Source organism: Telopea speciosissima, chromosome 10, assembly GCF_018873765.1.
Source record: "Telopea speciosissima isolate NSW1024214 ecotype Mountain lineage chromosome 10, Tspe_v1, whole genome shotgun sequence".
Taxonomy (NCBI): domain Eukaryota; kingdom Viridiplantae; phylum Streptophyta; class Magnoliopsida; order Proteales; family Proteaceae; genus Telopea; species Telopea speciosissima.
In genome coordinates this window covers 4690093-4751240 of record NC_057925.1, presented here as the reverse complement: position 1 = coordinate 4751240, position 61148 = coordinate 4690093, and the positions used below count along the sequence as shown (strand labels likewise).

The 61148-nt window shown below is 38.2% G+C and overlaps 4 protein-coding genes and 1 pseudogene across 4 annotated transcripts; 2 read left to right on the top strand and 3 right to left on the bottom strand.

Moving 5' to 3' along the window:
* The first annotated feature begins 5742 nt into the window (after positions 1 to 5742).
* Positions 5743 to 18127, top strand: LOC122642639 (polyadenylate-binding protein RBP47B'-like). The gene is made up of 8 exons (XM_043836175.1): positions 5743 to 5978; positions 7413 to 7896; positions 11520 to 11596; positions 11685 to 11815; positions 12147 to 12243; positions 12429 to 12590; positions 17563 to 17663; positions 17762 to 18127. Exons 1-8 carry the CDS (start codon positions 5775 to 5777, stop codon positions 17850 to 17852), a joined length of 1347 nt encoding a protein of 448 aa, XP_043692110.1. The 5' UTR covers positions 5743 to 5774; the 3' UTR covers positions 17853 to 18127.
* Positions 18128 to 20476: 2349 nt separating this feature from the next.
* LOC122642290 (pentatricopeptide repeat-containing protein At1g11290, chloroplastic-like) lies at positions 20477 to 22561 on the bottom strand. The gene has a single exon (XM_043835728.1). The coding sequence runs from the start codon at positions 22247 to 22249 to the stop codon at positions 20477 to 20479; it is 1773 nt and encodes a 590-aa protein (XP_043691663.1). The 5' UTR covers positions 22250 to 22561.
* A 3512-nt stretch (positions 22562 to 26073) lies between these two features.
* LOC122642640 (F-box protein CPR1-like) lies at positions 26074 to 29430 on the top strand. The gene is made up of 2 exons (XM_043836176.1): positions 26074 to 26109; positions 28198 to 29430. The coding sequence occupies exon 2, from the start codon at positions 28217 to 28219 to the stop codon at positions 29402 to 29404; it is 1188 nt and encodes a 395-aa protein (XP_043692111.1). The 5' UTR covers positions 26074 to 26109; positions 28198 to 28216; the 3' UTR covers positions 29405 to 29430.
* Positions 29431 to 30573: 1143 nt separating this feature from the next.
* On the bottom strand, positions 30574 to 31443 carry LOC122642289. Its single transcript, XM_043835727.1, has 2 exons — positions 31226 to 31443; positions 30574 to 31125 (listed from the first exon to the last, which is right to left on the bottom strand). Exons 1-2 carry the CDS (start codon positions 31391 to 31393, stop codon positions 30574 to 30576), a joined length of 720 nt encoding a protein of 239 aa, XP_043691662.1. The 5' UTR covers positions 31394 to 31443.
* Positions 31444 to 33456: 2013 nt separating this feature from the next.
* On the bottom strand, positions 33457 to 34754 carry LOC122642288 (annotated as a pseudogene).
* Positions 34755 to 61148: the final 26394 nt, after the last annotated feature.

Here is a 61148-nt window from a genome sequence, read left to right as displayed (position 1 = left end):
TTTCCCATGACCACGGTCAAGGAAGGATTCCTTTTAGTCCACTTTTTTTTATTATTTGTCTTGTGAGAATCAATAAAATTTAGGCTATTGAAAATGAGCATATGTTCTCATGAGATACAATGTCATTATAGTATATGGTAGGGGTGTCAATTGGTCGGTTTGGATCGATTTTGATGTGAAAATAAGTGAGTCCAAAGTATGATCCAATAGAGGTTTACCAGGTTCAATTTGATTTTGATATGGGTTCTATTTTATTCAATTTTTTCTTATCGGTATGGTTTCGGTTTACCATGTAAATATATTGATAAATATTTTAAAAAAATGTGCTTTTATATGAATATAGGACAACTATCTATTTCTTATCACGATTTTTTGGTTTCGATCTGATTTTTAAGCTTGGCTCAATGTCTTTCAGGTTATTTTGGGAGAAGGTTGGACACTTGATATATCCGCCATTCCATGATCCTAAAAGTCGATTAACCTTTTGGGATTGGTGTGTGGTTTGTGTGATTACACTTTCATAAAAAAGAAAAAAGGTTGGACACTCAATATTATGCCCAGTCCAAAATTGTTTCTATGCCCCTGCCCTCTAGATCATTATGGTCTCCGGTTCTTTGCCCGATACAGTTGTCCGGTCCCTCTCATAGGGGGCCAGAAATGACAACTTAACTCCCCTGCCCAAACACACTGCCCGAATGAGTTAAATAGTCATTTCCACCTCCCTATGAGAGGAACTAGACAACCGTACCAAGCAGGTAACTTCCCCACCCCACCCAACCCCACCCCATTATTCAAACCTCAACATTGGGCACAGCCACTAGGAAAGCCATAGCAATCAACCCTCTCTCTTGTATTTAGATACTTGATTTTTGTGTATTCACCTTGCAACACTACTTATAACAGTTGGATAGAAATAAGCCTCCAAAAAGACTTCCATGCATGTGCTGTTTAATTATTTTTAATGGAAATATTTCCCATGACATCAGCTGGGGGTGTCAATTGGTCAGTCTTGATTGCTTTCCGTTGGACTTTATCGGTCCCCACCAATTTAAAGTTCCACATTATTACCGTATTGTTTATTTAATTAGATCTTCTAGAAACATGTTTATTATATTCGGTCGGTCTATTATGGATCCATAATCTAGATCAAATTAATCAAGGAATCAGGCTATAATCAAAATTTTAATGGGCTAATTGGTTTATTCAAGCTATAAATAGGGGGTAAGTGGCCATAACACTATAAACGCGCTAATCGGACCATAAACGGTTGGTCTTGGTCCCGGTTGGATTCTCATCAGGCTACAACTAAGCATTGTGAACGCCTGAACAATAATTGGTCTAGGTTGGCATTGGGCCGTATAATACTCGGTCAAGCCCCCATCAGGCTTCAACCAAGCATGCGAATGCCCGAATAATAATCGGTCTAGGTTGGCACAAGACCGTTTACTACCTGGTTGGTTTCAGTTGGGCCTATTTGTGTGTGCTAACTTTTGACACCCCTGTCATCAATGTACTATTGTCCTCTTACGTGTTTTTTTTTATTGTTTTCTCTCTCTTACCTTGATCATGTGGCCTCCATGTAAATGATATCATTCTCTACCCCACCATTATCGTGGCATTGGAGATTCCCCCTCACTGGCATCATGGGAAACACTCTACTTACTTTAAATATATACACCATGTGAGGGACAGATGAAAAACCGAAAGTGGCCTCGTGCAATTAAGTTAAGATTTAATTTAATAAAGAATACGATATTTTTTTTTTTGGTCAAGAGAAGGTGGAGTAACGCCTCCACCAAGCGAGATCTATAGAAAAAGAGAAGAATCAACAAATTATCCTTCAGTAAAGAAGGATTTACTAAAAAAGGAGGTGGATGCAACTACCACACCTTAGAAAGCTTCAAAAGTGCAGCCCCTTTAGCTAGAATATGGACTTCTCTATTTACAGTCCTAGGAATGTACTGAAAAGAAACACTATCAAAAGAGGAGCATAGAGATTCAATGTCATCAACAATCGAACGCACTGCCCAATCTGGCGTTGCTACAGATCTATTTACACAAGCAATGACACTCATAGAGTCAGAGAGAATAAGGATATGATGCAGATTTAAGCCTCTAGCCAAAAAAATACGATTTCAATATTCAATATTACACTTCGATTAATCTTGGTGTATTAATGATGCTTAATTACAAGGAATTGCCATAGTCTACATGAAATGTAAAAGACAAAAATAGTATGAAGAAGGTATTTGTGATGTCATTCCAACGCTAACATGAGGGCCTTTGGCTGACATATGCCTGGTATCTGAAAAGTAAAACCCATTATAGTTTTCGGGAAAAGAACGCTACCTGGTAATGTACAATATGTAGCTCCTACACCTAAACATAGGGCTGCACAAAATGATCGTCGCAATCCATGGAAAAACAGAATTCCCTAAGGGCATGACAGTCCTTTCATGCAACCCTGTGTCTCAATGTAGGAGTTGCACGTTGCACGTTGCACACCACCAAGAGCACTCTCTTTTCCTATAGTTTTAGTCACCAAAATGCATAGGTAGCACTCTCTTTTCCTATAGTTTTAGTCACCAAAATGCAGAGGTACATTATTAATGTTTAGAATTATCAAATGTGTGGCTTATAAAGGGAAAAATATATGCAAACATGGAAAATACATTTCGTAGATAATACCTTGCATGGGTTTTTTGTTTTTGGTAAACATACCTTGCATGGGTTTACATCTATAGTTCATGGCATTATGCATTTCTATTGTTGAGAACTTGAGACTATCATTTTGATTATTTAGAACTAATTAGATTATTTCTAAATCTATTTAGGGTAAATTATATGTCACCCCCTGATTGTCAAACGAAACTCAAAGCACCCCTGGTTTTTGAAACACTTAAATCACCCCCTTATTTGACCCCAATATGATAAATTAGTCCCTACCGGTAGCTTTATGTTGTTAAGTGATGATGTCAGCCAGTTAAATAAATTTAAATCCCTAAGCTACCTTTGACATCTAAACATAGATTTTGAAGGGTAATATTATAAATTTAATTCTAATGTTTTAATACAAGGGTAAAATAATCCTTTCACATAAATAATTAATAGCAGACTAACACCGTTACTGTAGAAGGGGACGGATAAATATTTAAAAAAATCAGAGGGTGATTTGAGTTTAGTGTAAAAACCAGGGGGTAACATGTAATTTACCCATCTATTTATATTAAATCAATGGGGATTTGAGTCCCCTGAAACCTAACCTCATTTAATGCAAACAACATGAAAATGAAATGATAGGTAGCACCCCTTAAAAAGGAGCGGCCCTTATTGATGGATTTTTATCCGCTCCAATACTGGACGGGCTGTTGTGCGCATCGTGCAGTGCAGCAGTGGCCATGTGTGCACAGTGGGGCCCGTTGTGCACACATGTCCGCTGCTACGTCGCACGATGCGCACAGCAGGGGATAAAAATCCCTTATTGAATGGAATCCAAAGCCAATGAATTTATAGGGTTACTTATGGATGCATATGCATGTGGGCTTTCTGTGGACTCCACCTGTGCACACCTGGCGATGGCACAGCAGCGGATAAAAATTCACTAATTCAATGGTTTGGGTATTCTGCTTGAAAATATCGTTTTGTATTGGCCTCTAGTTTAATTAAATTTCAGCCAACCAATTATTCACTTCCAACAATCCAACATGTGGATGACCTTTTAGATCTCATGAATTTCTAATCAACCATGCATGTAAAAGCCTTCCAAATATACTAGTAAGAGTGTGAGACCATAAGATGGCCGGAAACCAATCTTGGGTTTTGTTTGTTGCACAAGTTTCTCTAAGTCATTTCCTTCTCACATGAAATGACCTCTTTGCTTTTCTATGTAGGATATCATTTTATCGCATTTTATTGGTGTGCTCACCTATGCCGCTTGCTTAGAGAACTTTCTTTTCTTTTTTTTCAACCTTGAAATGTAAAATTTACTATTATATAAGGCAAATGAAACTAGAGGTTCTTCTATGTAGGTATGGCGTTCCCCCTAGGAAGCCATAAAATCATATATTTATCTATTTCAAAATTTTTTTTTGGTAAGATACTAAAAAAAATATTTTTCTATTTCAACTCACGTGAGAAAAAGCGATGAGGTTAGTGTGACGCGTGCTCCGAAAGTTTGAAAAATGGTTACATCTCCCTTCTACGAGTTCACTCAAAGCCTGTAAAGACACTTACTAAGCGTAGAAAAGGGCCGCAGGCCACGCCCAAACACACTGGGGGAGAAATGATCACCCCGCCCCCATGAAAGACTGAAATTCCAACCCCCCGAGATGCCACAACATTTGCGTGGCTCCCGTGCTCCCTCATAGCGAATGCTCTCCCTTAATAAAATTAATGGTTTTAAACAAATGTCCCTCAAAAAATGTCCATTTGTCTAAATATCCCCCTACAACTTTTCTAATTGCAAACTCTCTCTACTTTCAAAACAACGTAGCACTTTGGTTCAGTCCATTAATTTGGAACGTTAGACGTTAGTTTTAGAAAATCTAATGACCAAATTGCCCTCATCTTCCCCAAGTCGTTTAAGATTGAAACTGAAAAATTTCCCCCCAAATTGGTTAGGGTTTGAACCCATCTGTCAAGCAAGAGATCAGATTTCGTACTCATGGGAAAGACAGGAGAAGCTTAAATGTGCTGCTTGGGTTGCCCACCTCTGCCATGAAGATCTTTGAAGAACTGATGCAAATCTAGAAAGAATAAGAGATGCATTTAATGGTGATATTTCCGGAAACTCTTTCTGGACTATATTTATTGAAGGAGTTGTCCTAGAAAATGTGTTTCTGATGGAATAATTAACATTTTCTGGGACCACTTCTTGCACAGGCTCTGTTCAAAGAAGGGGAAGACAAAGCTTTCTAGTGGATTCAAACTCATGGGGCATTCATAAACTCCTCTACATTAACTAAAAGAAGAAGCAGAGGAAGTGGAAGTTTAGGTCAATTGTTTCCTGTATTCTTTAGCAATGTGAAATTTCCATGTTGGGAGCTTAAAGTTGAACTTCAAGTTTATTGAGTGTATTAGATTACTTTCATTGTCACTTTCAATTGTTTCAGCAAGATTATATCGTATTATGAGATCCATTAAGTTCCACATTATATTTTGTCTAACCATTAATTATTATATTTAGTGAAACCTTGTCAATCACAGTTCCTGATTAGTGATTACAAGTACGAAATCTGGCAAATGCTTTTGAAGACAAACGCGAAATCTGATCTCTAACCAATTTGGGGGGAAAAATTTCAGTTTCAATCTTAAACGATTTGGGGAAGATGAGGGCAAATTTGATCATTTTATTCTTTAATTTTGATGGATTTTATCAGAAGGGCATTTTGGTCATTAAATTTCTTAAAACTAACGTCTACCGTCCCAGATTAATGAACTGGACCAAAATGCTATACTGTTGTGAAAATAAGGAAGAATTTACAATTAGAAAAGTTATAGAGGAGCATTTGGATAAATGGGCATTTTCAAAGGGATATTTGTTAAAAACCCTAAAATGTTCTTTGTCCTCCATCAGTATCTGCGTGCGCCCAGACGGGTGTTCGAACATCGCAACAACAGACAAGCATGGGGGCTGGCGTAGGGGCCACGCTCCCGGAGAGAGTTCATTTTCCCATAAAATTATGCTGACATACAGGATACTAATGCAAATCTGCAAAAAATTCCAATTCCTGAACCAACCCCAAATTTGCTTCACAGCGAGAGAAGAAAAAAAAATGGACTCACAGGCGCAGCAACAGCAGCAGTGGACGATGAGCGCACAACCTCAACCCCATCATCAACCATCGACATGGACTGCTTCTTCTCAACCCTATCACCAACCTACCTCCGTCGAAGAAATCAGAACCCTTTGGATCGGTGATTTACAGTTTTGGATCGACGAGAGTTACCTTCATAACTGCTTCGCGCACACTGGAGAGGTAAGCTTGCTTTCTCTCAACTTCGAGTACTGGTATTCTGTTTGTTCTAGGGTTTCTCTGTAATAGGGATTGTGAAGTTTTGCTATGCTATTATTTGATAAACTTGTCTGCTTTATTTTTACAGTTATTTTATGTCGTTTAATTGAATATTAGGGTTTTCGATATCCAAATGCAATTTCCCTCCTTGGGCAGGTGATTTCTTCTTAGTTTTTGAATTTCTATAATCTGCCTTGACTAAGGAGATAAATGTGGTGACATTTTCACAAGAAGAGACCAATCTATAGAAGACCGACCACACGTATAACTCGTGCCAATGGTTCTAAGTTTAAAATTTTTTCCAATTGCACTGGGTTTTGTTTGAAGAAGAATTTGATGAGTTGGATAACATATTATTCCGATCAAATGTTCATACATGGACGAATCATTAATACAATTTAAATATCATGATTTATGAAGCGGAAATAAAAATACAACGAAGAGTTATATTTACGATCAAGGGGGAAAAGTAAAAAAACATAGCCCATTAAGAACAGAATGCAAAAACAATGGTTAAAGTGTGAAGAAGAAACTGGAGGCCCACCAACTAGTTATTGCACTGCAATCTGCCATATGATTGTCCCAGTGCAGGATGCATATTGTGCTGACATTACTGAGTATCTGGTTATTGATTGTTCCCTATGCCCACTGTGATAGTTCTTTGTGTTGCTATAGGGCTGCCTGGGGCTTGCACAATCTCAGCCGTTGGCTATAAGCAAGCCAAAGTGAAAACAAGTCCACCTTGCAGATGTCTCCTAGCTGGTTAACGTGGGAATAGAGAAAATTTTCCCTCTTCAATCTTATCTGCAATGCTAAAGAGCTATTTTTGCTGATATTAAATTTTTTTTGTATCTAACCTAACTATGTGCACTTGCATACCAGACACACTATCAACCATATGATAATTTACCTTACTTGAGAAGTTGAAATAGGAAACTAAGAAGGGACAATTGATTTCATAGAGAGTCCATCTCTGCTGTATTTTGATTTCATGGAGAGGCACTTTAACGAACCTAAGTGAATTGATAACAAAATGATAAGTCTGATTTAACTATGCCAAGGGCAAAAATGGGAGAACTGGATAAAAAAATAACACAGCTTAACCTGGATCTGTATAGAGAGATTAGTTTACCTCAGTTGATTTGGGACTGCATAAATGAGTAACAAAGAAGAAAACGAGGTGAAAGAAACATTATTTGCTTAAAGATAAAGGAGGTAAAAACAGTTTAAGTGCATTAGGAACATTTAAATGCAATTGGCTATGATATATTGTTCCTAGTAGGTTATATTATCAATCCTTTTTAATTTTCCATTTGCTAGTACGACTTGCTCTTAAATTGCCGATGAATGGATTTTACACTTTATAAATATAGTGAAAATGTTTGCTCCCTTCCTTAGGTCCTTTCAATAAAAATCATACGCAACAAGATCACTGGTCAACCTGAAGGTTATGGGTTTGTAGAGTTTGTTTCCCATTCTGCGGCAGAACAGATTCTGCAAACATACAATGGGACACAGATGCCTGGAACAGAACAAACTTTTAGGTTGAATTGGGCTTCTTTTGGGATTGGAGAAAGGCGTCCTGAAGCTGGACCTGAGCATTCCATTTTTGTGGGGGATTTAGCGCCGGATGTCACGGATTATTTGTTGCAAGAGACCTTTCGAGCCCAATATCCATCAGTTAGGGGTGCCAAGGTTGTTACTGATCCGAATACTGGCCGTTCAAAGGGCTATGGATTTGTTAAGTTTTCTGATGAGACAGAAAGAAACCGCGCAATGACTGAAATGCAAGGGGTATATTGTTCAACCAGGCCAATGCGTATCAGTGCAGCAACACCAAAGAAGACCACTGGTTTTCAGCAGCAATATCCAGCAGCTAAAGGTAATTATTTTTTTTTATATGTGAAACAAGTAATTACTTTGTGCAGACTCAAAAAGAATGATTTATTTGTTTTCAAATTTTGTTCAGATCTATTAATTTTATGACATTGTATCTGTTGTTTATGGGCGGTGTAAGTGTGTATGAGTGTGCGGGTGTGGGAGTATGGCTGTTTGTGGGTGCATGGTTTTGTGTGTGTGCTCACGTGTGTGTATTGTCCTGCTTGTAGACAACTTTGTGTTACTTTATATATTCAATACATTCTATTGTATAATTTGTATCTTGTATGTAGGCAACTATTGACAATAATAATCAAATAATGGTACGTTATTAGTCCGGCATCCTTGAATAAAGTTGTCCACACCTTGGTGAGTCTGAATGAGGATTTGCGCAGTCTTATTTGTTGGATGGATTATTGATGCAAGAGCGCTTCCGTGGATCGGCTCGAACCCGTTTGAGAACCCAAATCGAGAACCGGATCCAATTGGTTTTTGGGTTAAGAGGACATTATGGTTATTTATTTATTAGATTTATTATTGGGATTTTATCTTGTAATCTTTTACTTTGAATGGCTACTTAACGGTAGAGTTGTGGCAGAGTCGATTTAGGATTTTATTTCAGTTTTAGATTACACTTAGGAGTCTTATTTTTTTCATTTAAATACAATTTGTAACCATCGTTCATACTTCATAGCAGATTGAAAGAATGAATGGAATGATTTGGTTGAGTGCCTGGTGGCCTATGTTGTGTGAGTTCTTCCGCACCCCCTCTGGTCCTCCCCTTCTTCTGTGTGATCTCTTATCTCTTTTTCTTCTCTCTCTCTCTCTCTCTTGTATTCTGTTTCTGGAATCTGGGCAACACTTGCAGCCCTACATAACTGAATTCCCTTCTTCGATCCCTATTCTTTCTCTTTTCAAATCTGGGAGTAAGCTTCCTCCCTTTGGGAGATTTAAACCCTTAGATCCCCAAGCCCCAATACTTATTTTTGTAGTGGAACATCTTACTGAATAGGAACTTACCTCTATTCTACCACCTGGAGCACTTCCGAAATTTTATCTGGAGGTCTGAGTACTGTTCTCGCTGGACTATCATGTGGATTTCAAAGGGCTGGGGCGGATAGAGATTGTCCATCAGTATCGGCTTCATCGGATTACTCTTAGAGGAGATCTACTCTTCGAAGGTTTCAGGTCTTTCTGTCATGTCAGTTTCTAGAGGTTGAAGACAACTTCGTTTTATTCTCCTTCTCCCATGATTTACTCTCCCCTTTTAACCCCTCCTTCCAATGATGTCCCCTGTGTTTACCTTTAATTCTTTTTAGTTTTGTTTCCTTCATCTTCCAAGAATACCCCTTTCCCCGTCATACGCTGTTCTTGCACTTGTTAATTTGTTTTCTTTATTAGGTTGATTTCCATTATTTACAGTATCGCCACTCCTTATTAAAAACTTCAGTTTATTTACAGGTTTTGTTATCAATCCTTTTATTTGAGCCTTCTATTATTCGGGTGGGCCCATAAGCGTTCCGAATCGGGTTTCGGAACCCCGGATCCCTGCATCAGTTATTGAGTTGCTTTGCTTGACACACAGACTGGCTTGGGATCTTCTTTAATTATGTCTTGATTTCCATGGTTAATTAATATTGTTTGTTGACCATTTTACAACTGCTATGTTACTGGGAGGGAGTTCAAATATGAAAGGCCTAAATCTTCAGAATAGTTAAAAAAAAGTCTTTCTTCTAATACCATACCAAGCTATTATTAACTGAGATGTTCTAGATGTGGTTTTAGACTTTAATGAAATCAACCCTTGTATCCCGTAAAAGCGACAATTGGTTGATCATACCGTTCCCCATAACAGTCTGCCTGCCTGCCTGCCTGCCTCGTGGGATGCGTAATTTTCTCGACATATTAGATGAACAGAAACCATGATGTGCAGAAACAGTATTTCGTGTTCTAACAGGCTTTGCGTTTTAATCATTTGAGTTCAACTACCTGTTATGGATAGTGAATGATATTAGTCATCTAACCTTTCCATAGGAGGTCGAGCTCTATATTACCTTCATTTAGGATTGAGCCTAGATACCTAAAATAATCACTTTGTGGAGTCTCCCTCTCATCAATTTAAATCACCTCATTATCCGTCCTAGTGTAACCAAAGTTACTGATGCAGATTTATCACCAAATTGGGCTTCTTTCCTTAGGAATGAGTCTAGGGTTGGCTTATATATATGTTGGGCCTTTGGTCCCATGGGTTTTCAATGTAATAGGTTACTTTTATGGACCTAAAGTAGGGGCAATTAGGTTGCATAGGGGATTAACTTCTATACGTAGTTTATTTTCATGTTTTAGTGTTTAAAATTGAACCGGTCCAAAACTAGTTTGAACCAGTGGTTCAATTTAAGTCACTTGAGTCACCTTTCTTTTCTTTATTTTAATTATAAGTTGGGTCCACACCTCTCCATGAATTTGAGAGAGGTTGTGATGTGTAATTAGAGTTGGCTAGGAGCTTTTACACTCTTAGATTGCTTAGGAATTGGGCCTATGGCCACTATAAATAAACAATTCGGTGGGGGGGGGGTTTATTTTCACCTGTGAATTTTGAAAATCTCTCTTTTTGAGCTGCTGCTCTGCAACTTGTTCTTCATTGCTGAAGATTGTCTTGTGTGTGATCAAGACTGGTGGGATTGGTGTTTGATCCAATCGACACCTTGCAGTGTGAAGCCCGGGTGGTTCTATTGAAGCTCCTTTCAAGTTTTCTGTCCAAGATCTGATGTTTCACAAAGAATTAAAATAGGATGAATGAAGCGGAGAAGTGTGTCCGGAGTGTTACGTGATCAGCATATTCCTTTAAAACTTAAAAAGGAAATTTTTATAGGACAGTCATACGACCGGCTACGATGTATGGTACAGAATATTGAGCATGTAGAAAGCATCATATAAATAAACTCAGTGTAGCAGAGATGAGGATGTTGACATGGATGAGTGGCAAAACTAAGAAGGATAAAGTAAGGAATGACCATATTAGAGCTGATTTGAGAGTAGCTCCGATACATGATAAGCTATGAAAAAGTCGTTTCTCAAATTCATGATCTGAGTGTGCAAGTGCACAGCTCCCTCACAAGAGAATAGTGGAAAATTATAAAAGAGAAAAAGTAGGCCTCTAGTAAAACTAATTATTTTCAGATTAACATGGGGCTATTCTATGCTTGCTAGAGGAAGCAGTCAGAATTAAGTTGCATCTCCTAATGAAAATGAAATGTTCGCATTTATAATTTCATTTGGAGCAGGTCAATGACGGCGGGCCTTGGTGCAAGTTAAGGTTGCTCCATTGTGACCAAGAGGTCACGGGTTCGAGTTTGGAAACAGTCTCTCTGCGAAAGTAGGGGTAAGGCTAGGTACATTATGATTCTCCCCAGACCCGGCAGTGGTGGGAGCCTCATGCACTGGGAACGCCCTTTATTTAGAGCAGCTCAATGACATGCTTTGAAATGCTGTTGGATTTTCACTTACTTTTTGTATCATATCACTTGTAGGCCTAACTGCTATATTATTCTCATTCTTAAGTGGTTGATCAATACTTATTTCTTTTACGAACTTATAAATGAAATTTTCTTATGGTTCCTTTGGCAGCCGTATACCCAGCACCAGTCTACACCACACCAGCTGTACAGGCATTCCCAGCAGACAATGATTTAAATAACACTACTGTGAGTCAAAGATGTGCTTTTTAAGAAATCTTATGTCTGTTGTCTATGTAGCTGCTCTTTTTTATCTGACAATATCTCTCTACTGCAGATATTTGTTGGTGGTTTGGATCCTAATGTCACAGAGGAGGAGTTACGGCAAATTTTTGCTCAGTTTGGGGAGCTTGTCTATGTTAAGATTCCTATAAGTAAAGGATGTGGTTTTGTTCAATTTGGAGCTCGGTATGTTCTAGTGAAATGAAACCTCTATTCTACTTGTTTGCCATATTTTTAATAAGAGGTTCAAAATGATTGATAAAAATGTGTGCTCTTTGTTCTTGTTTTTTATGATTATCTCATAGCTTGCATACTCATGGCTGTTTAGTTAGGCTAACCACTTGATAATTGGGCTTATACGTAATTTTAACATGGAAGCTTGTCTTTTTATTCACATGATTTCTACTCAATTAGTGTATACTGTAACTTGTATAGATACCATTTTTTTTTTCAAATATAAGACAACTTTATAGAAAAAAAGGTTATTTTTGTTATGTGACATTTTCCATCCATGTAGGGCATCTGCGGAGGAAGCAATACAGAGGTTGCATGGAACCATGATTGGTCAACAAATAGTTCGCCTTTCATGGGGTAAAAGCCCAACTACCAAACAGGTGAGTCCATATTACGAATTTACGATAATGCTGTTATTTTTAAGATTCTTGCTATGGGGTGTCTGGGTGTTGAACATGGGGGGAAATTCTTTTCAGAGTCATGAATACTTGATAGGATAAATAATATTCACACTGGGACAGATTCAAGGTGTGTCTTGATAGATCTTTTGCCAACCATATTGTAGGACCAACCTGGTGTCTGGGGCCAGCAAGCGGACCCCAGTCAATGGAGCAGCGCTTATTATGGTTATGGACAAGGTTATGATGCCTATGCTTATGGTGCTGCTCAAGATCCATCTTTATATAACTATGGTGCATATGCTGGATATGGACAATACCCACAACAGGCAAGAATTGTTACTCTGGTATCTGTGGAATGATGGCTAACAATGTTATAAATAATATGATCATGGTGTATAATATTTCTCTCTTCAATAGTACTTAAATATGCTATAAATGATGCCATTAGTGGTTCCACTGTTTTTTTTTTTTTTTTTTTTCCTGGGTGCAGATTTTATTATTTAATATGCTTATCTATCAATGATTATGTATTGTCATAGGTGATCGGATACCGATTAAAAATTTTAAAAAACTACTTAAAAAGATTATCAAAATCATGTTTTGCATATAATGTTTTGGTATTGATTTTCATTCATTCTTGGCTATCTGTTGGATAATTTTGGAAAGTGTATGAGATTATGGTTTCTTTTGAATAGAATGAGATGGTTAGGACCTTAAAGAGAAAAGCCGGGTCAATGCCATGCATAAATGTTCCACCACTTCGATTTTAAAAGGGATATTGCCACCCCCGCCCCCAATTTTTTTTTTATTCTAAAAAACAGAGCATTCATAGGATTATAATAATAATAATAATTTTAATAGTAACAATAGTAATTATTATTTGATTAGCAGCATTCACAGGATTATTGGCCTTTTCGTTTTTTTTTTTTGGACTTCAAGAATTTGGTTGCCCTAATAAAATTTCATAGATTGTTAACAACTGTGAACAGGATTTAAACAAGGTGGAATGGTGTAATAGAATTCCTGTAACCAACCCCATTTAGTTGGGAAAAGGCTTAGTTAAATTGAGTTGTGTTATTCCTTGTGATTAGAATTTCATAATTTTGAAGAAATGAAGAATAAAGTAAGGGAGAGGGTTTCCATGCCGACAGTGTGGGAGGAATTCTTCAGCCCTACACCAATCATGGAGAGGGAAATGGTATCGTCCAGTAGGGGGCCCACTGCCCACATGGTCAGGGAGAAGAAGTGTGTAAGTGTGGGACCCACCTGGTCAGGATGTGGAGACGTGGGAAAGCATCTTTCACTGTTGGTGTGGAATCTGATGCAATGGCTCTAGAGTGGTTGGAACAATACGACCGGCTTTGGAAACCCAAACCTAAATGGAACCGAGCCAACTTGGGATTTTGGTCTAATTAGGATTGGTAGTGACTTATTTATTTGTTTGGAGGTTAATCTTGTAATTTTTATTTCATTTTATTTTATTTTTAGTTTCAGTTGTACAATTAAGTTAGGAGTCTTTTTTATTTTTCTTTATATGTTGGGATGTTTTCATTGATTTCACAGAATTGAATAAAATTTGGAATTAAGTTTTCACTGTTGTGAGGTTGCGAATCAGAGACCAAATTGGTCTACCGTGAATCTTCTCTTCCCTCTCAACTCAGTTACGAGATTCTTCTTGTCTCAGGTAGTATCTTTCCTCCTCTCCTTCTTGTCTTAATTAAATCCTCCTTCCTTCTTATTCCTTCTTTCTTCTGTTCTTCTTCCTGCCTGTTTCAGTTCTTGTGAGTCTATTCATCGAACACTGTGTCTGGCCGGTATTTTAGCCCGAGAGTGTGAGGTCGATCTCCTTCACTTCTTTCCTTTCTCTCTACAAATTTAGAAAACCAATCCCCACTCTGGGCGACTTTCCATGCAAACCTTCTGACCGAAGTACTGCTTGGAGTAAGAAAGAGTTTTGAATTGAAACTCGATTCTGGTTCCAGTTCTTGCGCTGGAATTAGTTGCAAAAGATAAACTAATTACTTACCTTATTATTGGGTCATTGTTGATTACTACTAAAAGGATTGGTCATTGCGACTCCTACCCTCAAGTTTCAGGCTGATCCGTGGCTGCGTGAGAGAGTTCTACCTTCCAGAATTATTCTGTTTTCTGCCTCTGGTTTGGAGTTTAAAGGTTGAAGATGATACTCCCCTCTCCCACGATTTTGTTTCTTTATTTTATTTCCTCACTTTCCATTATACCCCTCTCCTTTATCCCTAATTCCCTTATGTCCTTTAATTACTTTTGATTCCAAAGTTTATCCTAATATCCTTATTAAAAATAAATGTTATTTTACTTTGTGTCAGAAGCCCTTTTATTTACCAGGTGACCCCTTGAAGAATCTGGTTAATTACAAGACTGCCATTCCCCCATATAAGCCTAAGAATATTTATTTGTTTTGCCATTATACTCTTAAATTGAGTTTCCTATTATTCTATTGGGCCCATAGTGAACCCAAACAGGGTTTCCGAATCCTGGGATCACATCATTATCAGAGCCAAAAGTCCTCCATAACCTAAATATGGCGGCCAATAGTGAGGTTCTCCAGCAGCTTAACTCCTATAAAGATGAAACAAGGACAGTTATTGCCAACCTCACAGATCATGTTGATAGTTGATACCCTCAACATGGCTATCAGTTCCCTCCAGACTATGATGACACCCATATGCAAGCTTCGATTGACCGACTGGCAAGGTTCTTAATTCGGGATCAGTCAATGCTGAAACCGATCCAGATCGGTCAAAATCGTTCTCGATCGGTCTAAAGTGGAAAAAATCTCGGTTTTGTTGGATAGGTCCTGGAATTGGTTAGTATCGGTCAGAAAATATTAAAAAATTAAAAAAATCTAAAAAAACCCTTCATCATAGGGTTTGCAGGGGATTAACCTTACCCACTGCCACCATTATCGCCAACTTATTTCCTAATCCCTATTTATCTGTTTAGCTCATCTTGACTTTCTTCCTCAACCTCACCCATTACCACCATTATCACCACCTTATCCCTAATTTATGTTTGAATGGAATTAAATCCTCCTTTAATCGATTCCCCAATAAAAAACGGTACTATCCCCCCTTTTTCTCGTGGAATCTCTAAATCGCAAATCTGGGTTTTGAAACCCTAACCACCTTATGCAATGAAATCTCCAAATCTTGGATAAAATCAATGTTTACTTTGAATGAATCTTTCTTTAATCGATTCCCCAGTCAGAAACTGTAAGATCCCCCTTATTTCCCGCAGATTTGAAACTCCCAAATCTATGAATCGTGGTTTGAAAGACTCGAGACGAAGAACAAGGAAACAGGTTTTATACCCGTTTTAGTCATGCGAATCGGATTGGATCACCCGATTCCAGCGAGTTACCCAATCCAGTCACCATTCCATGAAACCTGGATAGGATCGGCCATATCTCGGGATCGATCATGACCGATACAGATCTGACCCGGCCGATATCATCCGATCCGATCCGATCCGAGATTACAAGCCATGCTGACTGTTGTCTTCAGATAAATTAAAAATCCTTATTCATTCTAGGGATTCTTCCAACTCCGTCCCACAGGGCCCGTTTCATGTCACACCACCACCACCACCACATTATACACTACCACCGCTACCACATTTTACACCACCTCCACAATATAGGCTGGCTGACCTTTTGACCATGCTCCCTATGGAGCTGAAAGAGGAGTCAAATTAGATGTTCTTGATTTCTAGGGGGTAAATATCAGAGCAATATTTGGGTTGGGTTCACAGTTTGGAGATATTCTTCAGATGGTACAGGTTGACTGAGGCCAGGAAGACTCCATTTGCAGAGGCTAAACTAAAAGTCATGGATCGAGTTTAGTGGATCAAACATTAGCAACAGAATCAGACTCGAGGCATCAGGTTAGTCACTACTTGGGCAGGGATTAGCAAAGCCATGAACTGGAGATTCCTGCCGACCGACTACAAGCAGCACATGCACCTCAAGCTCACACAGCTGAGACAGGATAACATGATTGTTGAGGAGTGTGGCTAGATTTTATTACTTAGCCATTTGATCTGATTTTGAGTGGGATGAAGAACTATTGGTGGCATAGTTTCATAATGCTTTGCATCCTTAAATCAGTGCTGCACTAGTGGTCTAGTCGACTGCATATGATGGAGGACGCTGTACAAGTGGCATATCAGGTAGAAGAAAGTATGAAAAAATTCCAAACAGGGTTTCCGAACCCTGGGATCGCATCAGAATCTTTTTTTTCCTCATAAAATAATTAGGAATGGTAACCATTGTACAGTTAAAATGGTTGTTAAAAGAGATATTAGCACCTGTCCATTATCTTTTTAGAGATCTATAATCTAGTTAAGGTCGTGCTTGGCGCGTTGGTCAAGTGCTCACTTGCTGAACGCTTGGTCACGGGTTCAAGTCCTGGAAACAGCCTCTCTGGAAACAGGGGTAAGGCTGCGTACATTAGACCCTCTCCAGACCCTGCTAAACGCCGGAGCCTTGTGCACTGGGTACGACCTTTTTAGATCTATAGTCTAGTTAACTATCAGTGGCCATTTGAGTGGTTTGTTTAGTTAAATATGATAGAAAAGTTTGCCATAGGAGGAAGAGCAGGGGTTTTGTCAGTTAAGAAGTAAAATAAGCTTGAAAGTTGAAACTTAAGTAGATTATTATAAATAACACATACTCGGCATGCTTTGACCATGTTGGAGATGGCAGTTTGCTATTCTTGTTAACTCTGATTCTTGATGTCACAGATCTAAGTTCAAATATTTGCTTTCTCCTGGTAACCCAAACTGCTGATCTGCTTGCACAAGTTACACAACCCCACCCCACCCCTGCACACACACACACACACACCCCCAAAAAAAAAAAAAAGAATCATTTGGATATTTGAAATTCTTCCAAGTGTTTGCCAGGAGAATGATGGAAATATTTGAGCTGGTTATCTGCTCAGTATACCAATGTTATTTTTATTTTTTTTGTTTACTTGATTTTCCCCCCCTTATGTATAAAGAATTGCAGTTAAAATGATATTCTATCAATAATCTATTATGATCAATGCAAAAAAATCATGGTTCATTAGAGTCAGTCACCAAGTTTTTTGTGCATCTTAGCTTCTGTATTTTGCTGGAGTTCCTGTTTTCTTTCATATATGATCATATGTTGAAGATCTTCAAGCATGTAGGAGTTTGGGTTCTGGAATTCATTAGCGGATTGTGTTCATAGACCAAAATGTTAAATAAAAATCCACTTTCTTGATTGCATGTTTTCAGGCTGATGGTGTTCAAGAAATGTCAGCTATGGCAGGTGCTGTCCCAGCTGTGGAACAGAGGGAGGAACCCTATGACCCTTTGGCTACACCAGCCGTTGATAAGTTAGTTTGCACTCTCTTCGAATGTCTTATCAGCTCTTTCAACATAAGATGACATGGCTTAGTTCGTTCTATGTTTATTTATGTTTGATTTTTGGTAGGTTAAATGCATCGTACCTTGCAATTCATGGAAGAGCCATGGTGGGCCGGCCTTTATGGCTGCGAACTTCAGAACTTCCACAGCAAGCGTAACTTCTTGGTGTTTAGTTGTACACCACTAATATCTCTTCATTCCTTTTGTGCTTCACTAATGTTTGAGAGGCAAGTCTGGTGTGCCACAAGTAGGTTAAAAATTTACAAAATGGAAGATCCCATGGGGGAGAGAAGCACATGTTTTAGTTCTGTATATCAATGTAGCTTTTGAATCGTATTCTTCATTGTAAGGTTTGAGCACTAAAAAACATTAAACAGTCTGATTTGCTGGAGCCAATTCTTCTATAAATTGGAATAAATTTTCCTTCCTTGATTAACAATGTATCCGATCTCAGTTGAGTGGAGCATTTGCATATACATGCTGAGTATTTTTTTTGCCCCAGTATATGGTGAGGCCTCTTCAAATTATACTGTTTACAAAAAGGCTGCTTTTGGTTGCCCTTGGAATCAAATCATATGATTCTGAATCTTCTTTTGGTTGTTATGTATTCAAATTCATCATCAGTTGTACCATCTATCAGTACTTTCAACCATGGTTCAAAATTTTGCGATATATCGTTAAAATTTTGGCATATTTCAGTAATTTTGACATTACCGAGACGAGATGGGCTTCCGAAATAAAAAAATGTTCAAATTTTAGAATATTTCGGTAAATTTTGGTATATTGTGTCAAAATTTTGTGAAATTTTGATATATTTTGTTAAAATAATTTGTATTTAACTATTTATACATCAGGGTCTGATTTTATATTGTCAATCAAGGGTGTAAACCTAAAACATCATTTTGAGTTCATTTTTTTGCAATATGAAGGTTTTAATGTTTATTTAGCTTCAATAAGGATGTACATGAAGTATCAAGCCTTAATTTGGCCAAAATCCCATCGAGATGGAGTGTCAAAATATGGCTGAAAAAATACCATATTTCGATGAAATTTCGGTATATTTTGGATATTTTGGAAATCTCGACCAGTCCAAAATGACGAGATGATATGAGATTTTAAACCTTGCTTTCAACTATGTAATGGGAAAAAATTTTCCATCTTCCGAAGTGAAGAGAGAATCACTCAATCCAAGGTGATTTGACGTTATGTTTGGATTTCTAAAATAGTAAATGTTATCATTAACTCTCATCCCGTATTGACGAAGGCTCAAAATATCCTTTATCAGTCTAATCAGAGGGTCCATTGTGACCAACTGGTCACGGGTTCAAGCCTGGAAACAGTCTCTTTGCAAAAGCAGGGTAAGGCTGAGTACATTATGGCCCTCCCCAAACCCTGCAGGGGGTAGGAGCCTTGTGCATTGGATACACCCCTTTAGTCTAATCAGAGGGTCAGATCCCGTAGAACTTCCTACAATTGGTGTTTCACTCTTCTTAGGTACTCATGCCAGTATATAATACGACAGCCAGTTAACCAACTCAAACATATCGATAGGTTAGTTGAATCTGCAATATAGAATCTTCAAAATTGAAAATTTTCACAACATAAATTTAGGTGAAAGTTTTCCTTCACTTAGAGAGAACCTCTTTATTCAAATGATTTGATGCCTTGATTAACTCTCTTATTGTTGAAGTTCCAAAATATCCTTTCTTAGTTCAATTAGAGGGTCAGATCCTGTGGATTAAGAGATTCTTTTTTCACCATTGATTAAGGGAAAATCGATCCTAAATTTATGTTCTTGAGTTTTTTTTTTTTTTTGGGTGGGGGATGTGTTGGGACTTGGGAGGAGAAAAAGTTTGAAATACAACAGCTAACACGCCCAGGAAACTCAAACTCAGAATTGGATGGTATAAGTGAGATGGAAAGATGAGAAGTGAAATAAAAGTAGTTCCAGCAATGTCAAATTGATCCTTGTTTCCTTCCAAGCCCCTCAATCACAAAGTACTTGGTCAACCATGATATCTCATTGCTATCTTTGGGTGCAAATGCCACAACATCACTGCCATGGCATGTCATGAACACGATCCAATCAAGCTCATTACATGAATGACAATTTTTAAGTAAGAACACTAAACTTTAAGCACCATTGCAAATTTGAGCTGCAACTTTTGCAGTCTATGCCTAGCTCCTGCTTCACATAAATATGATTCTGTATTCACCAAGCTTAAATCTTTAAAAGGAACAAAATGAATTAAAAGAAAAGAGATCATTATTTTGCTTCATGGTAAAAAATGGGAAAAAAAAATTGAGAGAGAGAGAGGTCCCTTATGCTGACCATCTGGTCTACAAATGAAGTTTTTTCCCTTCAAACTCCATACAGTGAAAGGTAGTGAAACATTAAGCAAAAACAGTCATTTTGTGCAAGTTTCACTTTGAGGTGAAGCTCCATTATCAATGTGCATCTTGTCCCTCTACATTAATCCATGTTCCATGTTTACTGGTTCTTTCTTCTGACCCCAGATTACTACAATCCATCTTGGCGTCTTCTTCATTTCTTATAGCTATTCTGGTGTCTCTACCATTGTAATATACAAGTGACTTCTATTGAAAAAAAAAAAAACCCTCCTCGAATTCCCACCAGGAGAGCAGCTAGAGTTATTCAAGCTCAGCAAAGAATTCTAGACTTCTATTGACTAGTTAATGAGTTTGACAACAAACAATGCCCTGTTGCAAAGTATTTTGTGTTGAACTTCGTGTAGATCGTTACATTTACTTTTGAGCTTTCTCATGAAGTACGCGATTTTGGTCCTGATAGAAATGTATGGAACCTCCTATTTATCTCTACAAAACTGCAGCCAGGTATCTTTTTCAACTCTCTTTCTTTCATCAGCAGTCTCATCCTTGCTACATCTTCCCATCTGCCGGCTTCTGCATAGATGTTTGACATAAGCACATAGTATGTGACAGTTTGAGGGTCTAATTGGAACAGATGCATAGCAACACGCTCAGCCAGCTCAAGGTTCCAATGGATTCTGCAAGCACCAAGCAAAGCCCCCCAGACACCAACATCTGGTTCCACTGGCATCATCTTGATGAATTCATAAGCTTCTATTAGCCGACCAGCTCGACCAAGAAGATCTACAATACATGAGCAATGCTCTACACCAGGCATTATAGAGTAGTCTCTGCTCATGCTGTCAAAATACCTTCTCCCTTCTTCTACAAGACCGGAATGCCTACAAGCAGTTAAGACAGCAGTGAAAGTGAATGTATTTGGTTTCACCCCCTCCTCTTGCATTTTTTGGAAGAGCTCCAACGCATATACTCCATGCCCATGAGCTGCACAAGCCCCAATCAAGGCAGTCCAAGATATAACACTTCTTTGTGGCAATATCTCAAAAACATTTTTGGCTAAATCTATGCTTCCACATTTGGCATACATGTCTATAAGCGCATTTGCTATTGAAGCATTAGTTTCAAGTCCTTTTCTAGAGACAAGTTCATGTACCCATCGTCCCGTGTTCAATGCTCCCAAACTAGCACAAGCGGAAATCACACTGACCAACGTGATGTAATCAAATTCCAACCTCTCATTTTGCATCCTGCAGAAGAGCTTAATTGCTTTCCCACCAGCATCACTTTGTTCGTATGCAGCAATCATGGCATTCCATGATACCGAGTTCCTGGTCACCATCTGATCAAACAATGACCGAGCTATCTTGATGTTTCTACACTTACCATATAAGGCAATCAAAGAATTCACCAATGAGATATCAGAATCCACACCCAATTTAATCCCATAACCGTGAATCAATTTTCCTAAATTCAAGGTTTCCAACCCTGCACAAGCAGGAAGAATACTGACAAGGGTAACCGCATTGGGTTGAATCCCAGAAGCGACCATTCTCCTAAAAACACACAGTCCCTCCTTATAAAAACCATTCTGTACATAACCCGCAATCATGGCAGTCCAAGAAACTATATTCCTTAAAGCCATTTCTTCAAAAATCAACTCAGCATTCAAAGTCTCACCGCTTTGGGAGTACATAGTAACCAAGGAGCTCTGAACAAACACATCCAGATCAAAACCATTCTTTATTATATTGCAGTGCACTTCTTTCCCATCCTGCAGAGCAGAGAGAACAGCACAGGATCGAATCACAAAGGGGAAAGTGTAGTGATCAGGCAAGAACCCAGATGAATGCATATCTTTGTAAAGAATTAAAGCTTCCTCGCATGGACCCAAATCAGTGTATCCCCTGATCAGGGTGTTCCACATGAAGACGTCTCTCTCAGACACTCCATCGAACAGTTTACGAGCATAGGCCATGGAAGGAGCTACATTAGAAGCCAGTGTGATTAGCTTTGTGACAACAACCAAGTTTTGGGAGTACCCATCTGCTAGAATACGAGCATGGATTCTTTTGAGGTCAGTAAGAGAGGAACAAGAGTTCAAAAGGTAGTTGTAAGGGAGGGAATGGTAGTTGGTACTGAAGAAAGATGGTATAGAGTGTATAGACCACACAAGTTGCAGTCTTCTCAGAAAGTTCATCAACATGGATGAACCAATATTCAAAGATCAGATTGGTAATGGGTTGTCTTCTGCTGCTGCTCTTCCTTTCTGCTACAATCTCAGTTAATGGGTCATCCATTTCATTCACATCTCTGATAACAAAAACCCCCAAAATCAGGCTATGATAGTGTCGTTGTATACCTGGTGAGTTGGAGCAAAATAATTTATAGGCATAAAGATTTTAGTCTTAATCAACCAATTAGATCGAGCAGAAACTAAGAACCTGCGAATAGCCTTAGCTTGGATCGATTTAATGTTACTGGTTCAGCTTTCAGATGGAGAAGAGATTGTTTAACACGAAGCAGTGGATCAACCGTGTTTATAGTTTCTATGTGCAATTACATATATAACCCTGTGATTTTTTATTAGAGATATCTACTTGGTTGCATGGTCTCCACAAAAGCGTCTGCCCCAATGGGTGAGCACGTCAATGGGTGAGCTCGTCTGGATATCTGCCCAGGGGGTGACGACATCTCATGGTGCCCTGTGAGAAGGCGTAGAAAACAACACCAAGTAGAGATCTTTTTTCCATTCTATTTTTAGCTTAAAGGGTTCCATACAAATGGGAATCTCGGCACAATTCCCATAGAGCTTACATGATCACGGTAGGAGGGAAAACAGTAGAAAGACGATGTGAGACCATAGAGTTAGGTATCAGTATTGTATCGTGGATATGTATTGGTATCAGTAGTGACCGATATTGATACAACATCGATATGTATCGGTTGATATGGTCAACAAGTGATTTTTTTTACTGGAATTGACCGATGTGGCTGATACTAATGCCGATATCGTGAACTAAATTAAATTCCAAAAACCTTGTGTGAGAGGGCAACTGTCGGCCGGCGACAAGGGAACCTTTTTCCCTTTTTATTATTTAACTAATTTTATGTAATTTACGATTAACTAGTAGGGGTATTTCAGACTTTCAGTACTATAAGATGGTGTTTTAATTAGATATAGATTTTTTTTTTTAATCCATGGGTGTCAAATTCGACTCTAAACCAACTAGACCAACTCAAATCGATCAAAAATCATAATGAACTGAATGTTTACCGGTTTGGTTTTGGGTTTGGGTTTTTAAACACCGGTAGAAACTAAAACCCACCAAATGGCCCAATAGAAGATGAAAACCAGACCAAACCCAATAAAAATCGACAAACAACTTTGTTTGCATTATTCGGCTCCCTTTGGCCGATTTGGGCCAGAAATGGTGTTACTATTATATGTGATGGATGGGCTTCTGTTATGATTAGTATACTTAGAAGAATATGTCCCTTAGAAATAATCAGGGTTGTGATAGGGTAAGAGTAGTACTTCATCTATAAATGTTATATTGGGATTAGATTAGCTAGATTTAATTAACAGGGTTATATCTTTTCATACCCATGAATACAATGAAACTCCCTTTTATAGGGCAATACACCCCAACCCTAGTTAACTAATTATCAACCCACTTAATTAAATCTAGTTAATCTAATCCCAATATAACATTTATAGATTAAGTACTACTCTTACCCTATCACAACCTTGATTATTTCTAAGGGATATATTCTTCTAAGTATACTAATCATAACAGCTTCCATAATGAAGAAGACCCTCATCAACTTTATGATCTACTGTTGTGACGATATGATATTTCATAAATCTATTAATGCATGGGTGAGCGGAAGATGACAAACTTCAAATTTCGACAGATGTACACAGTCATCGTTGAGATTAAGGACGACTTAGAAGGTATTGCCAAAATCAATGTAGATGAGGCCAGTAAAGGAAACCTGGGTCTAACAGGAGTTGGTGGAGTATATGTTGATACAGTTTCAACCAAGTATTATTCTACTTCTTGGAAGGATTGGGTTCGACTTATGTATGTGTAGCAAAGGCCTTAGCAATTCGCAAAGCCATCTTAATGATTGTAATTAAGCCAAGGTTTGCGAAATGTTTGTATAGAGAGTGACAATCTTATGGTGATTACCAGTCTCAATCCATTCCTTGGCGAATCTCTTTAATTGTGAATGATTGTGTTTTATCTTCCTTGCTAATGTATGAGAGGTGTTTAGTTTCTTTTCTCGAGGGGGTTATCAATAAATTTTTTTTCAAAAAAAAAAATAAAATCGTTTATTATAGGGAATAGGGACAGAAGATGGATAACGGACTAACAGAGCTGCCACCATGCAAAGTGTAACATTACCAAATCGAGTCTGGATCAGCTACTAACATGTTGTCCTACCCCACATGGTGAGAGTCAACCAAACAGAATCTGCATACCTCTGATACCTCTGGTACCTTTAATTCCTATGAATCTGGATCAGCTACCCACATGGAGACGGGTGGGGACAGATCTGATCCCTCCATGGGGCATGGGTCCCACACCCTAGAGGTGGGTCCCGCACCCCCATGGAGGGTTCAGATCAGTCCTCACCCGTCCCCATGTAGGTAGCAAATCTAAACTCATTCCTATATGGTTTGAGGTATTGGTATCAGATCATCTAATATGGCGATACTGTTTAGTTTTGAAGGTGACTGATATCGATGCCTGGGCGATACCGTCTTAGTGAAATGGTACAGCTAATGAGTAAAATACTAAAAAAACCCATTTTTTAAGGAAAATCAGGGGTAAAGTTTGATACAATCAATCTGTACTAATAACGTATCGATATCTTATTGGTTTTGAAGGTGATAGATACCTGATCCGATACCGTGCACTAAAACCATGGATCCTTGTGTCAAATAGGGTGAAGATTCTGTTTGGTTGGATCCGAATTCCAAACTCAAATTGAGTCTGGATCAACTACCAAATCACTCTTGTACACCCACAATCCTAAGTCTCTTGACTAATGACTAGTATATATGTAACATGTAGGCTAAGAGATTGCTACCTGGTCGTGTTGCACCGGTACCAGCATGAGTGGTAATTTTGCACAGCCTTATATCTGGTGCAAGTGGGAAAATTATTTCCTCTAGTTCCCTGCTCGGCTCCGCCCAGCCCAGCCCAATTCCCCACTCCCTCTCTAATAAGGGAGGGGTGGACCCCACCCAGACAAAGTGTTTGGGCAGAGGTAGGGTGGTCATTGCGCTCCTTGTTAGGGGACTAGGGAACTGGGCGGGCAGCATGGCTTGAGGTATTGGATTGGATTGACCGATTTTGGCCAGATTGGATCGGTATCGATCGAGACCGATCTGATACAGCTGTACGGATAGGGGTAAAATGTAAAAAAATAATTTTTCTAATAAAAATACAGGGACAAAAGTGTTATATTTGCCCGAGTTTGGGCGATCCCGATTCGTATCGATCGATTGCAATCCGATTCAGCTGATACTGAGATCACGAACCATGACGGGCAGGGAATTGGGGAAAAAGCTCCTGTCCTGCAGTGGCGGGAGCTGGAGCGTCCAGCCCAGCAAAACCACAGCAAAAACAAAGGGTAGGGTGGTCATTTCACAAGAGGGTCCCACCTGAGCCCCACATGTGAAATGACCACCCCACCCCCTGTTTTTGGGGGGTTTTTGCTGGGCTGAGCTGGACGCTCTAGACTCCCGCCACTGCAGGATGGGAGCTCTTTTCGGGAACTGGAGGGGATAAAGATCCAGGTGAGTTATTCTCTTACCCTTCTCTATATTACTAGATTATTTTGTCAGTGTGTCTATCCTAATCCTAATCGCTTCCGGACACCAAATTTCTAAATTCCGTAACTCGGTTATCTCTCTACTTTCGCATACACTCTCCATTAAGCCTCCTTCAACCTGTGAAAGGGTCCTCTTTCATCCTGTTTCATCATTCATCGCACGTCTAAAACTGTTCTCCCTCAACCTGTTCTAGTCTCCTTCACGCCCACTTTGGCCAGGTTCACCTCCTCTCTCTCTCAACCTGTTTTAGTTTAAGGGCTTTTAGTTTGAGAATCCTTTATGATAAAAGCAGTGGTAGATTGTAGGAAAAGTGAATGATTATATGTGTTAGTGGAAGATTTTTGTTTTTTCAGTTTGAATTTGTAGCTCAATTAGAAATATTGATTTCTTGTGCTTACTGTTATTTTCTGTTTATAACAACAAAGGGGTTTCCCTTATTGCTTCCCAGAAAAGGAAAAAAGAGCTCTTTTAATGCATTTCCTATTGTTAGGTTAAGTATGGTTGGTTTAGGCTCACAAGCATGGACACCCAACGCTTTACCCAGAGCTATAGTATAGTAATGAAGGGTTTTAGGTTTTAACACCTCAGCCTACGATTGTTTTCGTTCCTCTTTGGTAATTGTGGTCCTCTTCCTTCAAAAATAGTTTGTGATTCAATTTGCTTTGTTCTTATTCACCTATTATAATGCATACTAGAAATACACATCTCAAGTGAGTCGGAATTTCTTTCTCTGTTCACAGGTTGGTATTTACTACTATCAGTCACTGTTCATAAAACAAGGTTGCTTAATTATCAAATCTTCCTCTATCACTCTCTATGAAATGCCATTTGGGTTCCGGATTTTATCCATTTGATCATTCAATTGGGATTTCAATTATTGATTGTATGGTCGAGATTGATGTCCTCAATGCCCATTCCCCTACTCTTCTTATCATATTGGGAGAAGGATTACTCCATCGGGTTGGAGTCTGGAAACAGCCTCTCTGCAAAAGCAAGCATAAGGCTGTGTACATTATGACCCTCCCCAGACCCCGCAATGGTGGGAGCCTTGTGCACTGGGTATGCCCTTTTATTGCTAACATTAAATTATCTGAATCAGACATAATTCCAACTAGACCATTCCAATAGATTTTTTTTTCAGATTTTGTAAATCTATTTTATTAAGTGGCCCAAATTGCTATATACTGCAAGTTTTTTTCTTTTCTTTGCTACTAGAAATACAGTCCAAGGTTGACAAAAGGTCCATTGCATGTCTCTGTTGAATGTCTTTGCATAATGTTGGTTCAATTATATCTTTCCCACCAGAAAGGACACATGGACTCAGGAAAGCCAATTACTTGGCTATGATTTAGATGGCCAAAGTTTTTCTTATTATTCTTTTTTCATTTACAATGCACAAAATTTTGTTTCTTATTTCACATTTCATTTGCAATGTTTGATGAGTTAGAGTTAAGAAGGTTTCTTAGATTAGTAATGGAGTTCAAAAGGTAAAAAAACATGCATGGTTGCTATCTTTTCTACGTTGTGTATGATCAAATAATTTTTTTGTCTTATTTTAGTTAGTTTTACAGACTACCGTCGATCCTAATAAGATTCATTTTGGCATATTTCTTAAATGTCTCTTTTTGATCCTTAGATACATATCTTTTTTTATTTTGATTTTTATATTATAATGTCTTTATTATTATTTTTTTTGTTCTATTACCTTCATATTTAACATTCTAAATCCAAACCTTCTCTTTTCAAACAAGTTCATGTTTTGATAGGCACCTAGGGGCCCTCCTGATTTTCTTATCAAGATTTCTCTTTGAAGATTATGTGAGAGAATGATCTCTATCCATAGGAGCCGACCCCTCCTCGTCCCCTAAAATAACATGGTTACATCTCTTTCTCTCTCTCAATACATTTTTTATTATTCTTTCTATTTTGACATTCTTTAGAATTTAAAGACTAAATTGTTTTGGCTATTTAGTGTTTAAGTTAAAGTTTATCTAACATTTTTTCTATATGTTTATGATTACATGTATTTCAATCATTTATCATACTTAAATGTCTTATCTTAGTAAACATTTTTGTAATAATTTCATAAATTATCCCCACCCCAGATTGATAGGCTGTGTTTTCTTTTGATTGTTTTGTTGTTTCTGCTGCTGTGTTTTTTTTTTCTTTTCTTTTTGGCTCTCAGCTGTGTGCTGTTGTTGTGTTCTCTTCTTTTTGAGTAGTTTGCAATAGAATTAATGTTCATAAAAAATTTTTATTCTTCAATAATGATGGGTTTGGTTACTAAGTAAATGATTTTGTAACAGGAAAGCTCAAGACTTGACCATGAGAAAAGGAAGGAAGGTTGAAGCAGGAGCAACAGCAGCAAAAGCATCCAAATCTCTCATATTGAAGAAGAATGATATGCCCTTTCTTCCTCAAGAGGTGATATTCAATATCCTTGTTAGACTTCGGGCTGACATAGTGTATAAATTCAGAAGCGTATGCAAGTCATGGTACAATCTAATCCATGACCGTGTTTTCATCCAATCCCACCTTGGACATTCCATTCCTGGTTTGATCATAAACCGAAACTTTTTGGAGAGAAAGTTTATCTATGAACCAGACTTCAAAGAGATGAAAGACAAAAAGAATATAGAACAAGATTTGAAGTATGGTTCCATAGGAGAGGTCATTGGTAGCTGCAATGGTTTGGTACTACTAAAAACTAAGCGAAACTGCCTTTCTGTGGCTAATTTGATTACTAAACAAATAGTGGACCTTCCTTCAGCTAGTAGTGAGAATTTGGATTCCTGGTACCATCAATGTGGGTTTGCATATGTTCCTGAAACTGGCATATATAAATTGGTGCACCTTCTGATTGATGAGTATACTGTGACATGTGAGGTGCTCTCCTTGGGGTGTTCTGGTCGCAATACATGGAGATGTGTCAATGGATTTTCACTTTCATCGAGTAGTGAAGATGAAAGATGGGAATTTTATGGTTCAAAAACGGTAACGATAAATGGGATCGTGTATTTTGTAGGTGTCACACATGTTCAATCTTCTTCCATGCACATAGTTTCATTTGATGCAGGTGCAGAGGTATTTCACATGATCCGAGCTCCAGTTCATGAAATTACAGTATCTGATTCTTTCCTAGAACTTGGAGGCGTGTTATCATTTGTGCAAGCAACCAAACCTTTTAAATGCAATACATACATTGTATGGATTTTGAAGGATTGGTTGAAGGGGACATGGGTGAAGCAACACGTAATCTCATTAAGGAAACCATCTATGGGGTGTACCTTACACTGGAGTGACAGTTCTGATTTTCTTCATGTCGTATCTAGCTTCTCACATGGAGGAAGAAAAATCATAATCTTTGAAATCAAGTCATCTTCTGAAATTCTTTCTCACATTGCGTACGATCTTGAATTAAATCAAGAGAGTGAAATACAATTTGATGTTAGAGGATGTCCCTCTGGTTTTTTTACTCATGTCAATAGTTTGATCTCTCCTAAGTTGGTATAATTGGGTGCACTTAAGTCCCTAAACACTGTTTCTTTCTTTTCTTTTTATCCAAGAATGAAATAATAGATCTTATACATACAAATATTTTGCCTCTACTTCTTTTTAGCTGATTTGGCATCCATTATTTTCTGATCATGTGTAAACTGAATGCTGGTGCTGCCTACTATTCACAATTAGATAGTGTATACTTCCTCTTTCCATAAATATTAATTGCATGGCTTACATATTGCCTTATATGCATTGCAGTTATTATATCACATACTTTAATATTTTATTCCATATTTCTTAAATTTTTTTTTCTTAGGTTTTCTGAGTAGCTCATTCAGATAAGCTTATTTGATAGACCCAAATATCTGCCACGTAAGCCCAAATTTTGTGTACATGTAGTGCTCAAGGTCCTCTGCTTATATGTCAAGTTTCAACGCAAACGGAATTCGCTAAATGGCAAAAAATTTGCATAGGCATACAAAGGTAGTTGAAAAAAAAATATACAAGGATACATGCTAATAAAAGGAGTATATAATTGAATTAGGCCTTGAATTTTGACATGTAGCTACTTGAAGGACACCTAGATGATGTGTTAGATTAGTCAAGATGAGAGATTATCTCTAATATTTCATCTTTAGTAGTTTTGGATGCTATTGACAATTATCTCTGTTTGTTAAAATGAATGTAAATTTCACTCTTTAGGATACTGTGTCAGTAGATTCTAGACTAGCCCATTAGGCTAGGATGGATAAGTTTACTTGTGTTTTAGAAGATGTTGTAACTAACTAAATTTTTGTTAGTTGTTTTTCTTTCCATTCTCACCAAATACATTTATTTTTTTGTTGGCTCACACCGGTAGGCCCGATTAACTGACCGATAAGGGCATGATACACTTCTGTTTCTCTATTTCTCAATATTTTTTTGAAGAGGTTGAGAATAAAGTCAATTCACGTAGATAGAGTTTGCCTTTTTGAAGCAATTTTCCAAATTCATTTCAGAAGAGAGACTGAATTTATCTCCTTCACTCTCCTTAGATTGAGGCCACCTTCTTCCTTTGAAAGGCAAATGGATTTCTAAGCATTTGTAAAGGGCACAACTCCATTTCATTAAAAAAAAAAAAGAAAATACAATTCCAAAAGTCTCCCAATAACATTAACATGACAGTCAGAGAAGGTGCTCTGCTATGCCCTAGCTACAGCAACCACCTCCTGCACCACCTTCGTCAACGGAGGCTCAACCAGCGGCCGGAACAGATGCAAAGGTTCCTTGTTGGTATCCAAGAAATACAGACATATGACCATAACAACACAAGAAGCAAACATGGGTATTGGTCCAAAACTCCAAAACAAGAAAGCCATAGCAAAGTAGACCACCCTCAGCCCAACCTGCCAGAAATTATTCCCCCTTAACACCAACCGTTGCACATAACTCACCGGCACATCCTTATTCGGCATACTTATTAACGAGTTCGCCTGAACAAAGTACCTCACCGACTGAATAAACGCCCCAAAGGCCAGCATGAAAGTTACAAGCATGCTTATGTTTTTGAGGGAAATGTTGGCCTGGGTTGTGTTTCCCAGTATAAACACGACATTGACGGCGTTGCTACTGGAACTTCCCACCCATACTCCTATGAAAGCGAAAAATGAAAGGCAAAAGGAAGCCAGGTAGATCGAACCAGTTATGCTGTTTGATAACACTGATATTGCTAGGCTTACATAACTCAAGTCACCCTGCAAATTAGATATGGAATACATTTAGTGAATGGAAAATCAGAAAACAGAGAATAGTAGTAGTAGTAGTAGTAGTAGTAGTAGTAGTAATTAACCTAACCTGCATCATTCTCTCAACCCAAGCCATCCAATTGCGGTTCTCATAGCCGATGGCTGTTGTTGAAGGATATTTTAGGACTCGGTAGAGGAGGTAGAGATCATAGGTGAACATGATCAAAAGCCCTGAAGGGACCAAAATCAGGTCTAGGTTTTGAGCCACAACTCCCATTAATTACCTTCTCAATACTCTTCTCTTTGGTGTTATCTCTACTGCATTAGGAATTCTGGAAAGATGAGATTGATGATGGTTCAGTTGTTCATAAATATATATATATATATCCAAATTGAAAGGAAGATTCATTGGTCTTCTGTGTTATTTTAAAGAAGTATTGACTTTATAACTCTTAAGTTGCAATCATAAACCAACTTGCTATAGAGTAGAGACGGCCTAAACGTACGTAATGGGTTTGTCATGGGTGTTGTGAAGGTTTAAAATAAAGGAAGTGATGTTAAGAACTAGTATTAAAATAAATCCATGTAGCTTCACGTCTCTTAACATGGTTTCAAAATTATATTATGCAAAAAGAGGCTATTTGATCTGCCCGGCTTAGTTCCCTAGTTTCTCTAACAAATTGGGGGGGGGGGGGGGGGGGTTAGAATGACCGACCACCCTACCTTTGCCAAAAATTGGGGGGGGGGGTTTAGAATGACCGACCACCCTACATTTGCCAAAACACTCTGTCCTAGGTGGGGTCCACCACCCCCTATTAGAGGAACTGGGAGTGGGCCGATTTTCCGGATGAATGTAAGTAATGCTTACCTTTACCCAAAAAAAAAAAAATGTTTTCTTCAAATGCCCCACTCAAATTGCCTATCCGTACAAATGCCTCTTAAATTTTCACTAATTTTAAATACACCTTTACTTCCCAAACTATGTAACACTCTAGTCCTCCTCTAGTCTCGGACGTTATGTTCGAACTTCTGACATTTTTTGAGCATGGTTAGACCATTCTGCCTTGATAGGATAAAGTGACAAAAACGTCTTTACCTTGAAAAAAAAAAAAAAACCAAACCAAACCTGCAACTCATCTTCCCCAAATCATTTAGGGTTTGAAAAAAGAGAACAATTGCAGGTTTTTTTTCGGTTGAAGATTGGTTAGTTTTGCAAACTGTGCTTCACTGGGGACTCTATGTACCAGTTGCATGAAACAGATACTCAACTGAAGAAAAAATAATGATCTTCATTAAAGAAGATTAAACAAGCAAATATACAAACGATGAGAGTTGAAATTTTGATAGACTAGACCAAACACATACTCACAGACATGTCCCCAGGTTATAACGAAGTTTACGAATCAGATCCAGGTTTTAATTGAAAAAGTATGAGATTCTGCAAGGTGCGATCCAATATACAATGGCAGAAAGAGCATCAATTTCATCAGAAGAACAGAAAATCTTTGTTCATTCAGAGATTTCTTTTTGGTTTGGGGGAAGGAAGGGGATTTCAGAGTTTTAGAAGGGGAACTACTTACAACTCGATTTGAAAGAGAACAGAAAGAGTGGAACAATGATGGATTCAAATGCAGATGGAAAAATCTAAGGACCTCCAATGCAGATGGTACAAACTGTCCCCAGTGAAGCACAATTTGCATTCTCTAATTATAAGGTTCTTACTGATCAGAACCTCTTCAATGTCATGGAATCACCAAAACCCTAGATTCTAGTGCGGCAATAATTACTTAATACTCGACAAATTTAATATAGAACTAATCAAAAATTGCAAATGCCTCAATTTTATAACCAGAAGGAGAAGAATCTAACCCTAGATTCAATTGAGACAAACATTATATAGCAGAAGGTTGTAAATACCTACAATCCATGGCTTGGAGACTCATCACAAGTTATCAAATGTTTGCCATATGAAGAACGGAAAAAAAAAAAAGAAAAAAAAAAAGAAGAAAGCACAGTTTGAAAATCTAACCAATCTTCAAACAGAAAAAACTTGCAATTTGTTCCTTTTTTCAAACCCTAAACGACTTATGGAAGATGAGTTGCAGTAGAAAACGTCCGAGACTAATGGGAGTACTAGAGTGTTACATAGTTTAGAAAATAGGGATGCATTTGAAATTAGTAAAAGTTCAGGGGGACATTTGTATTTGAGGGGGCATTTGAAGAAAACTCAAAACAAAAAAAAAGAATGTAGTGCTTGAATTGGACTGTTGCGTTGTATTCCAATTCCAAGGCATGTCAATGTTGTTGCAGACACCTTGGCTAAGAAGGGCACGGTCTGACCTACTTCCACTCCCTGGCTTCTTCTCCTCTGCAAAGGGGAGACCCGGGTGCTTCAAGCATTCCTCATCAATAAATCACCATTCTACCAAAAAAAAAAAAGGGTTATTTTCAAATGCCCCCTCTGAAAATGGTTAAATTTACAGTTGCCACCCTGAACTGTCACTAATTCCACGTGCATCTCTGTTTTCCAAACTAAGTACCACTATAGTCCCTCCCGTTAGACAGAAACGTTATGTTCTAACGTCTGACATTTTTTGTACATGGTTAGACCATTCTGCCCTTGATAGAGTGGAATGACAAAAATGCCCTTAAAAAAAAAAAAAAAACCTGCAACCTATCTTCCCCAAATCGATGGGGGAAGATGAGTTGCAGGTATCCTTCAACCCCCATTCCCCTGTTTTTGCAAATTAGCCAAGCTTTGACAAATCGCCTGAAGCTTTGCATCCACAGAGGACTGCAAGGGCTTGTAATCGCCGAACTCTCCTCCATTAATTTGGTGTCTGAGATCGGGAAAGTTAAGCCTCACGAACTCTCCTCTGAGCTTGTAAGCAGCCCTATCGTAGACCAAAGCAGCCTCCTTAGCGGTGTCGAAAATGCCGAGCCAAAGCCGAGTACGGTTCTTTGATAGACGGATCTCTGCAACCCATTTCCCCCAATGCCGCTGTCTCACCCCTCTGTAGAGCTTCGTGGGTTTTGCTAATGAACCCAGTTGCTTCATCGGGATTGCTTTCGGACCGAGGAAATTCAGGAAATGTGGTTGTTGTTGCTGCAACTGAGACTGCCTGAGCCTCTAGTTTTGGATGGAGGCTGCAGCCACGTGTTGCTATTGATGTTGGAGCTGGATCTGGACTTGAATCTGTTGAACCTGAGAAGGGCTGAGTTGATTTAGCCCTACTAATGAACCTGATTGCTTGAGACCAAATTGGCCTTGGATCGAGAACCCTGGAGAAAACATTTGGGTAGTCAACGCATTTGGGTAGTCGACGTTGAGCAAGAACCAGGGTAAAACTGGGGTTGAGAAGAGAAAGAGCAAAACAGAGGAGGTTGATGAGGAAGCACTTTTGATATAAGGCTCCAGTGCTTTCATGAGCTCCTCTCTGAAGGGATCTGATGATACAGGTCCATTACTGTAGATATCTATAGCTGCTGCCATGACTTCTGAATAAAGCAAAGAAGATAAAAAGAAAGACCGCTACCAGAAAAGCAAAAACTGCAAAAATAAGAAAAACCACTTGTTGCTTACCAAAACCAAAGAACAGGCGACGGTTTCAGAGAGAAACAAAGAGAAACCGGAATTCCAAACCCCAAAATAAAATTAAAACAAAAAAAAAAAGCTTTCTTTTCTACACTTGAGAATCTTCTAAACCTAGAACCATAAAATCAACCTTAGGGACAGAAAAAACAACCCTCTTAGTTGAACAAATTTAATGAAAATCTACAATGGTTCAAAAAAAAATCGGAAAACAACCCTTTGGGGAAGAATATGATCAAGAACATAAGTTCTCAGTTGTTGAAAGATACCTGCAACTCATCTTCCCCAAATGGGGAAGATTCATTTGGGGAAGATGAGTTGCAGGTTTTTTTTTTTTTTTTTTTTTCAAATAAGGGCATTTTTGTCATTCTACCCTATCAAGGGGCAGAATGGTCCATCAATGTTAAAAAACTAGGATCCATTATAACATAACTGATCCGGGAGGGATTATAGTGATACTTAGCTTGAAAAGCAGGGGTGCACGTGAAATTAGTGAAAATTCAAGGGGGCAACTATAAGTTTGACCATTTTCAGGGGGCATGTGAACGTTGCGCGCTTTCCTATGCAAAGCCCTCAAATTTCTAAATTCCTTACTCAGATTATCATTCTACTCTTCACATACACTCTCGTTCGACCTCCTTCAGCTTGTTTCATCATTCATCGTATAGCAGAAGCTGTTCTCCTCACCCTGTTTCAGTCTCCTTCACGTCGCATTGACCAGGTTCGCCCTCTCTCTTTCTCTCTCTCTCTCTCTCTACCTGTTTTAGTCTAAGGGTTTCTAGTGTGATACTTTGACTGCCCTATTTTTTGTCCTTTAATCCTTTATGATAAAAGCATTGGTAGATTGTAGGAAAAGTGAATGATTATGTTTGTTTGGGGGTGATTTCTGATTTTTCAGTTTGAATTCCTAATTTTTTTTTTCTTTCTTTGGTAATTGTGGTGCTCTACGTCAAATATAGTTTGTGACTCTGTATGGACAATTCCTTAATTAAATTAATCCTCTTAAAATTTCCTTCTTTTTTTTAAAAATAATTTAATCTGCTTTGTTCTTATTCACCTATTACTAGAAATCTACATCGCAGGTGAATCCATGAATTTCTTTTGCTGTTCACAGGTTGGTATTTACTAATATTAGTAACTGTTCATAAAACAAGTTTGCTTAGCTATCAAATCTTCCTCTATCACTCTCTATGTAATGCCATAGGATTGAATTTCTAGATTCTTTCCATTTGATCAATCAATTGTGATTAGATTATTGATTGTATGGTCGAGATTGATGTCCTCAATGCCCATTCCCCTGCTCTTCTTATCATATTGGGAGAAAGATTACTAACATTAATTTATCTGAATCAGACATAATTCCAATTAGACCACTCCAATAGCTTCCTTTTTTTTTTCAGATTTGTAAATCTAGTTTATTAAGTATCCCAAAGTGCAATATACTACAAGGTTTTTCTTTTCTTTGGTACTAGCAATACAGTCCAAGGTTGACAAAAGCCCCATTGCATGCCTATGTTGAATGTTTTTACATAAAATTGGTTCAATTATATCTTCCCCACTCGAAAGGGCACATGGACTCTGGGAAGCTAATTTGGTTACTAAACAAATAGTGAACCTTCCTTCAGCTACTAGTGATAATTTGAATTCTGACTGTCAATGTAGGTTCACTTATGTTCCTAAAATTGGCATATATAAATTGGTGCACCTTCTGTTGGATGACTATACTTTGAAATGTGAGGTGCTGTCCTTAGGGTGTTCTGGTTGCAATACATGGAGATGTGTCAATGGATCTTCACTTTCATTGTTCAGTAAAGATGAAAAATGGCAATTTCATTGTTCAGAAACAGTCACGATAAATGGGATCGTGTATTTTGTTGGTGTCAGACATGTTCAATCTTCTGTACACAGTTTCATTTGATGCAGGTGCTGAGGTATTTCACATGATCCAAGCTCCAATTCATGATTTTACAATATTTGATTCTTTCCTAGAACTTGGAGGTTCTTTCTTTTCTTTTTATCCAAGAATGAAATGGTATTAGATCCCAGATTTGATACAAATATTTTGCCTCTACTTTATTTTAGCTGATTTGGCATCCATTACCTTTCAGTTAAACTTATCTGAAAGGTCCATACAAATATCTGCTATGTGGTAGATCGAATGGAGCTCAAAATTTAAACATGTCTTGTTTGAAGGATTTTCCTTCAAGGCCAGGAGGAGTTATGGGAGCAGAGGACAGTCTATATAAAGTCCTTTTTAAGAGGTTGAGAATAAAGACAATTCACCTAGATAGAGTTTGCCTTCTTGAAGCAATTTTCCAAATATGCTTCAGAAGAGAGACTGAATTTATCTCTTTCACTCTCCTTAGATTGAGGCCACCTTCTTCCTTTGAAAGGCAAATGAATTTCTAAACATTTGTAAAGGACACAACTCCATTAAATTAAACACAAAAAAAAAAAAAAAAAAACAATTCCAAAAGTCTCCCAATAACATTGACATGACGATCAGAGAAGGTGCTCTGCTATGCCCTAGCTACAGCAACCACCTCCTCCACCACCTTCTTCAACGGAGGCTCAACCAGCGGCCGGAACAGATGCAAAGGTTCCCTATTGGTATCCAAGAAATACAGAAATATGACCATAACCACACAAGAAGCAAACATGGGTATTGGTCCAAAACTCCAAAACAAGAAAGCCATAGCAAAGTAGACCACCCTCAGCCCAACCTGCCAGAAATTATTCCCCCTTAACACCAACCTCTGCACATAACTCACCGGCACATCCTTATTCGGCATACTTATCAATGAGTTCGCCTGAACAAAGTACCTCACCGACTGAATAAATGCCCCAAAGGCCAGCATGAAACCTACAAGCATGCTTACGTTTTTGAGGGAAGTGGTGGCCTGGCTTGTGTTCCCCAGTATAAACACAGAATTGATGGCGTTGGTAGCGGAAGTTCCCACCCATACTCCTATGAAAGGGCAGAATGAAAGGCAAAAGGAAGCCAAGTAGAGCGAACCGGTTATGCTGTTTGATAACACTGATATTGCTAGGCTTACATAACTCAAGTCACCCTGCAAATTAGATATGGAATACATTTAGTGAATGGAAAATCAGAAAACAGAGAATAGTAGTAGTAGTAGTAGTAGTAATTAACCTAACCTGCATCATTCTCTCAACCCAAGCCATCCAGTTGTGGTTCTCATAGCCGATGGCTGTTGTTGAGGGATATTTTAGGACTCGGTAGAGGAGGTAGAGATGATAGGTGAACATGATCAAAAGCCCTGAAGGGACCAAGACCAGGTCTAGGTTTTGAGCCGCAAATGCCATTAATTACCTTCTCAATACTCTTCTCTTTTGTGTTTATCTCTACTGCATTAGGAATTCTGGAGAGATGAGATTGATGATGGTTCAGTTGTTCATAAATATAAATATATCCAAATTGAAAGGAAGATTCATTGGTCTTCTTTGTGTTATTTTAAGGAAGTATTGACTTTAGAACTCTTAAGTTGTAATCATAAACCAACTTGCTATAGAGTAGAGACGGCTTAAACATACGTAATGGGTTGGTCATGGGTGTTGTGAGGGTTTAAAATAAAGGAATTGATGTTAAGGACTAGTATTAAAATAAATCTATGTCGCTTCACGTCTCTTAATATGGTTTCAAAATTATATTATGCGAAAAAGAAGGCTGTTTGATAATGCCTGCTAAGCCCAAACACATGTGTGGAAAAATGACCACCTTGCCCCCCATATTGGATGCTTGGACATGTATTCTCATTAGTCCCCGTACCAATGCAGGAGCCATGAAACCAAGTAGTGATCTCTTTTTCATACATTAATTTTTCTTGAAATAAATATAAGAGAAAAGGTTCTCCAAGCCTCCAGCTTTGCCTGCGTAAGTAAGAGATTTTTTTTTTAATTATTTTACTAAAACTCTCTTCCAGCTTCTTCCCCCTATTGGAAGAATCCTTGTTGCCCCTGCTATTTATTCTTCTTGCCTTATTGGGAACGAATTCCCAACAACTTCAAGATTCTCCTCTCCAAATGAAATTAAATTTAGGTAAGAGATTCTTTTTGTGATTCCCACTTGAAAAAAAGATAAGGATGACCAATCACATGGAGTGAAGAAAATATACTCAATCTCTATCTACTGATACTCCCCTAATTAGAACTTCTCTTTTTGATTTTCCTACAAAAGCAAAGTTTCACTTCTCTTTCTCCCCTGGTAATCTTAAATTCTTATATTACCCCTCTCTTCCGGTAAACCCATCGCACATGACTGGCTGTCTCATCCCCAAAATCTTTTATTATCATAAGGATCATGTCAACAAATCTACAAGCCATGGCCACCCAGAAAGTTTGTTGTCAAGATTGACGACAACAATGAGAGTAACAGCATAAACAACAATAATGTTTTCCATAATAAAGATGTCAGCAAGTTGTGGAGCCAAGGATGGCTCATTATAATAAATAGCAAAAAGTGTTCTACGTACTAGACATGTACCGCCATGATTCATGGATTATTTTTTTTTTTTTTTTGGAACATTAGGTAGTCTTGGAATTAGATGGTGTTTAGTGGTCATAGATCAAGTTTGTAACTTAAGAAAAATTTCTTAGCATATAACAATATGGGCTAAATGGGAGAATGTTGATTGATGTGACCCAAATTGCCGCATCAGCATAACTCCCTGATAAGGTTTAGATTATGACAAATAAGTGGCTTTTGGTGTTGTTGACAGATCTCCAATCTATTTATCAGTTTTTAGTTTGGACTTTGAACACCCCTATGTAATGAAAAAATACAGGGGAGGTTTCTCAAGAACATCAAAAGTCGCTTAACTTTCACCAAAATACAGATTATACCCTACATGCCCAGGTAGCGTTCTCTTTGAACCTTCACCATGAAATATTTTCTCCAAAAAGATTTCTCTCAAAAAAGTAATAAGAAAGATAGATTGAAGTTTTCATCCCAAAAAAACAAAGTTGGATTTGAACAAGTGGGAGGACAACTTTGGCAATCAAAAAATGGATAACCCCCGGTAAGGGTGTCAACCGGTCGGGCCTAACCAGGTTTAACCAAGCTTGAAGCCTGCAGCGTGACTGCCCGTTTAGATACTCGGGCCAGGCCTAGACGGGCTAGGTCGGTCTCAAGCTATGGGTACTAGAATCGGGCCTAACCAGGTTGTGGGCTTGTTCAACTCTAGATTGTTTTTAAATGGGCTCTAAACGGTGCAGCCCTGCAGCCCTAGAATTGGTCTCTAACGTGGACCTTTATCTGCTCCAGTACTGGAGGCGCTGCTGCGCCGCACGATGGCACAGCAACGGATAAAAATTCTTCTAACGTGGGCTGGAGGGAAAAATAAAAAATGGTAAGTTAGTGGAAGAAACTAACCAACCCTCTTTAGTCACTCTTCCTCACTTGAGACCACTTTAATTAGTGGAGGAAACTAGTTAGGCTCTCAGGTCTTTAGTCCTTCCCCAGAGAACCCGTCATTCTGTAGATTTTAGCCTTCCAACAAATGTAGTAGTTGTAGGTCCAAATCCTTTTTCTTAGGTCAAGTTTTTTTTTGGTAAGTTCTAAGGCCAAGTTAGGTACATAAAATTACTGTAATGACTAATTAGTGTTCTAATTACTAAAATCTAAATCCACCTCAATCTAGTTTGAGTCAGAAAAACTAAAATAAAATGGAAAAACTTATTCAAGTTAGAAATTTATCTAATTGATTGATGATAACGTTGTTAGTATTACCATGAAAATTTGACACTAGCAAATTGGTCAGGTTCTCGGAATTGATCTGTTTGGTCGGGGGCTTGACGGATTAAGACCCCACACTGAAAAGCCCGACACATTTAATAATCGGGCTGGGTTCGATTGGGCCTGCCAGGCTGGGCCTGGAATTGACACCCTTGTCCCCACGGGAGCTGGCAATGATTTTATCAAACTTGGATTACGCGTAAGAATTTAAAAATTTATCAAAAATACAAAACAAAATAATTTAAAGGTGCATCTGTTTGTAACCAAGACCCAAATAGACTTTGTAACCGGATTTTTTTGTCCTCCCAAAAATGATATGTTGGTACGTAAAAAATGTCTAATAATGTAATTTCGCAATAGAAAGAGAGAGAGGATTCATGTCGTTGCCCCACCTCCGTTCTTGGCCTTTGCGCTTTGGCCTCCCTTGCCCCTGTACCTCTGCAACTCAACTCCCAACACCATCCCACAACCTCGTTCGTCCTTGCCTCCTCTGGCTTAACAAGTTTCCCCTTTGCCGCCTCCACTCCATCTGCGTTCTCAGCCTCTGCCCTCCCTTCCCCTGCCCATGTGCCTCTGCAACTCAACTCCCCTCACAACCTCCTCCGTCCCTGCCTCCCGTCAGTAGGACTATTGCCTCCTTTGGCTTAACAAGGTTCCTGTGTGTGTGTGTGGCGGAGGGTATTCCACTATTCGATGTACCCGAATCCATCGATACAAGAAGGAAACAGACATTTTTTTAAATTCCCCATTTGTCTGAAAATGAAATGATGGTAAGAATCTACTTAACTAAGAAGTTCCAAATGCTGCCTACATCATTTATCAGAGAACAATAAAGAATTTTTTTTTTTTTTCAAATGAATACTCTGATAAAGAAGTTGCAGATGCCACCTTTTTCTTTGACGGATTCTTCTCTAATAAGTGACTTCAGAACTTTTCCACTTCGCTCATAAGAATCACTCCCAAGATTGCATCTGTCGTTGGCTTCTAGAAGGAGGACGCTCATGGTGGCATTCTCCCATTCTTCAATTTTACGCAACACACCCTCTCTGTCAGGATGAGAAGCGGGATCGACAGCGAAAGTGGTTGAGGTCCTGGATCACGATTAATCATCTCATGTTATTGATTCAAACACTCTTGTCTTTGCAACCTCATGTCCTTATTGAATTTCTTTATGAATTCCTCAACCCACTAGTTCAGATCATCCTATCCCATGGACGGGTCCCTTCGAAGCTTCCCTAAAGCAGGCGACAGTGACAACGAAGAGGTATGTCTCAGATTTAATCTTCACAGGAGACGTCTCTTGTGAGCCCAGTTGGGATTGTTGTAGTAGTCGTGGCATGTAGTTGTAGGGGAGGGTGGGTTGGGGGCGGAGAATTGCAGAGGAGGGCGGAGTGAGTTGCAAGAGCCGTAGGAGGGAGGGGGAGAGGGATCCAGAGCCCAGATCGGGGAGCCGGCAAGGGAGGGAAGAGGAAGAGGAAGAGGGAGAAGGAGTAATTACAAAAAACACCCTTGTCTTAAAAGGTTTGAAGTAGAGTGAGTTGGTTAAATAAGTCGCGTTGATTACAAACAGCTTTACCCATAATATTTAAAAAGAATTTTTACTTAAAAAAAGAATGGGAATTATTATCGTAACAATGGTCTGTTATTTATCCAAACATAACAAGACATCGATTACCCGTGAAAAACTATTGTTAAGGATATGATTGAAAATAAATTTATGAGAATAATTGAGTAGAATCATATTCCCAATTGAAAAATAGAAACAAACCAACAACTTCAACTAATTTTTTTAATAAAGGACTCAAACGTAATTGAGTACAACCCATCCTTCATTCCCTCTCTCCTTGAACCCGATCTCTCTCCCTTATTTTCGATGGAGCTATCGATTCCCTCTCTCCCAGACTCTCATTCCCTCATCCTTCATTCCCCCCATACTGTGTCACAGCCGTTGTCAGACTCCAAACTGAGACAGTGGTGCAGTACCATGCCACAATCAAGTCATCAAACTCTGAGGTTCCAACAGAAAACTTGTAATCAGATTTTCATACCTATATGTCAAGTAATACACACCCACCATTTTAGAAACAAATCTGAATAAAAATTCAGACCTAATGAACCTTCTGGGTGTGCAAATAGAGCTATCAAACTTGAGGTTTATATTACTATTGATCCTACGCGACATCATATCAGCTTGGAATTTCATCTATTTCTGAAGCTGAAGTTCTGTTGTTGCTAATGTTGGAAGATTTGATACCGTGTTGATGGCATTTGCTGAGCAAGTTGGAGAGGATTCTTAGAAGTCGAAGCCATTTCAAGCATCAGGTTCTCAAGAAGCAAATTTTGGGTAAATTGCATCTTCTAATTCTTAGCTGTTTCAGTCCCCTTGACTGGGTTGTCTAAAAAACATAGTAGCTTTTATAAGTTGGAGAGGATTGGGTGAAGAGTCAGCTTTAGAAATTGGGGTTTGAATTTTTTTTTTCTTGAGTCTTGCATGACTTAAATTAGTACTGAGCAGAGACACAACTATCTGAAAAGCCGAGATAGAACAGCTACCATGGGAGTCCTAATCGTGGCAGAGCACGAGATTGTCACAAGAACAACGCACAGATGCTGGTTCGGAACTGCAATTGTCACAGATCTAAGAACAGAGGTGCTTAGGAGACGGCATTAACTGAGTGGACATACTTGTCGCAGAAGAAACAAAACTTATCTGTATCAGCTCTCAGTACAAAGAACACAATCTTTTCGCAACATAAATTGTAGGGAATCCTTTTGGCAATTCAAAGAGACCTTAAGCCCTGATGGAAACGAGAGGAAGAGAGAGGAAAAGCAGAGGGTATTTGATCGAAGACGGAAAAGGAATTTGGGGAGAAGAATACTCCCAGTTTACTATCACGGTTATGAACTGACAGATATGTCATTTTACAATATTTGTCATGAGATTCTAATTAAAGAATATGAAATGTCTAGTTTGTCCCACTTAATTGATCATTCAATATTGCAGTTCACTCTTTTGTTATTTTTTCAAATGTAACCCATCCTTGTTACATGAATAACAACCCGAAAAAGAATAAAAAAAGAATAAAAAATAGGAACCCGACTCCAACGTTCTTTCTCTGGTCGAGTCTGTCACACACTGAACTGCAACCATGGAGGTAGGGAAGCCAGCCCTCAACTCCGCTAAGAACAGACGAATCTTCCGCCATTTTAATGGAGGAGTTCAACTTGGTTATGGGTCCTCTAATTGACATATAAGAGGTATCTCTATCTCTCAGCTCCTTCCTCTATTCAACTTTTCCATTTTTTTTTCTAGGCAATGTTCTCGGTTCATTTCGAATTCGAAGATTGGCTTTTCTTTTCGTCGGATTTTTTTGTACTAAATCTGAGAATTAGTTGATTTAGGGTCTCTTGTGCATTGTGAGAATTACTAGGGGATGTTCTTCCTGTTCACCGGATGTTTTATCCGTTTCGATTTATTCCGCTATCTTGTTTTTGTTACCTACTTGCCTATTATATGTAGTACCAGTATCTTACCTTTTGAGATAATTTTGATAAGTTCGATAATCCATATTGAATTTTTACATTTTGCTCAGGTTTATGTGGTTGTTTCTTGAATCATACTATAGGTTCATGAAGTCAGGGTGCAGCTTCTAAGGATTTTGCACTTCAGTAATTAACTTAAAAAACTGAGTACTTTGCATGCTTGAATGGTTGAGTTGCCATGGTGTGTGATTTTCTTCCTACAAAACATATTTAATTGATTTGAATAGATGAGGAAATGCTACACAGTTGGCATTCCAAATTGGAAAAGAAAGAATCTCACTTGCACTTCCTCATAATGTGAGAAGATATTTTGTGTTTGGTTTTTAAAAATAATGTTTTGTGCTGAGAATAAATCCTGTCACTTTGCTTTAATTTCTAATCATGAGTCTTGTTAACAAGTATCAACCAAAAAGAAAAAAAGTAGTGATGCTCATTTACTTAAAACATTTCTTTTCTACTGTTCCCTTATAGCATTCTGATTTTATTCTCCAAAGTTTGAACTCATGATATGGTTCTTTATGAAACTGAAAAAGCCTGATTTAGGGGCTCCCTCCCTTGGAAACGATGTCGTCTAATAAAATTACTTAGTTCCAAATTGACTGACTGGCACTATAATGCTACTTTCTCCTTCTCCTTGTGAAGGAACCTGCTTATTTGGTCCTCCCTTGGACAAAGTATAATTTGGTGTCCACTGGGAACATGATTCTTGAATTTCTATCAACGTTCATGGTATCCCAGAGATTGTCTACTTAAATATTGCTCTACATCTTGAGGAAGTTTCAAACTAGTTATGTTCTTTTCTATCAGTTCCTTATTTATGCTAATGAAATTTACGGTAATTTATTATGCCTGCGCTATTTAAATGAGAGTGGAACTTGGTTTCTGAAGGATATACGTCATACAGTTTCAAACTAGTTATGTTCTTTTCTATCAGTTCCTTATTTATGCTAATGAAATTTACGTTAATTTATTATGCCTGCGCTATTTAAATGAGAGTGGAACTTGGTTTCTGAAGGATATACGTCATACTATGATAATGGGGGTTGGTGGTTGTCAATTATTATGTTAACGGTTGGATTGGACACTCACCAAAATCTGGAATGATCTTTGGTGCAGAGTCTAGTCTCACTTTGAGATTTTTGAATTTTATAGACTGTCTCATTCTAAGGATATTTTAATTTCTTATATGATTTGCAGTACTATTTAAGGACTTTATACCTCCATCTTCCCTTGAATCCAGATATTTGAAAGTGGAAGAAACTACCACTTGTACAGGAAAATTGCATCAAGTTTTTCTCTTCTTTTCGAGTTTATTTTAAGAGTTTGGTTCTTGAACCATATGACTCTTTCTTCTATACACCTTTTTAAACTTATTCTTATTTCTTTCGTTTCCTCATGTTTTTCTCTTCATAAAATCACTTGGGGATTACTGTCACAACTTAAATCTATGCTTCATATGGAATATCATTCTTTCTGTCTTTTCTTTTCTTCGTTTTTAAGAAAATAGATATTCAACTCAACTGAGCCTTGTCCCAACTATTTGGGGTTGGTGGCTACATGGATTCTGTTTCGTCATTCAGCTCTATTGAAAGCCATTCTTGTTATTCTTTTAAAGAGACTAGACAGAAACAAAAATTCAACCCCTGTGACATGCCCTAATGAAAAAGAAAATTCAAAACCATCTCAGTGCACGTGAATGATGTAGTAGAACTATTTTTGTGTATCAGCTTCCTTAACTTATCTCCTAAGGTTACATTGAATATCTTGAATTACATTCTGAATTTTCTCTGCTTATCCTTGGTTATGGCAAAATTACTTGCGTGAGTGGTGTTCTTATCCTTATTGGGCGGACCTCAGCGGGAAACAGCCTTTCCACGAAGCGGGGGTAAGGCTGCATACATTATGACCCTCCCCAGACCATGCAGTGGCGGGAACCTTGTACACTGGGGATGCCCTTTTTAGTGATGTTCTGATCCTTAGGTGAGAGGGTTATGTTCCTGAAAAACGTCCCACTTTGGCCATTAATTGTGGCACTTATTAATTTATTGACGTTAGTAAATTTTTTTTTTTTTTGCCTTGTATAGCATACTTTTAAGTTAGTTTCTTTAATGTTTTAAGTTGATTTGGTTCAGATTGGTTAAACCATGATCCAATATAATTATATAAGTCATGATTCAATATTGGTTCAATTTAAGTATGTCTTTAATTTTCTTTGCTTTTAAGTTGAGTCCACATTACTCTTAAAGTCGATATAGGCTGGTTAGACTTTAAAAGTGATTTGCTTTGTAAAGTGAAGTCGGCTAGGGGTTGGTCTTCCAAGCCAAACTCCATCTCAAACTCTCTCTTTCCTTGTCAATAAAAGCAAACCTTGAGGCACATTTATAGCCCACAATTTTCATTTTGAAAAAATAAGCTGCTGCTGCTCTTCTCCATGGGTGAAGAACCTTGTGTTTGATCTAGGATCCTTGTGTTCGATCAAATCTGGTTGGTGTTTGATTGTTCCAACCACCTTGTGGTGAGAAGCCCAGGTGTATTTTCTTTGTTCTTATTTTTCTGCAATTCCTACTCTGATCTGGAATTCATGTGTGAGTGTTTTTTGGCATGAATTACAAATTTACGGTTAAGGAAATCTGGTCATCAGATTATCCTCATCTTTTGATATGTTATTCTAAAACCTAAAGAAAGCACTCAACCAGAAGTTCTCCTTACTCAGACCTGCTGATCTGGAGATAATTGAATCTCCCCATTCTTTCCCTGTTTTCCCAGATTTAATACGAGCTAAATTTCTAATTGAATCATTGTTTCTATTGATTTATTATTGCTGATATTTTTGTCACATGATCAGTATCAATTGGCCATCATATTTCTCTTCACTGAATTTTAATTTGAGTTGCAAATTTACTGTTATACCCCTCTCCTAGTGCAACTAGGTTTGAGTCGTTTGACCCATATTTTCAGATCCAACAATTGGATCGAAATCAAACTTTCAGAAAGTGTTCTCAACCCTAAGAACAGAACTCGACCTGAATTTCAGGTCCATCTGATCATTAGATTTCGTTTGATGCATTTTCCCTTTATCTGATTTTTATTCTCTGAGAAAAAGATTCTGTTTTGGTACCGTTTTGACTATTCAAATTCAAACTCTACATAAAAAAAAAGAAGAAGATTTTGTTGGACACGATTCATTTACAATCCACACTGGGCCTAACATTGGGGGTGCTTCCTTTGTTCTAGACCTTCTGAATTTCTGTTTGGTGAATCTTAGTTTCCCCAAAAGTACATGCATGCTTGCCCATAGACATTCCAAGGCTGCTCTTAACATTAAAATATATTTCTGTTTTGTGCACTTACTCTCTTATCTGCCGCCCGTTTTCTCTTCCAAACTACGTTTTGTGCAATTTGGTCTTGACTCTTGAGATGTTGAAGGGGCTTGCCTTGTCCAAATTTGTAATATATTAGGCCATTTAAGTGAGTCTATCATCAGAGTAGGTTAAAGTTTTCTAGTTCCAATGTGTAATATATTATGAGGAAATGGAGCACGAGTAAAAAGACGATTCTGATGAATAAGAGGGGTTCATCAGGCCATTTCATTGAAGAAACTTGACCCTTGCATTTCAACCATCCCTTCTCTTGAATGTTGTGTTTAGCTAAATTTAAATATTTTGCAGTGCCCTGCTAATGAAGTTTTTGTAGGGCTAAACCATCTTGTTCTGCTGATGTCCCCATTTAATGTGAGGGATGAGAAATCTACATGTGCTTGGTGATCACACACTCCTAATGTTGGCACAACACCACCCAAATCTGTTTTGGTGCTGCTCATGCGAATAGATGTAATGCATCCATAAACCCTTTTTCTTCCCCATGAGTTCCAGTAGCGATAAGAATTATAGTTCTTATTGTTCATATATTATGGTATGAATATACCATACCAATTCATTATGTATGTATTGTTAGAATGTTTGGAGTGTGTGCTTTATGGTGGTTGATTGGAGTTCCTCTGTGCTCACTGGAGTCTATGACTACTATTCAAGACTGGTGTAGCATTTATTTTTTCTATTCTTATTGGTCCAAGTTGGAGCTGTCTTTTTGATATATGTATACTCCAGCTTGAGGGGGAGTGTTGAGATATGAGTCAGTTGGGATATGTCCAACGTGACATAGTTATTTAGCTTCCTAGTTTAGTTCCTTTCCTAGTTAGACTAGAATTCTATTTTAGCTTAATGTTTGGACATGCCAAGATGCTTCAGTTTTAGCGTCACTGCCTGACTGCAATGGAAACAAACCAATAAAGGAGGGAAGGAAAAACATAGAGCAGTAGACCTTTTTGTTGGCAGAAGGAACACTACTTGTTAACATGAGTAAGCTTGTATAAAATAGTTGAGACAGAGAAATGCCATATAGGAGCATGGAATCCCAAAAGCTAACAAATATATTATCTCTGAGACTAGTACAAAACTCTTGGTTTCCTCAAACGGAGAATTTCTTCTACAGATCCCTACACATTTGCGCAACTATATAAGACTAATAACATAGAGCTGTGTAACTTTTTACTAACTACTAATTTGACAGCTACTTAATTTAGCTAGCTTACTTTCATTTATACTGGAATTATACTTCACTAAATCCAGATCCTACTTTTTAAAAGAAAAAAGCCCTACCCTGCCAAAATTGGCTGACCCTTTTCAGTAGTCCCAAATAGTAGGGAATGCCAGCTCTTCATGCTCATCATCCTCCTGAAGGCCACTGGATACTTTTCCCTTATTATACTCTAGTCCATATACATCTGGAGGTAGAGATTCCACTAGTCCCAAATAGTAGGGAATGTCAGCTCTTCATGCACAAGATCATCCTGAAGACCACTGGATACTACTCCCTGATGATACTCTAGTCCATTCATATCAACCAGACTGTCCCAGTTGAAAGTCTGCTCACTAAGAGCTGCTAGCCCGTAATCATCTGGAGGGAAAGATTCCTCCACTGGAAAGCTTCTGGTGGTTTTGCTGTCATTTGATGTGCTATCTACTTTCAGTATACCCAACTACTGAAGAAATTCATTGAGATCTATCTGAGGTTTTTCTTCACGTTCTTCTTGCTCTTTCCCAACTGAAATCATCTCCTCTTTGTTGATTATTGAGAATAAAGTCAATTCACGTAGATAGAGTTTTGCCTTTTTGAAGCAATTTTCCAAATTCATTTCAGAAGAGAGACTGAATTTATCTCCTTCACTCTCCTTAGATTGTGGCCACTGTCTTCCTTTGAAAGGCAAATGGATTTCTAAGCATTTGTAAAGGACACAACTCCATTTCATTAAAAAAAATGAAAAATACAATCCCAAAAGTCTCCCAATAACATTAACATGACAATCAGAGAAGGTGCTCTGCTATGCCCTAGCTACAGCAACCACCTCCTCCACCACCTTCTTCAATGGAGGCTCAACCAGCGGCCGGAACAGATGCAAAGGTTCCTTAGTGGTATCCAAGAAATACAGACATATGACCATAATCACACAAGAAGCAAACATGGGTATTGGTCCAAAACTCCAAAACAAGAAAGCCATAGCAAAGTAGACCACCCTCAGCCCAACCTGCCAGAAATTATTCCCCCTTAACACCAACCTCTGCACATAACTCACCGGCACATCCTTATTCGGCATACTTATTAACGAGTTCGCCTGAACAAAGTACCTCACCGACTGAATAAACGCCCCAAAGGCCAGCATGAAAGTTACAAGCATGCTTATGTTTTTGAGGGAAATGTTGGCCTGGGTTGTGTTCCCTAGTATAAACACGACATTGACGGCGTTGCTACTGGAACTTCCCACCCATACGCCTATGAAAGAGAAGAATGAAAGGCAAAAGGAAGCCAAGTAGATCGAACCAGATATGCTGTTTGATAACACTGATATTGCTAGGCTTACATAACTCAAGTCACCCTGCAAATTAGATATGTAATACCTTTAGTGAATGGAAAATCAGAAAACAGAGAAGAGTAGTAGTAGTAGTAGTAGTAGTAATTAACCTAACTTGCATCATTCTCTCAACCCAAGCCATCCAATTGTGGTTCTCATAGCCGATGGCTGTTGTTGAAGGATATTTTAGGACTCGGTAGAGGAGGTAGAGATGATAGGTGAACATGATCAAAAGCCCTGAAGGGACCAAGACCAGGTCTAGGTTTTGAGCCACAAATGCCATTAATTACCTTCTCAATACTCTTCTCTTTTGTGTTTATCTCTGCTGCATTAGGAATTCTGGAGAGATGAGATTGATGATGGTTCAGTTGTTCATAAATATATATATATATATATCCAAATTGAAAGGAAGATTCGGTCTTTTTTTGTGTTATTTTAAGGAAATGTTGGCTTTAGAACTCTTAAGTTGCAATCATAAACCAACTTGCTATAGAGTAGAGACGGCCTAAACATACGTAAGGGGTTGGTCATGGGTGTTGTGAGGGTTTAAAATAAAGACAGTGATGTTAAAAACTAGTATTAAAATAGATCCATGTAGCTTCACGTCTCTTAATATGGTTTCAAAATTATATTAATGCGCAAAAGAAGGCTGTTTGATCGTGCCCGATAAGCTCAAACACATGGGTGGAGAAATGACCACCTTACCCCCAATATTGGATGCTTGGCCGTACATTCTCATTGGTCTCTCTTCCATATATTAATATTTCTTGAAATAAATATAAGAGAAAAGGTTCTCCAAGCCTCCAGCTTTGTTGCCTAACTAAGCGATTTTTTTAAATTATTTTACCAAAACTTTCTTTCAACTTCTTCCCCTTATTGGAAAAATCCTTGTCGCCCCTGCTATTGATTCTTCTTGCCTTATTGGGAACGAATTCCTAAGCTGTCAACTTCAAGATTCTCCTCTCCAAATGAAATTAAATTTAGGTAAGAGATTCTTTTTGTGATACCCACTTGAAAAAAAGATAAGGACGACCAATCACATGGAGTGAGGAAAATATACTCAATCTATATCTACTGATACTCCCCTGATTGGAACTTCTTTTTTTGATTCTCCTACAAAAGCAAAGTTTCACCTCTCTTTCTCCCCTGGTAATCTTAAATTCCTATATTACCCCTCTCTTCCGGTAAGCCCATCGCACATTACCGGCTGCCTCATCCCCAAAGTCTTTTATTATCATGAAGATCATGTCACCAAATCTATAGGCCATGGCCACCAAGAAAGTTTGTTGTCAAGATTTTTTTTTGATAATATTTGTTGTCAAGATTGACAACAACAATGAGAGTGCCAGCATAAGCAACAATAATTTTCTCCATAGTAAAGATGTCAGCAAGTTGTGGAGCCAAGGATGGCTCATTATAATACATAGAAGAGAGTGTTTACGTACTAAACATGTACTGCCATGATTCATAAATTATAATTTTTTTTTTAACATAATGTAGTCCATAAGGATAGAAACTAGATGTTGCTTAGTGGCCATATATTAAGTTTGTAACTTAAGAAAACTTTCTTAGCACGTAACAAATTGGGCTAAATGGAAAAATGTTGATTGATGTGACACAAATTGTTGCATCAGCATAACTCCCTTTAGTTGATAAGGTTCAGATTTACCAAAAAAAAGATAAGGTTCAGATTATGACAAATAAGTGACTTTTGGTGTTCTTAAGAGATCTCTACTATATTTATCAATCTAAAGTCTGACTTTGAACACTCCTATGTAATGGAAAATTATAGGGGTCTCTCAAGAACACCGAAAGTCACTTAACTTTCACAAAAATACATATTATACCACACACGGCCACATAACGTTCTCTTTGAATCTTCACCACAAAATATTTTCTCCAAAAAGATTTTTCTCAAAAAAGTAATAAGAAAGATAGATTGGAATTTTCATCCCCAAAAAAACAAAGTTGAATTTGAACAAGTGGGACGACAACTTTGGCAATTAGAAAATGGAGAATTTTTATCACTTGCAGTTCCCCTACCCGGTACGGTTCCCTAGTGCCTCTAATAAAAGGGGGGTAGATCACACCTGGGCAGTGTGTTCGGTTAGGGAGTGGAATGGTCATTTCAGCCCCCTCCTATGAGAGGAACCACACAACCGTACCGGTCAACGAATCTCAGGGGTTAAAGGTCCAAAAATGGATAACCCACGTAGGGGTGTCAACCTGTCGGGCTTGATCGATCTCGGTCAGGCCTAATCAGGCTTAACCAAGCTTAAAGCCTGCACTGTAACTGCCCGTTTAGATAATCGGGCTAGGCCTAAACGGGCTTAGTTGGTATTGAGCTATAATCGGGTACTAGAATCGAGCCTAACTAGGTTGTGGACTTGTTTAACTCTAGACTGTTTTTAATCGGGTTTTAAACGGTGCAGTCCTAGAATTGGTTTCTAAAGTGGGCTGGAGGGAAAAATAAAAAATGGGAAGTTAGTGGAAGAAATTAACCAACCCTCTTTAGTCATTCTTCCTCACTTGAGACCACTTTAATTAGTGGAGGAAACTAGTTAGGCTCTCAAGTCTTTAGTCCTTCCCCAGAGGACTCGTCATTCTGTAGATTGTAGCCTTCCCACAAAAGTAGTAGTAGTAGTAGTAGGTCCAAATCCTTTTACTAAGGCCAAGTTAGGTACAAACCTAACAGTAGTTATCGATTATGTTGGAGAATGAGTACATAAAGGAAAATAAAATTAGTGTAATTAGTGTTCTAATTACTAAAATCTAAATCCACCTCAATCTAGTATGAGTTAGAAAATACTAAAATAAAATGGAAAAAACTGATTCAAGTTAGAAACTTATCTAATTGATTGATGATAACGTTGATACTATTACCATGAAAATTTGACACTAGCTAGATCGGGCTCGTAGTTGATCGGTCCGGTTGGATGCCCAACAGATTAAGATCCCACTCCGAAAAGCCCGACACGTTTAATAATCGGACTAGGTTCGGTTGGCCTGAAATTGACCCCCTTAACCCCACGTGAGCTGGCAATGATTTTATCAACCTTGAATTGCGCATAAGAATAAAAAAAGAATAGGAAATAGGAACCCCACTCCAACATTCTTTCTCTGGTTGAGTCTGGCCCATACTGAACAGCAACCATGGAGGTAGGGAAGCCAGCCCTCAACTCCACTAAGAACAGACGAATCTTCCACCATTTTAATGGAGGAGTTCAACTTGGTTATGGGTTCTCTAATCGACATATAAGAGGTATCTCTATCTTTCAGCTCCTTCCTTATTCAACTTTTCCATATTTTTTTTCTAGGGAATGTCCTCGGTTCATTTTGAATTCGAAGATTGGCTTTTCTTTTCGTCGGATTGTTTTGTACAACATCTTCAGCTTCATGTTGGGAGAATTGTTTCTCCATCTGAGAATTAATTGATTTGGGGTCTCTTGTGCATTGTGAGAATTACTGAGTTTTAATCTACTGAGGGGATGTTCTTCCTGTTCACCGGATGTTTTATCCGTTTCAATTTATTCCACTTCCTTGTTTTTGTTACCTAATATTTGTAATACAAGATCCTACCTTTTGAGATAATTTTGTTAAGTTCGATAATCCATATTGAATTTTAACATTTTGCTCAGGTTTATGTGTTTGTTTCTTGAATCATACTATGGGCTCATGAACTCAGAGTGCAGCTTCTAAGAATTTTTCACTTTAGTAATTGAACTTAAAAAATTGAGTACTTTGCATGTTTGTATGGTTGAATTTCCATGTTGTGTGATTTTCTTCATACAAATATATTTAATTGATTTGATTAGACGAAGAAATGCTACACAGTTGGCATTCCAAAATTGGAAAAGAAAGAATCTTACATGCACTTCCTCATAATGTGAGAAGATATTTAAAAATAATGTTTTGAGCAGCAGCTAAGAATAAATCCTGTCAATTTGCTTTAATTTCTATCATGAGTTGCTAACAAGTATCAACCAAAAAGAAAAAAAAGTTGTGATGCTCATTTACTTAAAACATTTCTTTTCTACTGTTCCCTTATAGCATTCTGATTTTATTCTCCAAAGTTTGAACTCATGATATGGTTCTTTATAGAACTGAACAAGGCTGATTTAGGGGCTCCCTCCCTTGGACATGATGTCATCTAATCTAAAATTACTTAGTTCCAAATTGACTGGCTGGCACTGTAATGCTACTTTCTCCTTCACCAACCTACTTATTTGCTCCTCCCTTGGACAAAATATAATTTGGTGTCCACTGGGAACAGGATTCTTGAATTTCTATCAATGTTCATGGTATCCCAGAGATTGTCTACTTAAATATTGCTCTAAATCTTGAGGAAGTTTCAAACTAGTTATGTTCTTTTTTGTCAGTTCCTTATTTATGCTAATGAAATTTATGTTAATTTATTATGCTTATGCTATTTAAATGAGAGTGGAACTTGGTTTCTGAAGGATATACATCATACTATGATAATGGGGGTTGGTGGTTGTCAATTATTATGTTAACGATTGGACACTCACCAAAATCTGGAATGATCTTTGGTGCAGAGTCTAGTCTCACTTTGAGATTTTTTAATTTTATAGACTGTCTCATTCTAAGGATATTTTAATTTCTTATATGATTTGCAGTACTTTTTAAGGACTTTATATCTCCATCTTCCCTTGAATCCAGATATTTGAAAGTGGAAGACATTGCCACTTGTATAAGGAAATTGCATCGAGTTTGTTTTACAAGTTTGGTTCTTGAACCATATGACTCTTTCTTCTATACACCTTTTTAAACTTGTTCTTATTTCTTTCATTTCCTCATGTTTTTCTCTTTATAAAATCACTTGAGGATTATTGTCACACCTTAAATCTATGCTTCATATGGAATTAGTGCATGTGAATGATGTAAAAGAACTATTTTTGTGTATCAGCTTCCTTAATATATCTACTAAGATTACATTGAATATCTTGAATTACTTTCTGAATTTTCTCTGCTTATTCTTGGTTATGGTAGAATTTACTTGCGGGAGTGGTGTTCTGATCTTTAGTGGGCAGACCTCAGTGCAACGGTAAGGTTGCTCCATTGCAACCTAGTGGTCGCGGATGCGAGTCGGGAAACAGCCTTTCTGCGAAGTGGGGGTAAGGCTGCGTACATTATGACCCTCCACAGACCATGCAATGACGGGAGCCTCGTGCACTGGCGACGCCCTTTTTAGTGGTGTTCTGATCCTTAGGTGAGAGGGTTATGTTCCTGAAAAACTTCCCACTTTGGCCATTATTTGTGGCACTTATTAATTTATTGACGTTAGCAAACTTTTTTTTTTTTTTTTGGCCTTGTATAGCATAATAAGGCTCATATCTCCTTTTGCTAAGATGCTCCCTGATGCAGATCTCAAGACCTACCTTAGGAGATCCAAGAGAGGCTAGCCTAGCGTGGCCTACTTTGTTTAGTCTTTTAAGTTAGTTTCTTTAATGTTTTAAGTTGTTTTGGTTCAGATTGGTTAAACCATGATCCAATATAAGTCATGATTCAATATTGGTTCAATTTAAGTAAGTCTTTAATTTTCTTTGCTTTTGAGTCCATATTACTCTTAAGGTCGATATAGGCTAGTTAGACTTTAAAAGTGATTGTGCTTTGTAAAGTGGAGTTGGCTAGGGGTTGGCAATTGAGCTCGTCTCCAGGGAGCCCAGCATGCCCAGGGAGCATCCAGCCGTTGGGCTGTGCCGTACACATCCCTAGGCATGCATCGAGATGTGTGCAGCACAGCCCCACCCTTGGATGCCCCCTGGGCGTGCCCTGGGCGCTGAGGTCCCTGGAGAGGAGCCGGATCCAGGTTGGCAATTGCTGCTCTTCTCCATGGGTGAAGAACCTTGTGTTCGATCAAAGCTGGTTCATGTTTGATTGTTCCTTTGTTCTTATTCTCCTTCCTCCATCTTCTTCTCCATTGACCAAGTAAGTGTTCCTCTGAATTTTCTGCAATTCCTAGTCTGATCTGGAATTCATATGTGAGTGTTTTTTTGGCATGAATTACAAATTTACGGTTGAGGAAATTTCGTCATCAGATTATGCTCATCTTTTGATTGGTTATTCTAAAACCTAAAGAAAGCACTCGACCAGAAGTTCTCCTTGATCAGACCTGCTGATCTGGAGATAATTAAATCTCCCCATTCTTTCCCTGTTTTCCCAGATTTAATACCAGCTATTTAATTTCTAGTTGAATCACTGTTTCTATTGATTTATTATTGCTGATATTTCTGTCACATGATCAGAATCGATTGGCCATCATATTTCTCTTAGTTGAATTTTAATCTGAGTTGCGAATTTACTGTTATACCCCTCTCTGAGTGCAACTAGGTTTGAGTCGTTTGACCCATATTTTCAGATCCAACAATTGGATCGAATTCAAACTTTCAGAAAGTGTTCTTAACCCTAAGAATAGAACTCGACCTGAATTTCAGGTCCATCTGATCATTAGATTTCGTTTTATGCATTTTCTCTTTATTTGAATTTTATTTTCTGAGAAAAAGAATCTGTTCTGGTACCGTTTTGACTATTCAAATTCAGTTTTACATTACTCCCTCTTACCTTTTTTTTTTTTCTTCAAAACTCTACTTAAAAAAAAGAAGACTTTGTTGGACACGATTCATTTAAAATCCACACTGTGTCTAACATTGGGGGTGCTTCCTTTGTTCTAGACCTTCTGATTTTCTGTTTGGTAAATCTTAAATTCCCCAAAAGTACATACATGCTTGCCCATAGACGTTCCAGGGCTGCTCTCAACATTTAAATATATTTCTGTTTTGTGCACTTACTCTCTTGTCTGCCACCCATTTTCTCTTCCAAACTGCTTTTTGTGCAATTTGGCCTCGACTCTTGAGATGATGAAGGGGCTTGCCTAGTCCAAATTTGTAATATATTAGGTCATTTAAGTGAGTCTATCATCAGAGTAGGTTAAAATTTTCTACTTCCGATGTGTAATATATTATGAGGAAATGGAGCATGAGTAAAAAGACGATTTTGATGAATAAGAGGGGTTCATCAAGCCTTATTTCATTGAAGAAATTTGACCCTTGCATTTCAACCTTTCCTTCTCTTGAATTTTGTGTTTAGCTAAATTTAAATATTTTGCAGTGCCCTGCTAATGAAGTTTTTTTTTTTTCATGTTTTTGTAGGGCTAAACCATATTGTTCTGCTGATGGCCCCATTTAATGTGAGGGATGAGAAATCTAAATGTGCTTGGTAATCACACACTCATAATGTTGGCATAACATCACCCAAATCTGTTTTGGTGCTGCTCATGCTGGTCCAGTTTTCCTAAGAAACATCATCAGGTATGGGCAAATCATCTCTAAGATTATCACTTATTCAATGAATAGATGTAATGCATCCATAAATCCTTTTTCTTCCCCATGTGTTCCAATATCGATACGAATTATAGTTCTTACTGTTCATATATTATGGTATGAATATACCATACCAATTCGTTCTGTATGTGTATTTTGGAGATATCCATTTTCCTAGAGAAACAGATATGATATCTCGGTACAATGGTATCTTGATAACCCCAGGAGAGAGAGAGAGAAAGGGGGGGGGGGAGGGGGAAGATTCCAAGGAATAAAAACTTTTTGAAAAATTGGATCTATGTTCAACGGATTACACTTGTGCATCATGTAGCTTATGCCTCAAGGGGCTGGCACCATTCCTATGATTACACCTTTGTTTTTTTAAGTGACAGCTTTATTTATATTCATAAAGTAGGAGTACAAGGTAGTAATACAAAAAAATGACAGCAGAGAACCTCATGCAGCGGGGCTGATCACAATGATTTGATGAAGAACCCAATACACAAAACTCACCCTGACTAATAATTCATAAAGGGTAATCATCTCCACAACATAATCTTGGCTAAACCACCCCTCTTTTACCAAATTATCAGCCACCGCATTTTCACTTGTGGGCTTCCATTGAAACTGAATATGCATTTGAGACATAAGATGTCTGGTTTGATATGGCAAGTATAATGCCCGGGCTCCTATGTCAAGTCCTCTATATCCCGAATAACATTTGCTGATTCTTCCTATATGTTAGCACCAGTGAAGCCCTTCCTAAGCAGGTCCAGCCCTGTTTTCAGGTCCAACAGCTCTGCACTATTAGGGTCCCCTTCACCTATTGGTCCGGAAAAGCCCCAACCACTGAACCATCCATTCATGGTCAGTCTGGCCATACATTCCGTTGGGTACTGCCAGAAATTACTGACCTTTTAACCGCATCCATTGACAAAATTAGGGGCCCTAATCTCTAAATACTTCCCAGCAGGTGTGTTATGCCCTTTATCATTGTATTTTTTGTGTATTACTTTCTTTTAAAATAACATGCCCCAAAAATTAAGGAAAAGAAGGGAAGATCAGAAGATGAATCCTTGTTCTCTCTCTCTTTCTCATGCAATCATGCATGCATGTGTGCAATAGTAACATATGATGAACAAGGTTTATCTCACTGGGTAATACATTTCAAGTCATGATGTTTTATGGTTTCATACCATCAGGGTTTAGATAGGGTTACACAACACAAGGGCTATCTAGCACATGAACATGGAGGGAGAAATATAAACAAGAGAAAAAACTTCTAATATGTGCTCTTTTGAAGCAAGGGAATCTTTTGCCATTTTGGCTTCCACGTAGGCACGAGAAATTTGAAAGTCAGTGAAGCATGTGTACTAGAAAAGTGAATGTCATGAAGAGTCAACCATGTATTCCATGAAGCTTGCAAGTAATTTTATCATGGTCTTTGAATCTCCTTTGAGTCCACGGCCTTTGTCTAGAAAAATTTCCATCTTAAGCTGATGTGGCATATGCTACTCTGATGTAGCATCTCTCCAATGGATTGGCTTTGTCTATTATGTAGTTGCATTAGACATTCATCCCATATGGAAAACCTGTGAGCAAGCTTGGGAGGCTTATAAGGTGCTGGTAGCAGTCAAGGTACTAAAACTCGGAACTCGGTACCAACTCGGTCCCTTGAAAAACTGAGTCAAGTAGAGATCTCGCCGAGTTGGTGCATTTTTTTTTTTCCGACTCGAAGCCTCAACTCGGTGGGTTTTAGACCTAGTTTGGGTCTGAAACTTGGTATTTAGCCTATTTTAGGTCATTTAAACATAGTGGCACTATCAGATTTTGCAAAAACAAAGTCCAAATAGGAGTTATGTACCGGTCAAACTTAATTTGGTGTGCACGAATGTTTTCAAAATCGCTCTGAATGAAAATATTTTCTTGGACATCAAAACAAATGAATATTTTACCGCACTTTTGGTTTTTAGCAATGTTTTACCATATTAAGATTTATGGAATTTTTAGATTTGAGAAAAACCCCAGCATTAGAAAGTTGAAAATTGCATCTACCGCTGAAAATCTAGTTTTTGTTCTTGAACTGGGGGGTTGACTTTTAACTATTTTTATTGGATTCAAATAGGGGGCTATTTGCTTGTCTATGAATAATATCTTAAGTAAATGTAAACATTTACTTAAATGATTTTAGGCATAAATAAGAGTTTGTTTTAGTTCCTGGCCTAAATAAGTGTCTGTATACCAAGGTTTGCATAGATAGTTGTCTGTATACCAAGATTTTCCACCAAGATCTCGAGATCTGGCACTCATATAAAAGAGTTTGGGTCAAGATTCTCGAGATCTCGAGAACTCGGCGAGATCTTAGTCGAGTTGTTGCGCTTTTGCAACTCGTATGCCAACTCGTCGCGGTTTCTCAAAAAACCGAGAAACTTGCCGAGATCTCGAACTATGGTAGCAGTTCAATGGACTGAAATTGATCTTTGGATATTTATATTATAGGTTGGGCCTTTTATTTTTTTGGGTTTCGTTGTAATGTGCCTAACTTATAAACCCATAAGGTGGGGATAAATTAAGTATACGAGATTAGTAGTTAAGTTGAGTATTTGAGTTAGATTAGAATACTTAATGGCTATGTAGAGTTCTGGAAACAGCCTCTCCGTAAAGTGGGGGTAATTGGGTAAGGCTGCGTACATTATAACCCTCCCCAGACCCCGCAGTGGCTGGAGCCTCGTGCATTGGGTACGCCCTTTAATGGTTAGGTAGAGCTTGGTTGTGAGTTTATTTACTTTATTGAGTGTGAGTGTGATTAGGAGTCCTTATATGAGTCAATTTAAGGAATTTTAGAAGGTCATTATATGTAATACACCGCCATCAATTAGAGATGATTTGAGTAAGAATGAGTTTTTTTTTTATGACTTATGGTGCTGTTGAGCAGTGCATTAGGGATTGGTATCCAAAACATTATTTCTTTTGTTCGCTTTTTCTCTCTTCTTCCTCCCAAGAAGATGGATCTCATCTCTTTTTTCGTCCCCTTCCATCGATCTGATTTCTTCCCTTAACAACACAGCTGCTTCCTTTATCTCAGATCTGATCACATATTTGATTATTGGGTCTGCTTGCATCTAGGATCCATAATTTGAATTTCCAGATTGCATTAATTTGCCTCGGTAAGGTTGCTTCATTGTGACCAAGTGGTCACGGGTTCGAGTCTGGAAACAGCCTCTTTGCTAAAGCAGGGGTAGGCTGCGTACAGTACGACTCTCCATTGAACTATGTTACCATTGCTGGTCTTTCTGGATCTTGAACTGATGCATTACATTGATCTTCAAATACGGTTGATTGATATGGTTTACATGCTACTCCTTCCATCCCGGAAAGACCATTCTCCTTCCCATTTTTTGGCTGTTCCGAATTCCTTGTCCATCTCACAAATTAAGTAATGACTTATTAATAAGTTTTTCTATTTTCCCCTTGGCATTGATTACTGCATTCATTTATTACCCAACTTCAATAGACTTTACTCAATTAATGGAAGGGGGAATATTGACATGAGGGGTTTTTAATGCTTTAACCACTTATTGAACTTTGGACTCTTTCAAAGGTGATGATCATTTTGCATTGTGGGGATGTGGGATTATCATTTAAGTATGCTTTTCCTGTTCTGAAAGGGGAATGAACAGAAGCATCTTCCTTCACTTTGTTCAAAAGCATAAATGAAGTCTATAAATGGCTCTAGGAAGCTGTGACATCAAAAGGGTTAGGCATCACCTCACCTTCAAAAGCTGAGTTTCTACTTGCCAAAAGCTTCCCATGTTTTCAATGCTCTCGAAGAAAAAATATAAACTTTATGGGCTCCCATTATTGTTGAGATCCAACTGTAAAAGATATGGTAGT

Bases quoted from the DNA above. Each gene is read 5' to 3' on its own strand.
- LOC122642639 (XM_043836175.1), top strand. From the start codon at position 5,775: ATGGACTCACAGGCGCAGCAACAGCAGCAGTGGACGATGAGCGCACAA. The intron at 11,597-11,684 runs GTGAGTCAAAGA...TCTCTACTGCAG, and splicing joins ATGATTTAAATAACACTACT to ATATTTGTTGGTGGTTTGGA. The intron at 12,244-12,428 runs GTGAGTCCATAT...ACCATATTGTAG, and splicing joins AAAGCCCAACTACCAAACAG to GACCAACCTGGTGTCTGGGG.
- LOC122642290 (XM_043835728.1), bottom strand. From the start codon at position 22,249: ATGTTGATGAACTTTCTGAGAAGACTGCAACTTGTGTGGTCTATACAC.
- LOC122642640 (XM_043836176.1), top strand. From the start codon at position 28,217: ATGAGAAAAGGAAGGAAGGTTGAAGCAGGAGCAACAGCAGCAAAAGCA.
- LOC122642289 (XM_043835727.1), bottom strand. From the start codon at position 31,393: ATGGGAGTTGTGGCTCAAAACCTAGACCTGATTTTGGTCCCTTCAGGG. The intron at 31,126-31,225 runs GTTAGGTTAATT...TCTAATTTGCAG, and splicing joins GGGTTGAGAGAATGATGCAG to GGTGACTTGAGTTATGTAAG.